The 70847-nt window shown below is 48.9% G+C and overlaps 4 protein-coding genes across 7 annotated transcripts in view; 2 read left to right on the plus strand and 2 right to left on the minus strand.

Annotated features, from left to right (window-relative positions):
• The window catches only part of LOC144726430 (uncharacterized), a 15717-nt gene extending 12072 nt beyond the window's left edge, over positions 1-3645 (minus strand). The window contains exon 1 of the mRNA XM_078605139.1: positions 2499-3645. Coding sequence (XP_078461265.1) covers positions 2537-3334 — 798 coding nt within the window. The 5' untranslated portion in view covers positions 3335-3645 and the 3' untranslated portion in view covers positions 2499-2536. The remainder of the gene's footprint in view (positions 1-2498) is intronic.
• A 5182-nt stretch (positions 3646-8827) lies between these two features.
• On the plus strand, positions 8828-18992 carry GET4 (guided entry of tail-anchored proteins factor 4). Its single transcript, XM_078605141.1, has 9 exons — positions 8828-9023; positions 12541-12619; positions 13612-13693; positions 14488-14637; positions 15378-15516; positions 16301-16441; positions 16569-16644; positions 17724-17796; positions 18631-18992. The coding sequence occupies exons 1-9, from the start codon at positions 8851-8853 to the stop codon at positions 18711-18713; spliced, it is 996 nt and encodes a 331-aa protein (XP_078461267.1). The 5' UTR covers positions 8828-8850; the 3' UTR covers positions 18714-18992.
• An 8152-nt stretch (positions 18993-27144) lies between these two features.
• LOC144726434 (cytokine receptor-like factor 3) lies at positions 27145-40228 on the plus strand. Of its 4 annotated transcripts, none has more exons than XM_078605150.1 (10): positions 27145-27298; positions 27957-28197; positions 29211-29418; positions 30071-30158; positions 31370-31547; positions 32574-32654; positions 33211-33361; positions 35982-36114; positions 36788-36900; positions 37298-40228. In XM_078605150.1, exons 2-10 carry the CDS (start codon positions 27973-27975, stop codon positions 37585-37587), a joined length of 1467 nt encoding a protein of 488 aa, XP_078461276.1. In that variant the 5' UTR covers positions 27145-27298; positions 27957-27972; the 3' UTR covers positions 37588-40228. The 4 variants fall into 4 exon arrangements, with proteins under 4 accessions (XP_078461276.1, XP_078461275.1, XP_078461277.1 ...); XM_078605149.1 differs by having other exon boundaries at positions 27145-27268; XM_078605151.1 differs by having other exon boundaries at positions 27145-27268; positions 27960-28197.
• On the minus strand, positions 39946-42511 carry LOC144726435 (globin-like). The gene is made up of 3 exons (XM_078605153.1): positions 42169-42511; positions 40895-41126; positions 39946-40298 (listed from the first exon to the last, which is right to left on the minus strand). Exons 1-3 carry the CDS (start codon positions 42288-42290, stop codon positions 40176-40178), a joined length of 477 nt encoding a protein of 158 aa, XP_078461279.1. The 5' UTR covers positions 42291-42511; the 3' UTR covers positions 39946-40175.
• Between the last annotated feature and the right edge of the window lie 28336 nt (positions 42512-70847).

Genomic DNA, 70847 nt, shown 5'->3' on the forward strand with positions numbered 1-70847 from the left:
TGGATGTTTATTTTATTTTGACGCCGCGACAGTAAAATTGTACACAAAGCGCGTACGCGAGCCTGGACAGGGACGGACGGGTCATCGCCGACACGGGAAAGCGGCCGCCGGACGAGACCGGTAACGGAATGGCAGTCAAAGGAGAGAGAACGCCTTGGCCCACGAGGATGACCATCGCGGAGACGGAGCGACGAGATTGGTGAATGTGGCAGCGGCGCTGCGCCCCGAGGGATGGCGACGGCGCGGCGAGGAGGGCCTTCATACAGCAGTGGATAGACCACAGCCGATGACGACGATGACGATGATAATGATGATGTCGGTAATTACCACGAAATTACGCCGGACGGACACCATCGCGCGCGCGAGATCTCGCCGGAGGTCAAAAGCTAAGCGGGGTCGATCCTGGCCAATAGTTGGGACGCGCGATAAACATCGTGGGGAGTAGTGGGGGGGGGGGGAGAAGGGGCTTGCCAGGTGCTGTAGGCGTGGGAGCTGGAAGGTGGCCGGCCGGCAGACGGCGGGTGTTGGGTGTCGCCGTCTCGGCTGGGTTTCTACCCGTGGCCTCTCAGGTTTCCTCCCTCGCATGAATTCGACCCCGCTCATGAAAGTAATTCGCTCAGACCATTCCAGCGGCATTGTTACGAGTCGGCATTGAGAGTTTTCGCGTGGGCCGCATCCTGGACCCTCGTTTGACGAGGTTCGGCCCGGCGCTCGCCATAGCACCGTGGAATGGGCAGGATACCGCTGGCTCAGCATTGCTAACGGATAGGGGCAACAGCGCGAGTTTCGAGACACGCCGTAGTCTCATCTGAGTAAATAATTGCCGCCACGGTGGCTAGGAGATGTTAACTACCTCGCCAGGTATACAGGAGGGACGTGGGTTCGATCCCGACGCCTGTATTTTTAGAGTTTGTGTGTCTCTCTCCTCGTGGTCGTGTGGATTTTTCTCCGGGTTCTCTGTTCCCCCCCGCCCCTCCACGTTTAGAAACACGCGTTGCGAGTATTTGGCTGCTATACATTTCGACATGATGATAAGCCACTTCGTTGAGCTGTCATGTGTGGCTAGGTCGCTTCTGAAAATATAACTATAACAGCTCAGTGGGGACTTATCTGGTAAAAAAATAAAATCGAACGCGACCATCAATCACAACGATACCATTCATAGATTCATGAACATTGAGTCACTGGGTTTCCAACATAGGGCGAGGCGATTGAAAGGGGTGTAACAATAAGTGTTTTTTTCTCTCTTCTAAAATAAAACATTGTGGTGAACGTCGCGGTCTCCAGTGACTGCCCGGGAGTTTCGCAAAAGACATGAGCTACTACTACACAAATAACCCCCGTATAGCCTAAACAGACTGTAGGGGCAAGTGCTGTTAGCGAGCACCTATAAAGGCCGGCATGGTACACGAGGGGGTGGGTTGCCAACGCCCGATTGACGATGTTTACACACCGCACCAGGTTCTCATTTGAGGCTGAGTCGACCTAGGGGAGGCCCAGGACCCGGTTCAGATAATCGTCGCCGATGTTGGCTATACGAACCCGCCTCTCCCTACATATCTTACCATACAACATAGAAACATCCATAGGCGTTTGTCGGTTAGATCGCGTGGATTAGATCGCGTAAATACGTACTAAATAGTGTTATGCGTATCGGTCGCGAAAGCCTACGTGTTTAACTAACATACAAACATTATAATCGATGTCATAATATTCGTATTATAATACAAAGATCCCCCGTATAGCCTGCAACAGACTGTAGGGGCAAGTGCTGTTAGCGAGCACCTATGAAGGCCGGCACGGTACACGAGGGGGTGGGTTGCCCACACCACGCCCGACCGCCTTTGTCTCTCAATTGGCGATGTTTACACACCGCACCGGGTACTCATTTGAGGCCGAGTCGACTTAGGGGAGGCCCAGGACCCGGTTCAGATAATCGTCAATGGATGTTGGCCGTGAGCGGGAATCGAACTCGGGTCGCCGGGTTCGTAGCGCAGCGTAGCGCTAACCGCTACACCACCGCCCCCCACAAAAACAATACGCACACACACCCGCACACCTTAATTTTAAATCAAACGTTGTGAGTTGCGTCTTTATAATCCGGCGGGATATGTTTTATCTCGTTGCTCGCGCGTGCGATTTGTTGGGAGGGGGTGAGCAGGGGGGTGAGCGGGGGGGGTGAGCGGGGGGGTGAGCGGGGGGGGATGAGCGGGGGGGGTGAGCGGGGGGGGTGAGCGGGGGGGTGAGCGGGGGGGGGTGAGCGGGGGGGGGGGTGAGCGGGGGGGTGAGCGGGGGGGGGGGTGAGCGGGGGGGGGGGGTGAGAGCAGAGAGGGGGGGGAGAAGACATCGCCGTTTTGGGGCGAGCGTCCCAACTTTCCGGAGCGGTCTTCCCCAAATCGGCAGAGTTACCGTCGCTCCTTGTTGGACGCTAACAAACAAAAAAAAAGAGTCAACGGTGAGTTGAGAGAGGCAAGGTGCGGTGCGTGCGTGCGTCTTACCCGCACAGGAGGAGGAGGGCTGGAGAAGCCAACCTCGTTCATAGCCTCGTGCTCTCCGAAGGCAGCCCGACCAGCGAGATGAAGCAAACCTCGGGCCACTTCCCGTTCGCGTCCCATCCCTGCAGGTCACCACCGCCGTGTCCGCTCGCCGCCGGCTTCGAGCCCCGTTCCTCGAGCTCCGCGCGGAGCGAGGCGCAGCGCCCGTCCGAGGGCGACGAGAAGACAGGAGGCGACGAGGGGACGGATCGTCCCGACGAAGACGACTCACCAGGCAGAGGCTCTACCGGGAGACGGTGCTGCTGCTGCTCGTGGCGGTGGTGGTTGTGGTGCATCTCCGAAGCCGCTATAAGCGAGCTCTTGTACTGAAGTCCGTTCAAGTCAATCTGCTGCTGCTGTTGTTGCTGCTGTTGATTCTGCTGCTGCTGCTGCTGAGACCTTCTCGGAGTGTTCGTGAAGGACCTCCGACCCTGCAGGATGCTCGACACGCTTCGCACGAGGCTCGCGACTCGGCGCGCGGGTCCCGTCCCCTTGCCACCGACACCGCCTCCGCCGCCGCCGCCTCCGCCGTGACCGCCGCGTTCGCTCTCCCCACCGCGCATCAACTCCTCCACGGGCACCTCGATGTTGCCCGTGTACCAGAAGATCCACCAGACGAGGCTCAGGAAGATGAGGATGGCCCCGCAGTAGATGAGGAGGTCGTAGAACTCCACGTCGCTGAAGATGCCGACGAGCAGCACGGCCACTCCGACCGCGTCGAAGGCGATCGCGAGCCAGAAGGACGTCGCGCAGCGGCCGATGCGGCGGCCCGAGTCGATTCCGCCTTGCGCCGTGGCCATCGTTCTCTCATCGCGGGCCGATGACCTCTGCGTGGAGGGGTGGGGGTGACCCTGAGGAAGGGGGGATGACCCCGAGGGCGACCCCGGGATGGACAGAGGACGAGTGGAGAGGCGGCGTGGTGGGAGGGGGGGGGGAGTGTGTAAGGTACACACGAATGTTGGGATCGAAGTGGACTCCACCACGACTCAACGACCGCGGCTCGGCGAGAAAGAGAGAGGCGCGACCCAGGGGATTAGCGAGGAGCGTGGGCGAGAGACGAGGACTGAGAGACGCGTGCTGGCGCGGTTGTGATGAGACCAGGCTGTGTGTGGGTCTTTGTCCAGATGTGGGGGGGAGTGGTGAGGGAGCAGGGGGCGTGGGAGGGAGCAGGGAGCAGGGAGGGGTTAGCTGCGCGCACCTGGCGCTCCGCCTCCCCCACACCTGAGACGAGGCCGGCGTCACTTCCTTACCGACGTCTCGCGGAGGGGAGGGAGGGAGTGGGAGAGATGATGGGGGAGAGGAGGGTATGGGTGAGAGGCGTGGGAGAGATGATGGGGGAGAGGAGGGGATGGGGGAGATGCGTGGGAGACGGTATGGGGGGGGGGACGCGTGGGAGAGAAGAGAGAGAGCGCGATGTGGTAATTTAAAGAGGGGGAAGAGGTCTGTGGGGAGAGCGGTGCGGGAAATGGAAGAGAGAGCGTTGTGGCAGAGAGGAGCAATATGAGAGTTGCAGGAAGATCGGAGAGCGTGTGTTGGAGAGAGGGGTGGATGGGTGTGGACAGGGAGGAGAGGTGCAGGAATATTTGAGAGCGTGTGTTGGAGAGAGGGCTGGATGGGTGTGGGCAGGGAGGAGAGTTCAGGAAGATGGGAGAGCGTGTGTTGGAGAGAGGGGTGGATGGGTGTGGACAGGGAGGAGAGTTTCGGGAAGATCTGAGAGCGTGTGTTGGAGAGAGGGGTGGATGGGTGTGGGCATAGATGAGAGTTGCAGGAAGATCGGAGAGCGTGTGTTGGAGAGATGGGTGGATGGGTGTGGGCATAGATGAGAGTTGCAGGAAGATCGGAGAGCGTGTGTTGGAGAGAGGGGTGGATGGGTGTGGGCATAGATGAGAGTTGCAGGAAGATCTGAGAGCGTGTGTTGGAGAGAGGGGTGGATGGGTGTGGGCATAGATGAGAGTTGCAGGAAGATCTGAGAGCGTGTGTTGGAGAGATGGGTGGATGGGTGTGGACAGAGATGAGAGTTGCAGGAAGATGGGAGAGCGTGTGTTGGAGAGAGGGGTGGATGGGTGTGGGCAGAGAGGAGAGTTCAGGAAGATCGGAGAGCGTGTGTTGGAGAGACGGGATGGGTGTGGGCAGAGAGAGGTTTAGGAAGACCGGAGAGCGTGTGTTGGAGAGAGGTGGATGGGGTGGGCAGAGAGGAGAGGCGGGTGTGTCGAGAGAGGGGGCTGCATGTAGCAGGGAGTTAGGGTGGAGAAGGTAGGGAGGGAGGTGTGGGGAGGGGCAGGCTTGCTGTGTGTGCTGGAGTTACTGTGTTTAGATTCACACTCGGCAGCCAACTTGGCACAAACCAGATCCTAAACCGAACAATATGTATCCTTTATTTACACGATAAACAAAGGCTAAACAAACGCTCTCACACACGCACGGTGTTTACGGGTGCGCAGTTGAAATTAAACTTCTGAAACGAGAAAAATATACAGTATTGAGTTAAAAAAAATACCCCGTGCCATCTGCATAATCAATACGCCAATATTAAAACGTATAAAGTACAACACTGAGCAGTGGAAGTACTATTTTAACAGATGTTTGTTTGTTAATTAAAACAACGCTTTAAAATGTAAGTGCAGGTAATTATATTTGCCGTATGGGGTGAGCGAGTCAGCGAGCCGATGTCAACGCATAGGCGACGCATCACCCACAGCACAACAAACGCGATCGAGTCGGGCAGAATTATCCCGAATAATACCCACCACAAATAGCAAGACACCAATTGGCACGAATGTCTTTTCAACCAGTCGTGGTCACGTACCGGGGTTGGTTACGAGGAGGCGAGTCGGCAGTAGCAAGGGCGGCACGATGGGATACCCAACACACCCGGCGTTTTGATGTCGTTGATTGTTGGGTGTGAATTGGAGGCGGGAAGGGGGTGGTTGGATTGTATTGATGAGTGTGCGAGTGGGTTGTTGTTGTTGTTGTGGTTGTTGTTTCGACACTTCACGTGGCCTTAACGTGCACACAGCCTGGTCACGTCTCAGGCACTTCGTGGCGAATGGCGGTTGTTGTTTGTGATGGTGTGAGCGATGGGTTTTGATGATGGTGGGGTGATGGATTGTGCGATGGGTGTATTATGTGCTGAGCCATTGTCGTGGAATTCCCGAGATTCAGTCTTCTCTTAATCCACGCGGTCTCCGTCTAACTTTATAAACAAATCGAAAATTTATGAACAAAACCAAAAATATAGTTTTCCAAACAATTCCAACGCGAGCCTTGCGTGGATCTTATGACCACAACGAGACTATTTTCTCGAGACCGACCCGTCACTGCAAGCAGCTAGCTGCAAGGGGCCTTCGCTCGAGCTTTTAATAGCCGTGCGATCACTCGATAGATTACTACAGCCACAGAGGAGGGGGCCGTTCACCCAAAGTCCTCCATCAACAGCAAGGACGGAGCAATACTCAATAAGTTTCCCCGATCGCGCCTCGTGTTCCTGTCTGTCTCTCTTCCTTGCGTCACCTTTTCCTGCCGAATTCCAAGAAGGGTGGGCGTGGGTGACTGCTGAGGGCTGCTGAGAGCCAGGGTGTTTGGTAGTGGTGGTAGTAGTGCGTGAGTTGTGGTTATGATTCCCCCGAGGGAGGAGGGGGGTGGTATGGGACAGCGTGGGTCATAGTTATTTGTGTTGTTTGTGATGGGGGTGGGGTTTGGTGGTGGTGGTTAGGTTGGTTTGTTTAGGGTGATGGGTGGGGAAGTGGTGGTGCGGGGAGTGATAGGTGGGGTTAGCGTGGTGGGTATGTTGGGTGCAGGGTGATGGGGGCGATAAGTGGGTGATGGGAGCCTTGGAAATTCCCAAATTCCATCATCCTCGTGATCCACGTGGCACCGCGTGTTGCCTCTGCAGTAGAGGGAGGGGTGCGGTTGGAAGGCTTATTTATTTAAATATGTTTTAGTTTTGCGTCTGGGAGCTGGGGAGGAGGAGGGTGGTGGTGGAGTGGTACTGCTTAACTTTAAATACAGTGAACCAAAACCTGGCATCTGTGTCTGCCCAGCGGCAGGAAAGTGGGAGATGGCGGGGAGATGAGGAGAGAGAGAGGTGGGGGAAATCACTTTTGCTGGCCCCCCTCCCCACTCCAATGCCTTTCATTCTTTCCCCCTCTCGCTCCTCACTGTTTTCCCAGCCACACCCTCGCTCGCCCCCCTTCGCCCACGCTCCACGCAGACGATGCACAGACCGATAGACGAGAGTGAGTCGAGAGAGAGAGAGAGTCCGAGCTGAGCTAAGTCCGCCACCTGCTGGTCCGTGCTCACCCGTGCACTCTGTGGTTCCGATTTCGCAACTGCATAAAGACCCCGTTAGGGGCCGTCCATAAATGACGTCACGCGATTTTTGACGATTTTTGACCCCCCCCCCCTTCGTCACACGGCGTCACAAAAAGTCAGACCCCCCTCAAATATGACGTCACAAAGCTCTGCCCCCCCCCCAAATAAGACATGCTTCAAATCGCTTTAAACTATTGTCATTGTAGTGCGTATTTAGTGTGGCGCTGCACTCTGATGTTGTAGGAGAAAACATTTATTAAAACGTCTATTTAATTATGTTTAACGTGTTGTCTATAGTTATTTAAAGTTGCGCATTTTTATGTGACGTCACATTTCTCCCCCCCCCCCCCCTCGTCACACATCGTCACAAATGTCTGACCACCCCCCCCCCCCCAGGTGCGTGACGTCATTTATGGACGGCCCTTAAGCGACCTGGCTATATCACAAATGACAGCCCAACGAAGCGGCTTATCAAGTGGAATATTTACTGCAGTGAAACACTCTAAACGCGCGGTGACGTTGATTCTAAATGTGAAAGGAAAAACCGGAGGACCCCGAGAAAAATCCACGCGGCCACGGGGAGAAAGAGAGACACGCAAACTCCACATATACAGCCGGCGTCAGGGTCTGGATCGAACCCACGACCTCCTGTACACCAGATGAGGTAGTTAACATCACAAAGCCACCGTGATGATGATGATGAGAGACACGCAAACTCCAAATATACAGCAGGCGTCAGGGTCTGAATCGAACCCATAACCTCCTGTACACCAGGCGAGGTAGTGAACATCTCCTAGCCACCGTGGCGTCCACATGTTCGACTAAAATAGAGCTTACGTGCATCTGTTACCTAACTTTTTCTGGTGTCTTTCGTTAACGTCCGTTTGTTAGTTGTGCAATGTTCCTTAAGGGCCCTGCTGTACTCGATTTTGCTGCAATATTGATGGGTTTTAAAAAAAAATCTTTGTTGCTTTTGTTGTGCTCACGTCTAAAATATCCGGGCAACTGGCTAAACGGGACCACGATCATCCCTTCCCAATGGCACGAACCCTACCATATTAATCACTATCTTGTTTTTGTTATCGCTTTTTAGAAGCGCCTTCAGTTCAGGCGAAGTATTAAAAAAAATACAAAATAAGATCCACATCGACTGAGTTCTGATTGAACCGACTTCTCAGGCGCAGTGGAGAGTTGATGGTTTTCTAAGCCCTATCGACCCAACAATCAATTATGAATCTTCATTTGGCTACACACACACAAAATATTTGTTCGAATTTGCCATGCCAGGTTTTAGCTTGGTCAGTCATTCACATGTGTGAAGAAAAAGAGCTTTGTAGGTCATCGGATTTATCCGGTGTAAATTAAATATTCAGATTCTGAAATGGCAAGTTTCGTAGGGCTGGAGGATGATGAATCGTTGCTGTGCCACTTGTCCGAAATGATCGCCTCCCGAATCAATTAAAGTCTAGATCATATCGAGGAATCGATAACTAGAGTAGCGAACCGTTAAATATCAAATATCGAAATTGTAAGAAAATTAACTCATCCGGATTTCTATAATTCATCGATTCAATAAAGTATTGTTGAATCAAGACATCCATTCATTGACATTCGCTAAACAAACTCGATTAATCGATCCTAACCCGTCTAATCGTTAAATCGACCACGGCCCATAATATTCCTATGAATCGATCTCATCCAATGGCACCAATTTTGGGTAATCGCTAACAATACATTCCCACAGGAATCGAGGTATCGCTAAGGACACTAAGTTACCCAAATCGATTCTCGTTAGCTCAAATGCAATTTCGACATCGATAGATCCTTAAATCGACATCTCAACCAGAATCGAACCCCCTTCACTCGAACACAACGGCGAAATCCGCGCGTCGCTAATCGACGTCTATGAATCGCAAATCGATTCCCGCGGCCCTGATCCAACGACGGAATCGACACACGGTTAATTGTTAACTAACGGAATCGATTCCCGTCCATTCTCGAGACGATGGCGGAGAAGACGGAGGGTGAAGGTAGCAACGCGGCCGGCAGCGCCGCCGCCGCTGCCGCTGCTGCGTCTGCGCGGGGCGGCGTTCAGCGCGTGGAGGGGAAACTTCGCGCCAGCGTGGAGCGCGGAGACTACTACGAGGCGCACCAGATGTACCGCACGCTCTTCCACCGGTCAGTTCTCCCTCAGCCCACCCAGCGGCGCCGGGGGGGTTGGTGCTAGGCCCGAGTCGGAGCCTGCGTTGGCCTGGATTGTCTGCGGGGGGATGCGGTCACTGGGCCCGCAGGGATTCAACCCACCCGCCCCCGTTCATTCCACTTACTCACCCACCTGCCCAGCAAGAACCGCCGCAGTTCGCCAAGAAGTTGACGGGCACGTCACCACAGCTCGTGTGCCAGGCTAGGTGCGTGCGTATTGATGACGCGTAATAAAGTGTCGCAGGCTCGCTTGGCAGGTCGTAGGACATTCCCTGGGTGCTACAATAGGTTAATTGTATCAACTTTCTATCAACCTATGTGACTTTGCCGAAAGAACCAAGAAGATGTATCAACTGGCTCGCAGAGCGCGCGAGCGCTTTTGTTTTGAGTGTAGTGTGATTCTGATTTAAAGCTTTCTTGACTGCAGGGATTCATATTCTTGGTTCTTTCGGTGTGATTGTTAAAGTCCGCTCTTGACCTGTCCGGGCGTGGCTTTGATTGCGGGTGTTAGGCACCGAGACTGCAGAGGCGAGACGATGAGATTAGAATTGAGATAGAACAAACGTTCGTTCGCACAGATTACAGACGCGCCAGGCGTACTCGTACACACGAGACGGTACAATCGATACGGTGTGCATCAGAAAGTACAAACGAAGCACACGTTTAGATCCGACGACCCGCAGTGCAAACGGAACTGAATAAACGAGACAGACCGTACACGCGGATACGTTATCAACGACGTGTGAAACACGCAATCAAAACCAAAGCGGACATACGAATCTTTAACAGAACAGACGGTCTCGAATCGTAATGTGAACGAGACCAAGACATACGTGACCGACAATACCAACGAGCCGAAACATTTGAGAGACGAGCATACAAACGAGCAGGTAAAACAAAATTATCATTATTTATTGATTCGTGTCGCGACCCTAAATCGTTACAGTCAATCGAATCGCCTCGTGTAGTAGGAGTTTGATTGTTTTAAACATTTGCAATTCATATTCCCAGTCCTCACTGCTGCACGTCTCAACTTTTTACGTCGTTTATTTGCCGTGGCACGGCGTCTCTCTATAGAGTCGGACAGAACCTAAATAAATAAACAGCTCTTATCGTGCCGCTCTTTACCCCTGGGCTTGCTTTGTTCTGGATTGCTCCACGCGAGTTCGAAGTCACTGGGGGGGGGAGGTTTGGGGGACGGAACGAGCGTTCATGCGTTTTCCGCTTGTTGCAGAGGCTCGTGGTTCGAGTCTCGCGGCCGCCCTAATTAATACTTGGGGTATATATTAACCATGAACCGTGCCGTTTAGTTCACAGCAGATGGTAAAAGCCGCATGCCGGCAAGGCGGTCCAATTTTGGAAACGTACCTTGTACGTTACTCAAATGGAAAACGCAGCAATACCGCCTCCTGCTGCAATATCACGAACAGACTATGCCTGTGAAACGTCGCGCCCTTTGTGATAGCCTTGGCGCAATAAAAATGGCGCAAATGGCAAAGTAGTTATTTATCATTTTGATTGACTGTGAAAATACCTCAACAGGGAGGTTGGTCGATCCACCGCTGTGTGTTTTTTATGCAAGGGAGACCTGGGTTAGGGTTAATCAGATTGCAGCAAACACCAAGTGAAGGTTTAAAAGCCTGAACATAGGACACACATGCACACCGTCCTTGGCTCTTCAGTTATATCATTTTTATTACACTTATTTACCCAAAAAAGTCTCGCAGAGTCTCAAACACGTACTCGTTTCGTAAGGGTCCTGTGAAGTTTTTGCAGTCGGGGGCGATGCTATTTTAAGTTTTGTTAAGTAACTTCCAGTTACATTTTCATCATTTGGATACAGAATTTGGGCAGTACCAGTGACATGTATTTGTTTAGCTATGGGAACCCCCTGAAGTACAGAGGGAGAACATACAAACTCCTAACAGGATGGCGTCCGAGTTGGGAATCGAACCCCGAACACCGTCTTGCTGTGAGGCACGAGTGGCTATCACCACGTCACCCTGCCGCCCTCTGCTGCGTGCACAATTGCACATTTGTGAGCATATTCACCAGAATTAGGCTGTAACTACTGCTAATGTAGGCCGTGTTTATGACCTTTATTTGCCCATCATCATCATCATCAGCCTTGATCAATTCACTGTCAGAGGAAGGCCTTCCCACCCTCTTGCACTGCCACAATCAACAATGCTTCTCGACAAGATTTGATTCGTTCGCTCCATCTCCGCGGAGAGCTTACTTTTGGGCACGTTCTGTCATTTGGCTGTCGTTCCGTCACCAGTCTCATTTGTCGGTCAATCTCTTTTCTAACGGTATGTCCTGCTCAAGCCCAGCCAATACGATGTCTCTAATTTCCCTGATACTTGGCCTTCTCTTCCTAGCTTTCTGTCTCTCGGTGTAATTCCAAGCATGCAGCTATCTTTCCCGATGTTTCAGCTATTCCATTCTCTTTGTCAGTGCATTCGATACAGGCAGCAACCTCTTTAACACTGACAAAACAGGTACTGTGATTACCGTGAATTATTTATGACGTACACCTTGGCCGCTGTTCGGCTGATGTTTGTGTTGAGTGAGTGCGTGCGTGGCAAGCCGTATGTGGGGTTTTGTTGATGTTATTTGAGCTGGTCACTCTCACACTAACATTGAGCAGGTCATGGCTTGTGTCATCGCTGCTTAAACCACCTTGGTGCGGTCTATATGTCTGTAATGCACGTGGTGCAGCAGTAGGGTTGCCACGACATGATGTTCACGGAAGTATACGATATACAATTTTTACAATATGACACTTACCGTTTCGGTGGATTATAAAACACGCTTTTCCCAATTATTATAAAGCAAAGTTGGGAGTTTATCTTAATCCGGAGTATATCTATACAGTAATATAATTTTATTGACTAGATTTGTGTAACTTTATTGACAAACGGAACAAGTTGGAGGGCCGTCTATTTTCTGGAGCGTATTATAATCCAGAGAATATGATTTAGTGATATCACTTTCCCTTAACTTTGGCATTGGATTTTTATGGTAAAATGTTTCAGATTTTTTGTACTTCCAGTATGAGTAAAGATGACTCAAAAGTTCAACTGCAGTTTACTCATCATAAACCATGAATACATATTACAATAATTGTTACTTTACAATAAATAATGTGCTGCATAGCTCTTTTTCAGAAGCAACCAGGCCGCAAATGATCGCTCAACGTAGTGGCTCATAACGTGGAAATTGATAGCAGCCAAATAAACTCCAAACGCATGTTTTTCTAAATGTGGAGGAAAAAAACGGACGACCCTGAGAAAAATCCACACGACCACGGGGAGAACATGCAAACTTCAAATATACAGCCGTCAGAGTTGAGCTCAAACCCACGACCTCCTGTATACCAGGCGAGGGAGTTAACATCTTGCCATTGTGCTCTTCTTTGCCCCCCCACCTTTCCTCCACCCATGTCCACCCCCTCCACACCCCTTCCCATGTTCCACCGTGGCTGCCACAGGTACACGACACAGAATCGGCACAGCGAGGTGGTGGAGCTCATGTTCTCCGGGGCTCTGCTCTTCTTCAAACACAACCAGGTGAGGCTCGCTGCCCCAGCTCGCGATGATGGTTATGATGATGACGATGGAGTTTCGCGGTTTTGATGTGTGAGTATTTGGAAATGTTAGCGGTCAACATGTGCGTGGGAGGTTAGACACGACCAAACCGCTCCTCCCAAACCGTTTTCCCCAAACAGTTTCACCAACCGCTCCCCTAAAGGGTTCCCATAATCTCCTCCCATACACCACTCCACAAAACGGCTCCACCAAACTGCTCCACCGAATCGCTCCCTTGGAACCGCTCCACCAAATTCTCACCCCCTTTAAACCGCTGCACCAAGCAGCTCTGCCAAACCACTCTCCCTCACCCTCTTAACTGATTATACACATTGTGTACACATTTCCAATGTGGGCTAATTCGTCAGAACATTTAACAAGACCAAAAAACACGAAACGGGCACAATGGGACAACATAACAAGATGCCACAAACGAGATGAAGAAAGAAGTGTGACTCTTGGGTTGAATCGGGACTGAATCGTTGAAATGATTAAACCGCAGGGGGATTGTGAATCGTGACTTGACTACAATTCTCTTCTGCCGAGCATGACGCTGTGCGTGACGCCCGCCTGCTGTGTGACGCTGTGATACTCTGCTGCTGTGTGTGACGCTGTGATACTCTGCAGCTGTGTGTGACGCTCGCCGGCTGTGTGGGAGACTGTGACGCTCCCCTCCCGTGTGCACACAAATGGAACAAAAATAAATAAAAATCTCCGGAACAGACCGTACAACGTATGACGATGCAGTGCCCGTCCAAAAATACGAAGGCGACATCGCAGCGATGCACCACTCTGCCGCTCCCGATGCGGTTATCTGGCCTTGACCACCTGAATGTGAAATTGTAAGTTGTTGCTCTGCATCTACATCAGCCATACGAAAGGAGAAGATGACTCGTGACTCCGTGTGGCACTCCCCTGCTGCTGCTGCTGCTGCTGTGTGTGTGACGCTCCTTGTCGTGTCTCTGCCGCCGCAGCAAAACAGCGCTGCGGACCTCTCCATGCTGGTGCTCGAGTCGCTGGAGAAATCCTCCGCCACGGTCACTGAGGAGCTGCTCGGTGCGTACGCCACCCGGCTCCACCGCAGTCAGCCAGGCTCAATGACACTCCGCCCAGCTCGCATGTGGTATACACGTTGCATGGTACATAGGCCAAGTGGCAGGAAGGAAGGTCGGGCGGCACGTAGACCTCGTGGCGTGTGGGCCGAGGGGTTTGTAGACCAAGTGGAGGGCGTAGGACGAGTGGCAGATAGGCGTAACGGCGCAGAGTTTGAATGGCGTGTAGATTGGACGCTGATCACAATGACAGTTGTATCTTGCGTGTCTAGACACCAGGTTTCAGGCCACCTATCGGATTATAAAATGCATCGCCAACTTTTCCTTTGAAACATTTTGAGGGGAAATAAGTGATATACATTTTTTTTTTTGAACACGCTTTAATGAAATGTACCGTACTAGTAATGGAAGAACTCCACGACTCCAGGAAGTGGCCCCGAAGCTTGTCACATAACGTAAGGGGCCGTGGTCAATTACAGCCAACGTCAGTTGAGCGTGGACAATTAGACCCAAGCCGAAACATATAAAAAAGATTGTTTAAAAAATATTTTTTTATTTTTTCTGATAGAATGTAGTATTGTCATCAGTATGACCATAAGTATACCAAGTTTGCAGTCTATACCACATTGGGAAGTGGGTTCAAATTGAGTTACAAGATTTGAGGATGCAACAACAACAACAGACAGAGTGAGTTAATAGAAAGCGTCTAAAAAAAGAGCGCATCTTGCTTTCCGGTTAACTACGGTGACGATTACACGCATAGTTGTTGTTGACGGTGTCGTGGCGCTGCGCTGTCAGAGCGGCTGTCGCGCCTCTTCTCACTCATGGACCCCAACTCCCCCGAGCGGACCAACTTCGCGGCGCGCGCGGTCAAGTGGTCCCGCGACGGCACGGCGCGGCGCGGGCACCCCGAGCTCCACCGCCTACTGGCGCTCACCCTGTGGAAAGGTGAGCAGCGAGGGTCGGCGGGCGAGCCAGGGCGTGTGGTGAGGGAGGCGGTGATGAGTGCGGAGGTTGTGGTTTGGCCAAGGCGGGGGGAAATGGTGTACGTATGTATGTTGGAGCTTCTTTCGCACCGTACATAGCCAACCGTGCTAATCGGAGGTGCGGGGGAAGGTGGCGATTGTGGAGTTTGTGAATGAGAAATTAGTTGGTTGAGGAGGTGGTGAGTGAGAAGGTTGTGGTGTGGGGGAAGAAGTGATGAGTGGGGAGGGTGGCGAGTGGGGAGGGAGGGAGTGAGTGAAATATCGGTGAGTTGATGGGGTGGTGAGTTGGGACGACGTTGAGATCGGCGAGGTGGTGAGGTGTGGTGATGGTGGTGAGTGCCGGGGTTGTGAGATAGAGTTGTGGAGTTGGGGGGGAGGCTGGTGAGTGAGGTAGTGGTGACAGCTCGGAGCTTATTGCGTACGATCAATATAATCCCAAAGGGTTCACTGGGTAACTAGCAGCTTTAGGAAGGTTTCACATCCTGGTTGAAGTGGCAGTAACGTGGGTGGTGATTGCGGTGGCTGGTTGAGCTGGTAGTGATATGCGTGATCGGGGTGGCCAGTTGAGGTGGTGGTGATTGTGGGTGGTGATCGAGGTGGTAGTGATGTGCGTGAGCGGGGTACCTGGTTAAAGTGGCAGTGACGCGGGTGGCCGTGTTAACACTCGAAGCGTCGTTGGTGTGCGACGAACGCCGTGTGCAGAGCAGAACTACGGCGAGTCGCGCTACCACTTCCTGCACGCGTCGGACGGGGAGAGCTGTGCGCTCATGCTGGTGGAGCACGCGACGACGCAATCCTTCCCCGGCGAGGCCGACCTCTTTGTGGCGCAGGCCGTGCTACAGTGAGTCGCTCGCTCGCTCGCTTACTCAGTCGCTCACTTGCCTGCTGATTTTCTTGCACACTTACTCGTTCACTCGAGTAATTTACTTGTTGGTTTACTTGCTACTCTTAGGTTTTTTCGGTAAAGTCATGTAGGTAAAAAAAAATTATAATAAAAAAAATAATAGAAATAATAATAGAAATAACACAAGTCTCCGTCATCAGGTGGGACCGTCACAGGTTGTTTCTTGTACGTAGCTGTGACGGTCCCACCTGATGACGGAGACTTGTGTTGCCTCCGAAACGTCGTGATTTATTATTTTATTTCTATTTTTTTACCTACGTGACTTTACCGAAAAAACCTAAGAGTATGAATCCTTGCAGTCACGAAAGCTTCAAATCTAGGTTTACTTGCTCACGCGTACGTTTGCAAGCTCGGCCACTCTCTCGTCTACTCAAAACACTCATCTACTCGTTCATTCTTTTAAGAAATATTTTGTTCACTCAGTCACTCGTGGAGTAACTTAACTTTTTCAGTCACCCGTTTATTCACTTAATAAAATAACTCACTCACTGAATCGCTCGCTCACTTATCCGTACACTCAATAATTTGCTCGCTCGCTTCCACTCACTCCAAGTCGAGCACTTGCGCACACGTACGTATGTACGTTAAACTTCTTTCGCACCGTACGCAGCCAGCCGCACTAATCGGAGGTGCGGGGGGAAGGACACAAAACTAAAACACAAGCAGTTCTAAAGGAATGAGGAAACCGATATGCCGCTTGCGATGTCGTGTCGCCCCGCAGGTTCCTGTGCTTGAAGGACAAGAGCACGGCCACGATCGTGTTCGTGACGTACACGCAGAAGCACCCCCTCATCGACGGAGGGCCTCCCTTCTCCCTGCCGCTCCTCAACTTCATCTGGTTCCTGCTGCTCGCCATCGAGGGGTGAGTGTGGCGCGCCAGGGGTTGTCCCGTGGCCGTCGCGTCGTGAAACCCTCGCGCCTCGCACATTCACGCGTCCTCGTGACGCGCCGACCCGCTGATCGCAAATGTGCGCGCTGTGCGCGAGCAGGGGAAAGCTGACCGTGTTCACGGTGCTCTGTGAAGTCTACCAGATGTCCATCAAGAGAGATCCCGTCTACTTGGAGGTGAGGCTACTTTCCCGTCTGGGGACAGGTTCGCTCGACGGTGAAAACGGCTACGACGCGTCGTCTCGGCGATCTGCACCGTTGTTAGCCATCGGGATGTCGGCGCTCAGAATGCAGCGATTCGTTGATTAAAATCTGTTCCATGTGGTGGCTGGGTTGGGTCAGGGGTCAGAGCACCAAGCTGCCACTGCTGAGATCCCGGGATTAAAAAAATTATTCATCCATCCGAGTTCTCAAGTTTTATTGATTTGATGGTCTCAGCTCTTTATCCGGTGTCTGCACAAAAAACCCCATCACACACAATGACGCGGTTGTGTTTGACCAATGAAGACAACATTTTGTCTAAAACTGAAGGGATGTGTGCAGAGGCCACAACCTTCGGTAGTCATGTGACGGCTGTCTGATTTTATTGGTTCTCAGACGATTGGTTCTCAGCCTTCTCAGACGCCCACTACAGAAATCAGATTTTTACAGGTTGTTTCTTGTACGTGTGCTGCCCCTTTATCAATCCACTGCTGGATGAGGGCCTCCCCACACTGTGCATGTTGTGGGATTTGTTTTACCAAGCATCACCATGCTGGTCAGCGCATCGCCACACATCCACGTTCGGCAACAGATTATACCACACTGCCCTCTGCTGCCCACACCGTAGCACCGCAGCCATCTACTGCTACCATTAGTCATGGCGGTTTCCCATAGAAGTATTAATCATGCTCAAATCCTCCTTATTTAGAGTCTGAGATCTGACAAGATCGGGTGCATTCCGGCCGTTTTGGTCGTAGGCGTAAACAATCAAAAAAAAAGTACAGCTCCCGAAATAAACCTCTCCCGAACGTCGTTGACGGGCGTGGGAGGCGCGGGAGGCACACGCGCCGACTCGCACGGTTGGCTACGTACGGTGCGAAAGAAGTTCAACATACACACATAGCACGGTTTGGTGTGTACGTTGCGAAAGAAGTTCAACATACGTACGTACATTCAGTAGAAAATTGCGTGGCAGTCGTTGCGCGGCGATGATTGCCCTGCACCTGGTCTTGCGCAGCGTGCCCTTGACTCCTGCCCCTCGTCTCGCACCGCAGTACCTGGACAGGATCGGGCAGCTGTTCTTCGGAGTGCCGCCCAAGCAGACGTCATCCTACGGAGGGATGATCGGTGAGCTCGGCGCCGTCGTCACCCGCGTGCCCACCACAGTGGCGTTGAATGGGGCAGAAAATAACTTTGCGGTCGAATGTGTATCGTGTGTGTGTGTCCCATATGTGTTGTGTGGTTTTTTTCCAAATCACTGTTTGGCTCTAGATTTTAAGCTTTCGTGACTGCAAGGATTCATATTCTTAGGTTTTTTCGGTAAAGTCACGTAGGTAAAAAATTAAAATTAATAAAAGTAAAATAAAAATCACGACGTTTCGGAGGCAACACAAGCTTGAAGACGGAAGCTTGTGTTGCCTCCGAAACGTCGTGATTTTTATTTTATTTTAATTTTATTTAACTTTTATTAATTTTAATTTTTTACCTACATGACTTTACCGAAAAAACCTAATAATAAGATCACTGTTTGGCACCGTGGCAGCGATGTTAACTAGCTCGCCTGGCATACGAGAGGGCATGGGTTTCATCCCGACCCTGACACCTGTAAATTTGGAGTTTGTATGGTCTTCCCGTGGTCGCGGGGATTTTTTATCTGGGTCCTCCGGTTTTTTCCTCCACATTTAGAAATATACGTTTCAAATATTTGACTGCTATAAATTTCCACATGGCAAGCCGCCTCATTGAGCTATCATTTGTGGCCCAGGTCGCTTCTAAAAAAGAGCTCTATAGCTCAGTGGTCCTTGCCGGGTAAAATAAAAAAAATAGTTTATTTTAGTTTAGAAATGAGTTGGATCTATATTGTGCAAGTGGAGCAATTCCCCTGGACTGTCACTGGGAAGCCGCTGCCATCGTCCAGTCGCTTGGAATAACGCGACCGTCTTTCCACACCGTTGCACGCAGGAAACCTGCTCAGCAGCCTCATGGGCAGCGACGAGGAGGGTACGGAGGCCGAGCCGGACGGCCTCTCCATCGAGCTCGACTGATGGGGGCGCCCCGGCAGCCACGACACGTGGGCCGCGAATCCAGCCACGGAGGCGGCACGAACCGAGGTGACGGCGGTGGCGGCGGGGGAGTGAGGGGGGGAGCAACGTGGCGGCAACGGCGCAACGCAGACGAAAAACTAAACCAAATAAAGCGGAACGTGGCGACGCACGGCGGTGGCACACCAGCGACGGGGCGATGCTGAGAAAGGCGACGCGTACGACCCAGGACGAACGCGGTGGCGGCTGGAGGGCGAGGAGAGCGATGGGCGAACCTCAAAACGAGATGAGAAGAGACGCTGCATTGTAACAGACGTCGCGGCCTGCCTGGGAGGTGGAAGCGTACTACAGCGGGCCTCCCTCTCCTCCTCTTTCTCCTCCGCAGCACCAGTCCTGCTCGCTGCTGGAAGCGGCACCATCGTGGGCGAAGTTCCGTGGATGGCGCTTGCCCGCACGTTCGTTACCGGTTGCTTGCCGATGGTGGCCCACGCATCCTGCTATTTTATTTGAGGTGAAATTTGTCGCCAGCCCCTGCTGATGCCGGACGCTGGGCAATGTGGCACATGGGCTTTTTTTTTGGCGATGTCATTTCACGGCAACGGGGGAGAAACGGCGGTGAAATTAAATGGAGGAGAGAAGAGGAGAGCGTAGCTGCATTGAGGGATGTTGCACTCGGCTTGGGTCTCTGTGCGTCGGACACAGCGGAGGACCGTGGCGATGTTGGTGGAGCGGCGACTGCCTCCACTGAAATGTTATGCTGTATCACCCCCCCCCCCACTTCCTCCACCAGCGACACTACAACCTCCACCAGAAACCCATCACTAGCACCTCGGTCAGCCACCTCCATCCGCATCACTACCACCTACCACGAGATGCCTGTCACTATCGCCTCCAGACATCCCACCATTTCGCCACCCATTTTAAACGGAGCGACATCTCCCTTGTCGGCGACAGAGCGCGCTTTCGATTTGACGCAGCCCTGTTAGGGCCCCTCACAATTGCCTATTCCTCCGCACGATGGCTTGGTGCGCGCTTGTTTAGCGAGGAGAAACCCCCTCTCATTTTGTCTCGCCAAAGTTCTCTGTTAAAAATAGCATTGCTGTTATATATTTTTTGAGGTGGTGGTGGGATGGGTGCAGTGAGAAAGTGGGTGGTGTTTATTTTCTCTGATCAAAACTGTGAGGATGAAAGTTTTGCTGGCTGACGAGAGATCCAGTCCTCATTCACGGCGGGCCCTCTCTCTTGCAGGCTCCAATTCCCGTAGGTGTAACAGCAGCACTCGACGCTAAATGAGCGTCGCTTGCTAAGCGAGGGCTGGGAAACGGGGAAACGTAAAATTTACGAACCCTGGCCCACCGACGGGAGCTGAGAAACACTCTTGCCACCAGCAGCACTTGCCGCTCTTGTAGTCGTAATGTAACGATGAATCGGCGTTAAGCCGTTTGGATGGTGCGCGTAAAGCGTCGCTCATCTACGATTCGCGTGTGTTCTATGCGATTTGTTCTTGGAAAATTCTGCAGCTTCTAAAAGATTCTACATGCACCACGAAGGCAAAAAAAAACAAGAAATTGTGTTCTTCAAATTTCGACCCTGGATCATGACAACTCGAATTTTGAATGCTGTGAATGGTGACATCTATCTGGTGGGGCTGAGATAGGGGTCCTGCATACTTTTATCAGCATGTCCCTAAGTGATGGATATTGCCGGAGTGTTTTAGAATGCCTGTGTAGCTCATAGTTTGCAAGAGCATTTTTATTAATTACTTTCTCCAATTCGTTTTCCTCGGAAATTTATGGGGCGTGTTTGACGAGGGAATCGATGCAGGTTTGACGAAAGGAACGGCGTGATACACTTACGATTACTAGGCAATTGTAGTGGCGAAAAGTCAGAAAAAACTATCGAAAATGTAACGACAAATGGATGGCATTGGTTTCCCAATATTTATTTAAAATCGCCAACTTTGTTAAGTGCGCACTGCCTTAGAATGGATGCCTATCAGTCGTGGGGGTGGTTTTTACCATACTTCATGTTGTCCACTGCAGGTTGGCGAACGGGAAAGGCCCAAGATCGGGAATCAAACGATTTTAGCCGCTGGATTCGGAGTGCAGTGCGTACATCGCCACGACACCGCTCCATCCCTTCGTTACAGTCGGCTGTCTTAATTTGGGCCCACGTCGGCTACCGCTCTTCGATAACTCACCATTTCAAAACCTAGATTTAATCGATAGTTACGAAGAGTTTGTTAGATCCAGTGGTGTTTGGTAAAAAAAAACAGCCAGCCTGTTCACGTTTGCAAATTCCTAATAATCGTAATGGGCCATGTGTTCGTCCATGTGTGTTAGAACCTGCACTTGCCGTAAATGGCACGGCTCCTTTCTGTAATGTGTGTGGTGCGACTGAGATAAAGACTCGGTAAGGATTAAAATATGAAGAGTCTGTGGTAATGACATTAAAAAGAAAATTAAAAACCCTTTTCATGTTTGTGCGAGTCCCCGCATGCTTTGAGAGAGAGTGGTTCGTTTGCTGTTGTTTGATGCTCAAGTGAGTTTCTGTTTTGGGCCAAAAAAAATTACGCGAAGGCATTGCGCATCGCCTGTCACTTGAAGTCAAATCTTCGCATTAATCTGCACAACAAATTTGCATCCTAAACTTTTTTTATCTGGGCCCAGCTAGGTATATGCTCCTTGTCGGGATGCAATCCCAATGCGGTGTGTTCTCTTAGATTTGTAAATCTGGCTGATTTATTTTTCCCACTTTAAATCCCTGCTGTGCGTTGAGGCCTGCCTGGCTCGTGAGGCAGAGCTCATGAAATCTGTACCGTTTTCTTGTTCCCATACGTAATTAAGTCTTCATCATCGTCGATATTTTTTTTGTTATCTCTCGGTTACCATCCCATCATTGTCACCAGTAATTGCACAATCATCGCTTTCGAAGTTGATGCCATCACCTCCCTGTTTTCATCCGCAGATTCGACAGTTACAACCGTCGTCGTATACTGTACGGGACATTGATATTTTATGAATCATCACGAGGGGTTTAATAACGATTCGATGAATATCGATTCTTGAGCCGAGCCACTCGTGTACGATGTTCTCAGAACTGATATCGTACTTAATGGTGCAAATGACGCGGCCACTTGAGGCCGCGTCAGTCGCCGTAATGTTGAAAAAAAAATCGAATCGGATGAATATTCATAGCCCTACATCACTAGCCTAGTCTGTACCAACATCACCATCATTGCCATCTCGTTATCAATATTTGCATTCTGATCACTTGCGGTTGTCACGATCATCCCGCCGTTATTGCTGCTTGCACCTGCCTCTCGGACATTGCGTACGTTGTGGAACAGAAACTGGGGACGATTCTAGGATACAATCCCGTAAATGTGTCGTTAAACCCACCACCACCCGACACGGCCAATTTAGTAAGGGTTGTCACGTAAACAACGTGGCCAATTTATTGCTGGTACAGCAACACCGGTATGTTGGAGAGCCAAGCCACAACATTTATAATCTGAGTACGACGTTTCGCCAGCACTTACAACTGGCTTCATCAGGCGACAGCCAGATTTGTGTTATGGATGATATTATTGGTCGCGAAAGCCGCCGTGTTAAACTGATTAGGATGCACCGCGGGAGGGTGGAGCGATCGCAACGGCTTGCGCAGGCCTTCATCCAGCAGTGGATTGAGCATGGCCGATGGTGACAGGAGAGTAAGGGGCCGTCCATAAATGACGTCACGCACCTGGGGGGGGGGGGGGCGTCAGACATTTGTGACGATGTGTGACGAGGGGGGGAGTTTGAGAAATGTGACGTCACATCAAAATGCGCGACTTTAAATAAATATAGACAACACGTTCTACTTATTTAAATATACTTTTTAATACATTTTTCTCCTACAACATCAGAGTGCAGCGCCACATTAAATACGCACTACAATGACAATAGTTTAAAGCGATTTGAAGCATGTTTTTTTTTTGGGAGGGGGGGCAGAGCTTTGTGAGGTCATATTTGAGGGGGGGGGGGGTCTGACTTTTTGTGACGCCGTGTGACGAAAGGGGGGGGGGGGCGGGTCAAAAATCGTCCAAAATCGCGTGACGTCATTTATGGACGCCCCCAAAGGAAAGACGCGGCGCCTAGTGGCGTGGTACTATGAGGGCAGAATAAATAAGCTGACGTCACGCCTCCTTGACACGTCTGTACCTCCACACTAAAACGGCCTTCTGAGAGCCCATCATTTCAGCCGCATTGGTTCAACACAAGCAAAAACTCTGCTTTTGACATTCAGCATCTCAGTTTAACACGTCGGCTTTCGCGACCAATATAATCCATAATATAGGTTTTTTTTTTGGGGGGGGGGGGTTAGATCACACCGGTGTGCTGTACTTGTGACGAATTCGCATGTTCTGTTTACGTGACAACCCTTACTAGTTGGCTGTGTCGGGTGGTGGCGGGTTTAACGACGCATTTATACGTTCAGCATCTCATCGGCCGGCCGGCAGGCTTGCTTGAAGACCTTAAAAGTGTCGATTATGCAACAACTTCTGGTTCTGGCAGAAGGAAGGAAGCGATGTCTATCGAGGGGGTGGGGGGAGGGGGGGACTGCTACATTAGGTGGGAACGGGCACCCCCTTCACGAGTGTTTCTGTTTCTGAACGCGTGTATAGTAATGCATGTACGGCATACTAATGTGTGTGTACACGTACTATATATATGTTAATGGGAATGTAAACGTATCGTATGGGGGCGGCAGTGGAGTGGTTAGGACGGTAGTGCAGTTCGATTCCCGCTAGTCGCCAGCATCCTCGACGAAAATCTGAACCGGTCATGGAACTGCCCACAAGTCAGGGGGTGTGTAAACATCACCAATGGGGAGACAAAGGTGGCCGGGCGTAGCTTGAGCCACATCACCGCCCCCCCCCCCATCCTCGCCGCCTCGTGTGTGTGTGTGTGTGCCGTGTCGGCCTTAATAGGTGCTCGCTAACAGCACCCCCTCCCCCCCCAACAGTCTGTTGAGGCTCTACGTGGGATGGTTGTGCGAGGTGCGATTGGCCCTGGTCGCGAGTCTTATCGGCCGTGCCAGCTTCTTCCTGTTGTTTCGCCACCATTAGACCGGAATTTTGGGTCACACGAACCACCACCACCACTAACCACCAACCTCCTCGTCGTCGTCACAGCGCTCATTACGACACCGCCTTCCTCATCATGGGGGAGGGGGGGTGCTGGTCCATTTGCCCTTGGTGGTGATTGGGGGGGGGGTCTAAAGAGACGACTGGGCATCTGTGAAAAATCTTTATAGCTCATCGGGTTCCTCCAGGGCGGTGTAAATATTCAGATTCTGACATTTTGTTCGGGAGAACGGGGACAAATTCCACTGTGTGCTTCCCCCCCACCACCACCGATGCCTTCAAACTAAACCGGAAATATTACATTTGACACTGTGACGTTGACGCGTGCCCCCCCCCCCCCCAAAGCTCGGGGCCCGAGGCAGTCGCCCCGATTCGCTGCAAACCCCCCACTCCCACCGCGATTTCCTGCTCAAAATGAGCCTTTGGGGCGCTCGTCTTCCGTTTACCGAGCAGAAATCCAACCAGTGGTGATTGTTTTATTTACCCCGGAGGTACGATGATGGGCTGAGTCCACCTTCCAAACTGGGATTTCATCTCGTAACATTCCGAGCCTCGAACGCTGACTCCCACGTGGCTTTTTAGTGTTTTCTTGTTTGTTTTAGAAAACCCCTGCGGGATGACAGAAGGGTTCTCGAAAAAAGTTGGCGTTGTCGTGACATCGGAGGAGGGTAGTAGTTTTCGACGAGAGAGACGTCATTAGAGATGACAGATGAGACAGATGTGGCGAGAGCAGAGGCAGCGATGAGACACGTGTAGTCAGACGAGATGAGAGAGATCCAGGAGAGACCACTGTTGTGGGAGGAGAGAGATGTAGACAAGACACAGACGTGTACAAGCTGAGACAAGAGAGATACAGACATGACAGATATGGGAACCGATTAATTCTATATTTTACTGGTAGGAACCTCCTGGTTACACCAGCCCACAGGGGATTATTGTGTCCGTCGTGCAGGGAGGGGCTGGGTGGGGAGGGAGGGGCTGGGTGGGGAGAGGAGGGTGGGGAGGGTGGGGCTGGGTGGGGAGGGTGGGGAGGGGCTGGGTGGGGCTGGGTGGGAGGGGTGGGGCTGGGTGTGGAGGGGTTGGTCACCCCGTGGTGCCCTTATAAAACTCAACGTTTAACCTACTCACGCCGGCTTGTGCCCGCCCTCACAGTCGGGCATATTTGCGTAATACACCACGCCGCCGTTGGCCCTGGCCATTGACCGAGCAACCCAACGTTCCTACCGGCTCCCTCCGCAGGAATGTGTTTGTTAATTGCCAATGTTTCTGGTCAACATTAAGATTTCAATTCGAGCTGGTGCTGGGTTGAGAAATCCACCGGCTTCTTTGCGCTGTGCGCGCTAACCGCAGCACCACCGCTCCAACATCACTCCAGCACACACACACAGAGAGAGACAGTGCGGGGCTTTGTAGACGTCGCTGACAGTTTCTCGGTTTGAGTCGTGAACCCGTGACAGCGCGCGGCCACGGCGTCACAGTTGAACGCGGGCACTCGTCACTTTAATGTTTTCTTGTTCATGTTTTTGGTTGTTGCGGTTGCACCCGATTCAAGAGCCGAATGGCTCACGGGGTTATACCAAATAAATGAAACTGAAACTGAACTCGAACGAAGCCTGTCGACTTGACAAAAACGTCTAATTGACGTGCACGCACGGAGACGCGGTGGGGAGGGAGGGAGGGCAGAGCGGTTCGATTCACGGCCACGGCCAACGCCAGTTCACGATCCTGCCCTTCGCCATCTCGCACTGACCAGCCTGGTGAAGTATGGTCTAAATCTTGATGTGAAGCTGTCGTGACTGCAGGAATCCATACTCGTTTGGTTCAATCTACCTACGTGACTTTACCGAAAGAACCAAAGAGTATGGTACAATTCCAGAACGGTATAAATCATGAGACCCTCCCCCCTTAATATAAAATGGATTGGGGAGGCTTTTCATCCGTTCGTGGATTGGGAATGGTTGGAGTTAATTTTCGTGACGGTGAAGATGTGAAGCGCTGTACGGGACCCTACGGATGCTCCCGGGATTGGATCGTACGAGGGATCTGTATGGGATGAGACGATGGTTCTTTATTGGATGAGGCGATGGTTTTATATTGGACGAATCAAGGGTTCTCCATCGATGTGTTCATGGTTTTGTATAGGATACGGGGTCGAAATCGGTTGAGACGGTGACTCTGTATAGGAAGATTCTACATTGGACGTCAAAGTTTATATATGTATTTGGAAAAGAGAATCAATGCGCATACATTGGAAGATTCTTTTTGGCCGTGTCCACCCTGCCGTAGCTGCTGGTCCAGGTATCAGTCTTACCGCACGCATGCTGATTAAATCGACGAATTATTACGTTACATTTACTGATGTAATAGGTTAATTGATTTTCCATTGTAGGTTTAACTTGCCACGCGCCTGCGGTCCACCGCTTTGGATGCGAGGGGTTGGTGGGTCGCAAAGAGATTTGCGAAACTCCCAAACCCGCGCGGCCCTGAGGTGGCCAGATGAGTTATGGGCAAGTACAGCAAGCGGGTTCGTGAACCGGTCTGTGTGTGTGTGTGTATCACCCACACCAAAGCCTAACTCATGCGTGGCATTGGTGAAACTTCCCAGGGTAGCAAAGATCCTCCTGAAAACTAGTCTCGAAACTCAGGCTTCTCCTGGATAAATATTCCATTATTCATGATCATCATCAGCCTTGGTCAATCCACTGCTGGATTAAGGCACATCACCCACCGTGCCCCCCAAGTAGTCGCCATCTATCACGATCCTGCCGAGGTCTAATCTAAATGTCAAATAATAATTAGTCGATCATCTGCATCAACACGAGCCGGTTTCGTCGGCGGAGGAGACCCTTCCTCCTTCGAACTCCGTGGTATTTGTTTCTTGCTGTGGTTGTAGCCCACCTGATGACGGCCGCTTGTGTTGCGCCCGAAACGTCGTGCTTTATTATTGTATTTCTGTTGTTATTTATATCATTTTATTATTTATTATTTATTTTTATTTTTACCTACGTGACTTTACCGAAAAAACCTAAGAGTATGAATCCTTGCAGTCACGAAAGCTTCAAATCTAGAATTATTATTGTTGTTGTTGTTATAAGTTATCAGCTGCACCCGGGCGCCGCTGTTCTTGCAATCGCACCTCGCGGGGAGCCGGTTTCCCGTCGCCACGGTGGGGCAATGAGAGTGGCGTGGTTTGGTGGAGGGCTGTCTTGGAATAGAAATCCGCGGCGGCGTTGAAGAGAAGAAATCCGCGGAAGCTTGGGCGGGCGGGGCGGGGCAGGGCCGCGCCTCCCCCCCCTCCCTCGGGCGTTAACGCGACGCGCGCGCGCACATTGACGCGCGTGCGTGCGCGCGACGCTCTACGACTTTGCGAAAGCATTTTTACTTTATTTTATTTCCTTTTTTTATAAAAAAAAAACTCGTCTTTTTGAAGGTACAATTTGCGAGCGTCGCGAGAGTTAAGGCAAAGTCGAGCCTCGTGTTCGTGAATCTGTCGTTACGCAGCGGCGCGTGTGCTGTCGAATATATTAATAAAAATACATTTCATATAAGGCACGCTAGTTCCGCAATTTGACATTGTTCGTTGACCATGTTTGCTTTGCGCGGGAGGCGAATTTATCGAGCGTGTTTTCTCTCCCCTCCCCCTCTCCCCTCTTGTTATCGATATCTTCTTCTATATTACCGTATCGTCCGGATTATACCACGCGCGTTATCGCCCCTGCCCCCCCCCCCCTCGTGATATTAAAGCAAAGTTTCAGGGGAGCGCGGGAGCGGTGCGTCTTATACTCCGGTAGTTGTGCGTGACCGGTTTGTGTAACTTCGCACACACGCCTTACTTTCGTCTCACTTTGCGGCGCGTCTCATAATTATTATTATTATTATCAATTGGCGATATCGGGCGAACGGTAACGTCGTTATTAGCGCGTCAAAAAAAACTCGATCAATGCTTCTGAAGTGTGTTTTTCACTAAGAAATGTAATTAAAATAAAACAAAATACGACCGAGGGTAAGGGGGGGGGGGGCATTCATCCAGCAGTGGATTGACCATGGCTGATGATTCGATTGTGATTTTGTTGTTGTTGTTGTTGTAAATGACCGCATTTCCTCTTCCCTCCAAAAAGAAGAAGATAATTTACCATGACGAGCACAGGGGTGGTGGTGGGAGTAAATCACCTTCCATCAACACCGGAGCGAGGAGGAGGTGGTGGTGGTGATGGTGGAGCGAGATGCGATGATGGAGAAGGTGGTGGAGGAGGAGGTGATGATGGTGCCGACGAGGTGAGAGAGAGCGTGAGAGAGGCCCTGGATTACCGCAGCGAGTTACTCCAGCGTCTGCAACAGCTGCACCTCGCCAGCCAGCAGGTGCGTGCGTGTGCTCGAGGTGCACCTAGCCTGGCACGAGCGCCGCGATGACGTCAACCCACGTCGCTGAGTGGCGAATGTTGCTGTTGTTGTTGATTGCGTGTAAACGGATCCAGCGGGTTTCACCTTCTCGGTCTCATCAGCAGAGTGAGGCTTGTCAAACAAAATGCTGCTGGGTTTACCGGATGTTCTTGGTCAGAGCGCTGACCAATATAACAACAGTGTTCTTCACTAATCTCCATTGGGGGGCGGGGATACTTTTGGCTCTGAAGATATCAGTGTGAGGGCCCCCCACACTTTTATCTCTCAAGACGTCAGTGTGAGGGCCCCCCACACTTTTAGCTCTTAAGACGTCAGTGTGAGGGCCCCCCACACTTTTATCTCTCAAGACGTCAGTGTGAGGGCTCCCCACACTTTTAGCTTCTAAGACGTCAGTGTGAGGGCCCCCCACACTTTCATCACTTAAGACATCAGTGTGAGACCCCCCCACACTTTAATCTCTCAAGACGTCAGTGTGAGGGCCCCCTACACTTTTAGCCCTCGAGACATGAGTGTGAGGAGCCCCCCCACACATTTGACACCATCGGGTCTCACAGCACGGTGGGGGTGTTTTCACATTCGTGTATTGCCGGCGGGCCGCACGCCAGCGGCCTCACGAGATGGCCACCAGGGACCGCCAGTGGCGCGTGGGACCTTGCACTGATGATGGACACGTGACACAACACAATCAACACAAACTCAATATGCGCTACCTCGGAGACACTGCGGGTCAAGGCCATCACGGTATACATGCGTGTCCGTCTCGCTTATGGTGCCACCACTGGAGTTATGCACTTTAAAATAATCTATATCGAAAACTAATTTCTTTAAAATTGCTTCTTCTTGTGTTTAGTTTGGTGTCATTTCCCCCCCCAAGCACCTTCGATTAGCACGGGTTGGCTACGTCCGGTGGTGCGAAAGAAACTCAACATGCCTACCCACCTACCGCACCACGCATACACGCGGGCACGCAGGTGAGCGTGAGCGGCGAGCGAACCCTGGCCGCGCTCGACAGCCACTTTGCCGGGCTCGAGGTGGCGCTGGCGGCGGCGGTGACGGCGCGCAGGGAAGCGCTGTGCGCTGCCGTGCGCGGCATGGTGAGCGACGCGTCGCGGCCGCTGCGCGAGTGCACGCAGCTCATCCGTCAGCGGGTGGACGCCGTCGAGGACCTGCTGGCAGAAGGTGGGATCAGTGGGGGGGGGGGGGGTGGGACGGTGAGATGCACCGTGCCTCCGATTAGCGCGGTTGGCTACGTACGGTGCAAAAGACGTTGCAACGTACATTCAGGACATCGACGCTAAGAATGGTCAACACACTTTTTCTGGCATCAGGTATTCCAATGGTTTTAAGGTAATTTTGGGGTGCCGATTCCAAATCTGGCATTGGTTTTTGTCTATCACATCAGGTTTTTGAGATATATTGCAGAAGAAAAATATTAAATAAATGTGGATATCTACATAAATGCTATTATAAACACACTATCCTAAAAATACAGCACCATATTTTAACACTAAAGCAGTCGCTGACTCGCAACAACTTGCAATCATAAGTGAGAGAGTTAATTTCGGGTAAAATCTATGAAAATGGGGTATGCCGATAGCATAAAAATGAGATGTGATAGAGCAAATCTGAGATCAGATTTGGAATCAGCACCCTGAAATTAGTCTAAAACAGCTGCAAAAGTCCAGGCCAGAAATTTTTTATTTTTTTGTTGACCAGTGTAATCGATCGGATGAGTTCGCACGCGTTCAATTTCAGTTGCCGTCTTCGTTGTCGTCAATGCTTCTGTTGCCATCGATGACGTCATCGTCGATGACGCCGCTTTCCTCATCAGGTGAGGCGGCCCTGTCCTCGTCGGGCCCGGAGCAAGAGTCGCTCCTCGCCAGCTTCACTCAGAGGTCTCTGCAGGTGCAGCTAGGCAGGTGAGGGTGGGGCAGCAGCAGCAGCTGCAGCAGCAGCAGTAGCAGCAGCAGCAGCAGCATCAACAGCAGCAGCAGCATAAGCTTCTCCTGCTGCAGGAGGAACTCAGCATCTTACCTGCCCTGTCCTTCCCTTCCTCTGACATAATTCTGTCCCCTTGCACTCTACCCATTGCCTAACCCCCTTGCTGTTTCCTCCATACCCACCTCTACCTGCTCCCCCAATTCCTTGCCTGTCCTTGCCCTCACGTGCCCATGACGAGCATTCTCAGCCCACCCTCCCCCTTCAATGCAGACACAACTCCATTGGCATCACGTGTCCCTACTCCAAGAAGCATTCGCGGTAGTTCCAAGTTTGCGTGTTCCCATTCCCCAAGTCCCTTTGTCGCATGCCCTCGGATCTCTTTTTGTGTCGCCAATGCTCGTCTCCGTGTCCCCGCAAACCACGCCCCATGTTGCCATGACCCTGTACCTACATTTCCCACATCGTCATTTCTTCTTTATACTATGCCCCAACATGCCCTTCTACCCCCTGTCTCCTCGCATCTCATGCCACCATGTCCCGCCTATCCAATTTTCCCCGTATATTTCAAACTGAACTAAAACTGGACTATACTCTTGATTATTTCGGTAAAGGCACGCAGGTAGAAAAAATAATCGAACACGACGTTTCGATCGCCACACAAGCAAGCAATCGTCATCGGGTGGACGATTACTTGTGTGGCGATCGAAACGTCGTGATCTATTATTTTTCATAATTTTTTATACCTACGTGACTTTACCGAAAGAACCAAAGAGTATGGATTCATGCAGTCACGAAAGCTTTAAATCAAGATTAAAACTGAACTCTTTTTTTTACCAGGAAAGGCCCACTGATCTATATAGCTCTTTTATCAGAAGCCACCTGGCCACAAATGAACTCAGTGAAGTGGCTTTTCACGTAGAAATGTATAGCAGCCAAATACTCGTTCTTTCGGTAAAGTCACGTAGAAAGGAAATACCGAAAGAAGCAAGAATATGAATCCCTGCAGTCACGAAAGCTTTAAATCGAAAAAAAAAATCAGCCAAATACTCTTAAACGCATGTTCCTAAATATGGAGGGGGAAAAAAAAACACATCTTGCCACCGCAGCACCCTATATCATACGCCCGTGCCCTTCATCCCGCGTACCCCCCTATGCCCCAGTGTCTCATGCCCACGTGTGCCCCACGCAGCCTGCCCGAGGTGCCGGCGCTGGGCGAGGTGGCGTGCGTGCGGGCCTCGCTGGACGCGTCGCTGGGACCTCGTCTCTGCTCGGCGCTCGCCGCTCACGGCCGCGTCGCGCCGCGTGCTCCCGTGCAGCTCGAGGAGACGAACGCGCGGCCAGCCGCCGTGCGTGTGCGGTGGTGTAAGGTGCGTGTGCGGTGGTGGAAGGTGCGTGTGCGGTGGTGTAAGGTGCGTGCGTGTGCGGTGGTGTAAGGTGCGTGCGTGTGCGGTGGTGTAAGGTGCGTGTGCGGTGGTGGAAGGTGCGTGCGTGTGCGGTGGTGTAAGGTGCGTGTGCGGTGGTGTAAGGTGCGTGCGTGTGCGGTGGTGTAAGGTGCGTGTGCGGTGGTGGAAGGTGCGTGCGTGTGCGGTGGTGTAAGGTGCGTGTGCGGTGGTGGAAGGTGCGTGCGTGTGCGGTGGTGTAAGGTGCGTGTGCGGTGGTGGAAGGTGCGTGCGTGTGCGGTGGTGTAAGGTGCGTGTGCGGTGGTGGAAGGTGCGTGTGCGGTGGTGGAAGGTGCGTGTGCGGTGGTGGAAGGTGCGTGTGCGGTGGTGGAAGGTGCGTGCGTGTGCGGTGGTGTAAGGTGCGCGCGTGTGCGGTGGTGTAAGGTGCGCGCGTGTGCGGTGGTGTAAGGTGCGTGCGCGTGCTTCTATAGAACCCGCCGAGAGGAGGAACAGGGGTTGGATCACCTGCCAAATTTCTTTGTGCATGCATACAGACTTGGCATAGCGACCCCGTAGAATGCTGATTCGTTATTGCGTTTTTTTTTGTCCTGGAGACATTTCCCCCTCCCCCCTCCCCCAAAATCAGAAAATCCATATTTGTTTACATTCGCTCATCCAATGAGAACGACGTGGTTGTGTGTGGGGAGCGGTGGTGCAGCGGTTAGCGCACCGCGCTATGAACCCGGCGACCCGAGTTCGATTCTCGCTCACGGCCAACACCCAGTGACGGTTACATAAACCGGTCCTGGGGTTCCTCCCCGAGGTCGACTCAATATGAGTACCTGCTGGGATGTGTAAACATCGCCACTGGGGAGACAAAGGCGGCTGGGTGTGATGCTGGCCAACTACCTCCCCCAGGTACCGTACCGCCCTCCATAGGTGCTCACTAACAGCACTTTCCCCAAAGTATGTGGAGGCTGTACGGGGGATCTTTGTCTTGTCTGCCTGCCGCAGGTGGACGAGGAGTTCCCCGTGCAAGAGTACGTTCTTGAGTACTGTCGCGGTCGTACGGAGGACGTAGCGCAGATGACCAGGGTACGGGCTCCTTCCTTCATCATCGTCATCGTCGTCATCATCGCCACCATTAAACTTCATCGCCATTTGCAACATCCTCATTGAAGCCATCACCGACAGCACCGTTTTGTTATTTTTTCATCGTTGTAATTTAATCAGCAATATTATTTAAACAGTAGAATTTTCACAATCATCACCACCATCATCATCGTTTTCACAGTTATAATTTTCATTAGAATCATCATCAGCTCTATAAATGCAGAGAACTGTACAAGTAAAAAATGTACAATGTTTTTACGTGTCTCATTAAGTGCTTGCTATGTTTGTGTCCGTTGACGCCCTGGACATCCTTGCAAACGAGGTGTTGTTATCTCAAGGGATCGTCCAGATTAAAAATTAAAAGTCGTTTTCATCATGTATATTTTCACCATCCCCTACCACACTATAATTATCACCACCACCACCTCCACCATTATCACCACCACACCATCACCGTGTCAATAGTTTATTTCATTACTCTGTACACCCCCCATCCACCCTACTCTCCCCCCTCCCCCCTTCCTCATGCCCCCCCCAGGTGTACTGCGGCCCCGATGCCGAGTTCACGGTGCCCCATCTGGAGCCGCACGCAGACTTCACGTTCCGCGTGGGGGCCCGCGAAGGAGGCCCCGAAGGCCCCATTGCCTGGAGCGTGCCCGTCACGACCAGCACTCCGCTCCCCGCGCACGGTCCGTCCCTCCTTCCGTTGTAACCACCCCGTGCGTCAGTGACACACCTTCATGGTGACGGACATGATGGTGTGACGACGCACTTGATGAGATCGCACTCGTTGCACACAAAGCGCTCGCCACAAATGAACCGCTATCACCTCGCCGATCTCATCAAGGAGCATAAGCCATCATCACGTGACCTCCGGTCATCCTCGCCACAGCGGCTACTGGTTGACCTTCGATTTAAAGCTTTCGTGACTGCAGGGATTCATCTTCTTGGTTCTTTCGGTAAAGTCACGTAGAAGGGAAATAATAGAATAATAAAAATAAAACATAATAAAATACAATTCTCACGACGTTTCGGCCACAACGCAAGCAGCCGTCCTCAGGTGAAGAACAGGTCTGTCGGGAAGACAGCGTCTGAATGAAACACCCCAGGCTTGGAGCGTCTATTTAAGCTGGGTTGGAGGGGGAAGAGCGCCTTGACAAAAATAATTATTATGTTTTATTTTTATTATTTTATTATTTCCCTTTTACGTCACTTTACCGAAAGAACCAAGAAGATACTGGTTGACCGTCGAACAAAGAAGGTCGCCGCATCGCGCGCTTTCAACATGAGGCCGTCTGGAACGCTCTTCCTTCCGATATTAGGAAGCCACTGGAGTTATGCACTTTTGAATCGTCACCTAGATTGACAAACTCATTTCTTTAGAACTGCTTTTTGAGTTTAGTTTTTGTTATCTGTTCCCTCGCACCTCCAATTCGCACGGTTGGCTACATACGGTGCGAAAAAAGTCCAACATACGTACTTACATACCCGATGGTGGAACATCTGTTCACAAAGTATCTGTCATCAGTTACATGCCTGATGGGTAACACACCTGTTGGTAACACAAGTTACTGACACACCTGTAGTGACACACCTGGTGTCGTTAGTGACACACCTGTAGTGACACACCTGGTGTCGTTAGTGACACACCTGTAGTGAAACACCTGTTCCTAACACACCTGCTCGTGATACATCTGAATTACACTCCTGTTGACGACACCCCCTGCTGTCGTTAGTGACACACCTGGTGTCGTTGGTAACACACCTGGTGTCGTTAGTGACACACCTGTAGTGACACACCTGGTGTCGTAGTGACACACCTATAGTGACACACCTGGTGTCGTTGGTAACACACCTGGTGTCGTTAGTGACACACCTGTAGTGACACACCAGGTGTCGTAGTGACACACCTGTAGTGACAGACCTGGTGTCGTAGTGACACACCTGTAGTGACACACCTGGTGTCGTTAGTGACACACCTGTAGTGACACACCTGGTGTCGTTAGTGACACACCTGTAGTGACACACCTGGTGTCGTTAGTGACACACCTGTAGTGACACACCTGGTGTCGTTAGTGACACACCTGTAGTGACACACCTGGTGTCGTTAGTGACACACCTGTAGTGACACACCTGGTGTCGTAGTGACACACCTGTAGTGACACACCTGGTGTCGTTAGTGACACACCTGTAGTGACACACCTGGTGTCGTAGTGACACACCTGTGTCGATGGTGACACACCTGTAGTGACACACCTGTAGTAACACACCTGGTGTCGTAGTGACACACCTGTAGTGACACACCTGGTGTCGTAGTGACACACCTGTAGTGACACACCTGGTGTCGTTAGTGACACACCTGTAGTGACACACCTGGTGTCGTTAGTGACACACCTGTAGTGACACACCTGGTGTCGTTAGTGACACACCTGTAGTGACACACCTGGTGTCGTAGTGACACACCTGTAGTGACACACCTGGTGTCGTAGTGACACACCTGTGTCGTTGGTGACACACCTGTAGTGACACACCTGTAGTAACACACCTGGTGTCGTAGTGACACACCTGTGTCGTTGGTGACACACCTGTAGTGACACACCTGTAGTGACACACCTGGTGTCGTAGTGACACACCTGTGTCGATGGTGACACACCTGTAGTGACACACCTGTAGTAACACACCTGGTGTCGTAGTGACACACCTGTAGTGACACACCTGGTGTCGTAGTGACACACCTGTAGTGACACACCTGGTGTCGTTAGTGACACACCTGTAGTGACACACCTGGTGTCGTAGTGACACACCTGTAGTGACACACCTGGTGTCGTTAGTGACACACCTGTAGTGACACACCTGGTGTCGTAGTGACACACCTGTAGTGACACACCTGGTGTCGTTAGTGACACACCTGTAGTGACACACCTGGTGTCGTAGTGACACACCTGTAGTGACACACCTGGTGTCGTTAGTGACACACCTGTAGTGACACACCTGGTGTCGTTAGTGACACACCTGTAGTGACACACCTGGTGTCGTAGTGACACACCTGGTGTCGTAGTGACACACCTATAGTGACACACCTGGTGTCGTTGGTAACACACCTGGTGTCGTTAGTGACACACCTGTAGTGACACACCTGGTGTCGTAGTGACACACCTGGTGTCGTAGTGACACACCTATAGTGACACACCTGGTGTCGTTGGTAACACACCTGGTGTCGTTAGTGACACACCTGTAGTGACACACCTGGTGTCGTAGTGACACACCTGTGTCGATGGTGACACATCTGCTCTCGTTGGTGATTGACAGAATGGAGGCGGGACCACGCGGGGTTTGCGCTGAGCGCGCGGAGGGACGTGGCGACGCGGGGCTCGGGGCCAGGGGTCACAGCCCTTTACTCGAGCCGACCCAGCCTGGCCCTCGGTCACTCCGTGAGCTTCAGGTGAGCCCCCCCCCCCCTCCCCTGTCGTGCCGTCAGCGAGGAAGGCCGCGAAGGGTTGGCGGATCGCGTGCCGCGTCACAACTATATTATCACTCAGATCAGTAAACGACTTGACAGTAATGGACTGACAAGACCCACCTCTGGTGGTGATCTCTGGACAATAGACTGACAGACCGGTCTCTGATGGGGTCTTTAGACAATAGACTCACAGACTGGTCTCTGAAAGGGTCTCAGACTGGTCTCTTGATGGGGTCTCTAGGCAATAGACTGGCAGACCGGTCTCTGATGGGGTCTCTAGACAATAGACTCACAGACTGGTCTCTGATGAGGTCTCTAGACAATAGACTGACAGACCGGTCTGTGATGGGGTCTCTAGACAATAGACTCACAGACTGGTCTCTGATGGGGTCTCTAGGCAATAGACTGACAGACCGGTCTGTGATGGGGTCTCTAGACAATAGACTCACAGACTGGTCTCTGAAAGGGTTTCAGACTGGTCTCTTGAAGGGGTCTCTAGACAATAATAGACTGGCAGAATAATCTGATGGAGTCTCAGACTGGTGTCTTGATGGGGTCTCTAGACAATAATAGACTGGCAGACCGGTCTATAATGGGGTCTCTAAACACAGGCTATGAACTGTACCCGCCCCCCCCCACTGCTCCCCGTCCTCAGGGTTGAGCGGGTGGGCCCCCTTGGGTGGGATGACACCATTGGGCTCTGCGTGGAGCCCCGAGCCGACGCCAAGTCCCTCCGTTGGAACGGCGCCCTCTGCATCGCCTCCAACGGTGCGTCACACCGCATCACTCCTGTCCAGTTACACCCACCTCATGATAATGACGGTGGTGGTGGTGATGATGATGGGGTGTGGCGGTGATGACAGTGGTGATGGTGATGATGGTGATGATATTGATGGTGATGATGGTGATGATAATGAAGGTTGGCAGTGATGACAATAATGTTAATATTATACTAATGATGCTGATTAGGTGGTCGTGGCGATAATGATGATGATAACAATGGTCGTGATGTTGATGGTGACAATGGTAGCGGCGATTCGAACGATCGTGATGATGATGGTGACGATGGCGGTGACGGTGTTGCCCGTGTCGGCGGCGGCGGCAGCAATGACCGCGGTGGTGGCAATGCCGACGCTCGCGTTAACAACGACGCCCATCCCGCCAGGCGCCGTGTTCGTGAACGGCAAGGAGATGACCAACCAGCTGCCCTCTCTGGCCGTCGGCATGACGGTGACCTTCGGCACCGAGGGCCCGGAGCCCGGCTCCCCCGTGGTGCCTCCCCCGGGGCCTCTGGGCCTGCCGGCCGCTCTCCGCGGAGCGCCGCGCAGGCTACGCGTGAGCGTGGCGTGCGCTGAACGCGAGGTGGTGTCCGAATGGCTGCTGGAGCAGGCCTGGGAGGTCCTCTACTTCGGCTGCTCCTTCACCCACCCCGGGTGGAGCGTCCTGGTCTTCTGAGCGGAAGCCCCAGCGTTGCTGCTGCCTCTGCTGCCGGGCCTTTCAGCGGGGCAGGACGTAGCGCCGTTGCGGGGCCCGCGATGTTTCACGGTCAAATTCGTCGTTTGAAGGCGAGTGTCACGCTCGTGATGCCTGCAGTTCTCGTTGTGTGTGCGGGAGATCTAATTAATGCATGAATTTTCAACGGAAGGGGAGCGGTGGTGCAGCGGTTAGCTCGCTTGCGTTACGAACCCGGCGACCCGAGTTCGATTCCCGCTCGCGGCCAACACCCGGTGACGATTATCTGAACCGTTCCTTGGCCTCGGCTCGGTCGACTCAGCATCAATTGAGTGCCCGGTGCGATAAGTTAACATTGTTAGTCGGGAGAGAATGGCGCACATGAATATGCGCACACGTTTACCACGCGAAGTGTATTTGTGTGCGCGCGCATCAATGGGTTATTTCGATTCATTCAAATAATTTTCAAGAAAAAAATTGTTTAGGCTAAAAGCGCGTCACGTTGGACGTGCTTAACGATCATCGAGTGAGCGCGTGCGGCATGGAACAAGTCCATTTGGACGTGGAGGAGTGAATTGGTGAACGTGGAAGGACGTGGCATGGAAGGTGGTGGTAGCGTGTGTGCGCTTGCACGCGCTGCTCGCTGAGGCGGAGGAGGGAACTGTAGTGAAGAGCCGGGACGTGCCACCTCGATCTCTGTGAGTTGTCCTTCCCCCCGGCACCTCCGGTTAGCACGGTTGGCTACGTACGGCGCGAAAGAAGTTCAACACGCATGCAAGCGAGAGGGAACGAGGGGAGAAATATGCCAACACAGGTGACGCAACTTGTTTCCAGAGGCTTCTGCTCACAGCTGGGGGTCTTCTCGGTGCCTGTGGGTCATTGTGAATAAAACGCAGTACAAGTGTCTCCATTGCTGTGGACATTGTTTCGGTGAGGTTGTCCGAGACTTGAAACGGCGCGCGGCGACGCTCTGACTAACCGACTGTTGTTGTCCTCTATGAAGCGCTTCATCTGCACTGGGCAATTCCCTAGATCTCCCTTGCGAAGGAGACATCTGGCCTCAGCTGTCTCTCAGCTGTGTCCAGCATTGAAGTTGGACTGCGACGGACGACGCGACCGAGCGCTAGCGGGTTTATTGCTCATTGCAGAGGTCCGGGATTCGAGCCCAGCGGCCACTCTGGTTAATACTGCGGGTGTATTGATGATAAAATTGCGTGGGCCATTTTATTTCACAGTGGATGTTCAAGATTGTGATGTTATATGTAAATATTATTTTTTTAAACGAGGAGGCCAATGTGTGCCACTTTTACGTTCCAAATTAAAAAAAATACTAAAAGCACTTAAATGGGTGACACCCCAGCAAGATCACCCCCCTGTTGACAGACTCTACTCCCCTACAAAACAGCGATTGGTGTGAATACTAAATTGTTATATTTGAATATGTGTGTGTGTGTATCCGTCATCTAAAGAGCCTGTTTCATCTACCTGGGGTGGCGCTGATTTAGATCGGCTGAGCCAACCCCCAACCGGGATTTGAATTCTATTCTTGGTTCTTTCGGTAAAGGCACGTAGAAGGGAAATAATACAATAATAAAAATAAAGCATAAAAGTTTATTATTTTATTATTTCCCTTCTACGTGACTTTACCGAAAGAACCAAGAATATGAATCCCTGCAGTCACGAAAGCTTTAAATCGGGATTTGAACTCTCTATTTTCCGATGTCGCGAACTGCTCGCTCCAACGCTGAGCCACCTGGCTGGTGGATTGCCAGCAGTATGATTAACCGCTTAGGTGTGCAATCTCTCACCAGTGCAATTAATTAGTTGGTATTACAGAGTGTAATTAACACACAACTTTCACGTAATTGTAATCTAATTAATATACATTAATTAAAATGTATATATATATATATAAATTGGAAGAAAAGCGTTGGTATAGCCCAATAATTATTGAACTATACCTACGTTTTTCTTGATAACGATATCCAGTTGTGGGTGACTGATGGTTTCTTTCTTGACACTGACGAACAAACTTTGTGTGTATGTTGAACTTCTTTCACACTGTACATAGCCAACCGCGCTAATCAGAGATGCCGGGAAAGGACACGAAACTAAACACAAAAAGCAGTTCTTCCGTGCCTTCTCGATGGATTTGCCGCTGCGAGCAGTAAGGCTGTGAGACGCCGTGCTACGCAGATGCTCCACGTTGCAGTTATGCGAAATCCGTTACACTCGGAGATGTCCTTACATGGGCCCGTTTGAAAAGTCATCTGCACTTGCCTTTGTTTTAAACATAACTCTGTTGTGAAGTGTAATACAGCCACAATGATTCTCTGCTCACGCTTATTAAAGACACTGCGGTCAGTTGCATATTATTTTTTATTTTATTCATAGCAGCATTTTGGCGATGATTTACATATGATTGGCACGTTCAGTGTTGGGCAGCACCACGAAAACCATCTTATTCGAGCACGCAACTTTCTGACAATTTTCAAAAAGCTTGTATCAAACCGCAGCCAATAAGCTCAAGGGGATTATTTGCTTCGCACAAACTGCGACGCGCTCTTCGACTTCATGGCATTGGAGCGGAGTTAATAGGCAGACTTGAGATGGATGCAGATGCTGCTCAGAAGCTTCTCCCAGCCGGACTTGCCGTCGGCTGACAGGCCACCGTTGGCATGGTCCACTTCCTCCAGGATGGTGGCAGACAGCACCTGAGCGGAATACATCATTTTGGATTATTTAGAGTGTCAACGTGGAGGCTAAGGCGAGGCCTTGGCGTCACATGCAATGGTGAGTCTTTAATACTTTTTTTTGTCGGTGAGGTTTCTGCATCAGTATGTTTGGCCAGTGACATCAAATCACTCTTTGGCTTTACGTACAAAGTGTAGCTGCAAGAGTTTCATTGCGCTAGAGCAGCGTTCTTCATTAATTTTCAGATGGGGGCCACTTTCGCCGCTAAGACATCATCAGTCTGAGCGCCGCCACACCGCCTGCAAGGGCTGACTTCACATTTGTGTATTGTCGGGGGCCGCACGGCATGGGCCACACTGAATACCACCAGGTTCCGCCAATGGCCCACGGGCCTTGCAATGAAAGAACACCGCACTAGAGCCATCCTCTGCCTACCTTAGAGCCCAAGCGTGCAACACCTGACATTCACAGCAAATCTATCCAAGTACTAACCAGTCTCAACACACCCTGCTTAGTTTCCAAGATCTGACGAGATGAGAGAGGGAGGGAGGGGGGTGGTACATTCAGAGTGATTGCAAGGCATAAAATGCCATCGTTGAGTTGCGGTGCCACGTACCTTGAAGTACTGGGAGTCCACGTGGAACTCATAGGCGTGCTTCTGGCTCAGGGCCTTGAGCTTCAGGTTCTGCTTCTCAGGGTCGTCCAGGGCCACCACGGCGTCGTTGACGGCGTTGATGATCCTCTCGGCGTGCCAGCGCACGGCGGGAGACTTGCTCAGCTTGTCGGCCGAGTCGAGCCCCTTGAACTTGGGGAAGAAGTCCTGCACGCCGGGGTTGGACGTGAAGAACCTGGTGATGGTAACGAGGGTGTGGTGGGTGGATGGAGGGGAGAGGGCACAGAGAGGTTGGTGGAGGAGTAAAAACTACATTTGGAATTACAACGTCAAGAGTCACTTCTGCAAGAAGAAGAAGAAGAAGAAAAAACTCACCACATTAAACATTGCATAGGTTGTAAAAAAAAAATGGTATCGTCTTGATCGAAAGAAATTAACACGGTTCCAAAAATGTCTTCAAAAGTTTGCAATATGCCGGGTTCTTGCGTGAGAGAGAAATAAATATTTATTTTTAATTATGATTTTAATTAACAATTATAAAGTTCCCCTCTACAAGGTACTCATCGCACGAATAAATTGATCGATTGCCAAACAAGTACAAATTATAATTATTTCTAGATTTGAAGCTTTCGTGACTGCAAAGATTCATATTCTTAGGTTTTTTCGGTTAAGTCACGTAAGTGACTTGACTTATAATTATGTATCGGAGCTAATTGAGATATCTCTAGCTTGACATCACGTGGATTTCAGCCTCAATCTTAGAAGAGCTCCTGCTTGAGCAAATCACTCTATGCGTGGATTTTGTAATCAAGTAATTGACAACGTAAAAAAAACACTTATACCAATGATAAGAAACAGGGGAGGCATGCATCTTTCATCATTGCCAAAGAAAAATAGCGTTTAGCTCAATTGCCAAGTCATCAGCCATCTGGACAAACGTGCGCAGTGGCGTTTGTTGAAGCAATAGGACACCTCTGGCTAAACACGTTTCCACCTCTCTGAGCCTCTTGAGCAGCGCTGCTAATTTAGTTTAACACGTAAGCTTTCCCGACAAATATTATTCATAACGAAGAGTTTATTTTTGGGTTAGATCGCGCAAATATAAATGTGTCGTTAACCCGCCACCACCCGACACAGGTGCAATCAGTGAAGGTTTGTCACGTAAATAAAACGCGTCAATTAGTTACTACTTCAGCACACCGGTGTGTTGGCGAGTAAACCCACGACATTTAGCGCTGTTAACCCGCCACGTTCCACAACACACACACATCACTCACTTGATGAGAACGGCCTTGCCCGCAGCCTCGTAGTTGGCGTACACTGCCTTCCAGCTGCCGGCGACCGCAGCCTGCTCAGAGGCAGAGAGGGCCCCAACGCTCCCAGAGTCGACGATAGGCATGGTGGGTGGTTGGCGGTGGAGGCTTTGAGAAGAGACACGAGAGCGCCGAAGGTGGCTTTGGGTGGCACTGAAGCTGTGGAAGTGGCCGGAGGGCCACACTTAAATACCTGAACGCGACCGCGTTGCTCAATCGCGATTGAGCAATTTTGAGGCATCTGAAGTGGATAATCTCACGCAGATTCAGCAAAAAAAAACTGTGTGCTGCACCATTTTTCGTGAATGGTGATTAGGAAAGGCTGATCGATACAGATTCCTTGATAAATGATGCTGGCTCAATCATGGTTGGGGGGGTTGTGGGGGAGTCGAAGTATCTAAGTGTGGCTTTAGCACAACGTTTTTGGCAAAACAACTTGCCATGATTCTAGATTTGAAGCTTTCGTGACTGCAATGATTCATATTATTAGTTTTTTTCGGTAAAGTCACGTAGGTAAAAACATAAAAAAAGTAAAATAAAATAAAAATCACGACGTTTCGGAGGCAACACAAGCTTCCGTCTTCAGGTGGTACCGTCACAGCCACGACAGCTGTATCAAGTAAATGAGAGATTGAAGGAGCTACCACTCCGTTTATATAATGGTTGGAGAAGATGGTGGGCCTGCCCAGTGAAATGTATTTTTGGCGGGATAGGAAGGTCTTCTCTTTATGAGGTGTACTGAGGAGATGGAAGCAAGAGCATGTCCACAGTATGGAAGGCATAATTGAGTAATTGTATTCTCACACATTCAAAGAATGTAAACAAATCAAAGGCATAGAGGCCATTATCCTTAAATATGACGATGTCGTGACGTTCATGCGGGGCCTGTCACGTATTCCGCTATAGCGCGTTAAAGCATTTGCTCCGTTGGGATATTAAACAGAAATAACCGATTTGAAGCTTTCGTGACTGCAGGAATCCATACTCTTTGGTTCTTTCGGTAAAGTCACGTAGGCAGAAAACTAATAGATCACGACGTTTCGATCGCAACACAAGCGATCGTCATCAGGTGGGGACAACCACAGCAAGAAACACTCCTGTTTTTTCTCGCTTGTGTTGCGATCGAAACGTCGTGATCTATTATTTTTCTACCTACGTGACTTTTACCGAAAGAACCAACGAGTATGAAAATTAACGGAGCCCGTTTGGCCATTTCCACGAGGCAAGCGTTTGACGTATCGGGGGACCCAATCCCACGGCGTTGCAGCTTTCGCGTGAATCCGCATTCGTCGGCAATTTGGCAAGCCGCCAACACGATAGCATCCAACGATGGGTTTACAAACACCGCCGCAAAACCACGGCGCGTTTGCGCAATTGGCAAATCGAGCTCGGTACGCGCTTTTCCGCGCTCGTCGCTAAAATGAACAACTCATGGGTACCGGCTGATCGAGCGTCCCCGACAGAGCGCAGATGGTAAAGAAGAATTATACAAATTTCGATTTAAAGCTTTCGTGACTGCAGGGATTCATCTTCTTGGTTCTTGCGGTAAAGTCACGTAGAAGGGAAGTAATAAGAATCTTCACCTGAGGACGGCTGCTTGCGTTGTGGCCGAAACGTCGTGAGAACTATTTTATTATGTTTTTATTATTATTTTATTACTTCCCTTCTACGTGATTTTACCGAAAGAACCAAGAAGAAGAATTATATATTTATAAAAAAAAAGCAGGAATGGTTACTAGCACAGGAGGCGTTAGAGATGTTCAAACGCCAAATGGACGCGCCGATTGCAAGGCACCACGTGGGCATTTCACCACACGCGCACACACACTTCACGCGGCTCGTGGAAATGTTGTTCTGGCAGAGTGATTTGCCAAGTTTTGTGCGCGACGCTGAACACGACGGGCGAAGCACTCCTCTGGGTTGTTCACACGCACGCCACGAGGTGTCAGCTTCTGATAACTCTCATTCGACTGGCAGTGTTTTTGCACGCGCGTGATGTTTGTTGTTTTGCTGCTGCTGCATTGGCCGGGAGTCCAACCTCAGATCAGTGCTACGTCGAGGATAGGTGATTCGTAAAAAATTAACCCGTAAAAACAAAGTTTTTCACTATAAATCCTTTATATGCGTGGCGGCTAGAGTCCTCTCGTCCTCTGGCTTGAGATGGCTGCCACCTATGGGTCAGATGATTGTCTGCCAGCATTAAGCAATTGGTAATTAAATATTTAATTTTTTTCCCTAAACAGTGTAAAATTTTGGATTTTTTTTTTCACGAAAATTAATTGTCGCACACAACGAGTCTGTGTGGAAAATGTCAGCTTGATTGGATCACGGGAAGTGGGTTAAAAAACGACCGAAAGATTTGCACGGTCGTAAGCAAGCAAGCAAGCACGCAAGCACGCAAGCAAGCAAGCAAGCGAACTTAATATAAAGGATTAAAAAAGAAAAAAAATGGTGACTATAGAAAAGCGGTAAAGGTGATGCCTGAAACTGCTTGCTCATGGCACTGCTGGTGGAAGGATTTCCCACTTTACATAGCCAACCCGATTAGCACGGTTGGCTACGTACGGTGCGAAAGAAGTTCAACATACGTACATACATTAGAGCAGTGGTGCTTAGCTTTTACTGCAGCCTTGCAACCACGTTGGTTCTCAATCGTAAAAAAAGTATAATGTCAATAACTACACATGGTTTGATGAAACAAAGTAGTTGTACTGACGTGTCCGTGCTTAATGTTTGTGTTCGATTATTTACCTTCTAAAACAAATCTGGCCGTGTCTCGCTAACCCCCCAGAAAGGACATCTCGCACCCCGAGGGGGTGGCGTGCCACCCCAGGATACGAAGGAGAAGAAGAACCACTGGGCAGAGGTCGCAAACGGGTTTTTATTCCTTACCCGTACCCGGCCGCACCAGGGTCGCAAATGGCTACCCGTTCCCTACCCGTACCCTACCCGAAATGAGTGACAAACGGTTACTCACCAGTGACTCACGGCCTACCCGTACCCGGCCGCACCAGGGTCGCAAACGGCTACCCGTACCCGTACCCGGCCGGGTACGGGTAGCCGGGTATCGGGTAGGGTACGGGCATCGGGTACCCGGTTGCGATCTCTGCCACTGGGTTATAGGGAGATCAAGAGACCACCATGCCCGCTCCTCCTCGAGAGCAGTGAGTGGCTCTCAATCTTTGTTTTGGCTGCTGTTACCCATCCCCCCCCCCCGCTTTTGTTGCATTTTGTTTCAACCGAGTTACACAACAACCCTTGCCTGACTCGACATGGGCTCTGAGAAATAAACGTACGAGTAGTGAACGTCAATATTTTAACCAATTGTCCATTCTGTGAGGCATCCCCAACCGGCTTAGTAACCGCAAGCGAATAGAAAAAAAATGGACGCTCTGCACGCGTGACGTCATTTGTTTGTTGGTGACTTTTTCAAGCCACATTGTTTACGATCGAGGAGTTCACAAAGGTATTTTACATCGTTCCTCGGTGAACATACGGATTCAAATTATATCGTCGTTATTTTATCTTGGCAGATTCATACGTTAGTATTCACCAATGACTCTCATGTATTACATTATTTCACACACTTATAAATGACCTCAGTGTGTCGTCTTGGGGTGGTCTGGGAATGCTTTGTTGTTTTTGCTGCCTTGACAAATCTTCATAAATCGGACTTCTGTAACGAAAGCAATTTTTTAAATATATATATACTTAGAGACCTGCTTACCATTTTCTCGATGTTGCACTCATTCGAGTGCCTTTGTATTTTTCGATTTAAAGCTTTCGTGACTGCAGGGATTCATCTTCTTGGTTCTTTCGGTAAAGTCACGTAGAAGGGAAGTAATAAAATAATAAAAATAAAACATAATAAAATGAAATTATTTCATTTTAATAAAAATAAAACATAATAAAATGAAATTATTTCATTTTATTATGTTTTATTTTTATTATTTTATTACTTCCCTTCTACGTGACTTTACCGAAAGAACCAAGAAGATGCCTTTGTATTGTTCGCTGTTGTAACCCGCTGACGCGCCCCACGCTGGAACATCTGTGCTCAAGAGCTTCATAGCTCATCGGATTCCCCCTTCCAGTCGGTAAGACAATATGTTCCGGAGCTCAATGCCAATACGGAGGTCTGCTGCTTGCCACGAGGGGGGCTTCAAGAGAGCGAGAGAGAGAGGGAGCGGGAGAGTTGGTGGACTTTTGCTGTTCCTGCCCCGTTGAGGGAGTGCAGGCCACAGTGTGTTTACTCTACTGCCCGCAGTGCGGGGCTTTGCATGGCCCGTGCATGACAATGACCCAAAACACACGGCCAAGGCAACAAAGGAGTGGCTCAAAAAGAAGCACATTAAGGTCCTGGAATGGCCTAGCCAGTCTCCAGACCTTAAACCCATAGAAAATCTGTGGAGGGAGCTGAAGGTTCGAGTTGCCAAACGTCAGCCTCGAAACCTTAATGACTTGGAGAAGATCTGCAAAGAGGAGTGGGACAAAATCCCTCCTGAGATGTGTGCAAACCTGGTGGCCAACTACAAGAAACGTCTGACCTCTGTGATTGCCAACAAGGGTTTTGCCACCAAGTACTAAGTCATGTTTTGCAGAGGGGTCAAATACTTATTTCCCTCATTAAAATGAAAATCAATTTTAAAAAAATGTTCACATGCGTTTATCTGGATTTTTGTTGTTTTTATTCTGTCTCTCATTGTTCAAATAAACCTACCATTAAAATTATAGACTGATGATTTCTTTGTCAGTGGGCAAACGTACAAAATCAGCAGGGGATCAAATACTTTTTTCCCTCACTGTACGTGGCTGAGTGCGATGAGAGAGCGCTGCAACCTCGCGTGTTCATCAAAGTTCACTTCGAAGGGATCGCAGAAGTTCAGCTGTTGTGTAACAACACGGCGAGTTGCATCGCGCTGTCGCTCTCTCTCTAACTTCCTAGAGAAAAAAGATGCTGGAAGGTGACACTGACGGCTGCTCTGTGCTTCCAGCGTTCAGAGGCCTGCTTAAGGCGCGGCTCCGGCTGGAGCACGCGTACCACACACATGTCGGTGATGTGCACGTCTTCTTCGAACGCTGGGGAGCCGGAAAGGCCTTCTGTACCAGCGTGGAGGGCACCCTCGTGTTCACCTTCTGAAGCGCTCGCTCGTCACCGTGGCGTGCGCGATGACACCACCACCACGTGGCTTTTATTTCGTGTTGTGCGCGGTGCTTTTAGCGCCACAGCGCGTGGATTTGTAGCGTTTATTTTCATTTGTTTGCTGGTGACTTTGTGTATTTCATATCGAAATCGCCTCCAGTGCCTTTGCTGCTGGCGGCAATAAAAGTTGTTTAAAAGACAAAAGTCTAACTTCCTCCGCACGAGTGTTACACGTGATTTTGTTTCGTTTAAATCGTCTCATTGCTGAAGCTTTCAATGGGGAGATCAGTTTCCAAGTACTGGGGAAATAAATCAGGCGGTAATAGAAGTAATGGTTATGAAAACAAACGTGTGCTGGGCTGCAAATGTGTGCGGAATGATGATGGAATGCGGTCGTCCTCCCACGCAGATGCAATTTAGTAAAACAAGAAACAGCGAACACACGCAATGACAAGGGCGGTAAGAAGCACATACACAAAGATGCTCTGAAGTTACAAGTTTCCGCAGTGAACCCACAACTGGGAGAAAGATCGCAGGAAGGGTCGAGGCTTCGTGACGAGCAAAGGGAAAAATAAACACTGCCTATTTAGGAAGGAATACGGTTGACAGATTTTTGAAGCGGGTAAAGAATCTCGCCAGCCATAACAAAGGAAGAGTGTCTTCTCGGTTCTTTCGGTAAAGTCACGTAGAAGGGAAATAATAAAATAATAATAATAAAACATAATAAAATAAAATAATTCTCACGACGTTATTATTTTATTATTATTTCCCTTCTACGTGACTTTACCGAAAGAACCAAGAAGATGAATCCCTGCAGTCACGAAAGCTTTAAATCGTAAAAAAAAAAGAGTGACCGACACAATCGACGGCTGATGGATGACAGCCAGCTTACACGGGGCTTGCATGTATGCATGTTGAACTTCGTTCGCACCGTACGTTGCCAATCGCGCTAGGTGGGAGGTGAAGCGGAGAGGTCGTTCCACATCAGCTTAGCCCAGGGGGTCAGCAAGCCAAAGATAACAACAAGAAGAGCCATTTTTTTCCGCCTTCTTCTTCGAATTTGCATCAAAAAAACACCCCTCAATATTTAAAGAGCCGCAGTGCACTGCGGTGAATGCGAGAAGGCGGTGGTCCTTAATAAATGAACGAAGCCGCTCGCTCAGGAGCCGCGGGTCGACCGGCCCCCGTGGTGTTGACGGACATCGGTGAGATCCGCGGGAAGAATCAGCAGCTACCGTGACGAAAAAGGGATGAATGAGTGTCGATAATTAATCGACGCTTAAACCGTGAAATCAACAACAGCACCAGGAACACGTGAGGGCAAATATGAATTAGTTTCCGTTGGTACAGATAGAAGCCCATCTGCAGAGGGCTTCCACATCCTTTCGGGAGAGAAGGGTCTGGTTTTTATTCGTGATAAGATCGCTTCGACGAAATGTGACTGCAGAGGAATCAAAATGTGACACGTTGCCAACTCGACGACTTCATAGGGAGCATAATTGTACATTGGGACTTAACGCCACCATGAAGTTTACATTGATTGAATCAGTCTGGCTATTTCCAACGATGGTTATATGACTGCAAAGACAAAGATCCCCCGTATAGCCTTTAAAAGACTGTTGGGGCAAGTGCTGTTAGCGAGTAGCACCTGTGAAGGCCGGCACGGCACACGAGGGGGTGGATGTCCAGTAGCACGCCCGACCGCCTTTGTCTCCCTAGTGGCGATGTTTACACACCGTGACAGGTACTCATTTGAGGCTTAGTCGACCTAGGGGAGGCCCATGACGGTGGCGCAGCGATACCTCTTGCCAGTAACACGCGTTCAGAACAAATTCCATGCTCGCGTTGGGCGGAAACATCGAATTATTTGGCCTCTAAAGTGTAAATAAGCTTAGCAAATGAGTATTTATTTGGAAAAAAAATTGTAATTAAATATTATACCCAAGACGAAGTGTGTTTGAGTCTGTATGTTTGTTTATACTTTTGTGTTCATTTCTGTTTGCTGTACATCACCTGGGATGCAAAACTGTTGTGTTCTAAAATAGAAAAACTCGTTTCTTTGAAACGGCTTTTTTTTCGTGTCTTTTCTTCTCCGTCCCCTGCACCTCCGATTAGCACGGCTGGCTACGTGCGGTGCGAAAGAAGTTAAACGTACATGTACATAACATACGTCCGTGTTGCATCTCGATTTCCTTGCTCGCTCAATAGAGAGGCATTCACTCACCCAGCCAGAGGTTTGCACAAAGGTATCACATTCATGGGTTGCCTAAATATGGATAATAATATAATGATAACAATAACATCAGATACAATGAATGGATATCGGCATAATCATTTCATGCAATATTCATGCCGTGTACAAGCATGGCTTCCTGAGTGTCATCTTCAATGAACATCCGGATAGCTCCTCGCATTAAACGTTTCATGGCCCACGTCTGGCCCTTTGATGTTTTTCCTCGTGGCAACTTGCGTAAGAGGCATTCAATGAAGTGTGATGCAACCTGCGGTGACTTGCTCATTCGTGAATTTCAAATGCACCCTCTGCCCGCTCCGATCTGAAGTAGACAATTTTTTGTTCATTCTTAAAAACGGTGTTTTTTATTTTTAGTTTGTTGGAAGTTGTTGCGTGAAAAATGACAAATCCACGATTGTCTTCCTCATCCCTACCCCTCGCCCCTCCACTCCTTCCCGTCCCTCCCCGACCCTTTCGTGATCCCCGAAGTACCTTTCTATCACTGCCACTCACTCCTCGTCGTTGTTTCAGTAAGCTACGTCGCAAAGTGCCTTGAGTGAAGGAGCAATGGGTACAAAGTAGAAATTCGATAAGACGATGGCGTCGCAGAATGTCTCTGTGTTTGTGGCCACGCAAAAGCGTTGCCTCCCTCAAAGCAATCGGCGTCTCTCTCGTGGTCTCCATCCATCCGTGGCAGCTACGTGCGAGCACGTTTTTTTTTACACGCTTTCTATTAACTCACTCAGTCTGTTGTTGTATCCTCAAATCTTGTAACTCAATTTTAACCCACTTCCCAATGTCGTATCGACTGCAAACTTCGTATAGCTATGTCATCCTGATGACAATACTATATTCTATCATAAAAAAAAATATATATATATATTTTAAATCAATATTTTTAACGGGTCTAATTGTCCACGCTCAACTGACGTTGGCTGTAAATCACCACGTGGTCCCTTACGTCACGGCAAGCCTCGGGGAGCCACGCCCAGGGGCGGGGGATGTGGAAGGAGGGGAGGGGCGATGGGGGAAGGGGACAGGGAGAGGGGCAGCTCGGACAGTACATTTCATTAAAGCGTGTTTAAAAAAAAGTATTTTTAAGTATTTTTAAGTTATTTTACACGCTTTCTATTAACTCACTCTGTCTGTTGTTGTATCCTCAAATCTTGTAACTCAATTTTAACCCATTTCCCATAGTGGTATCGACTGCAAACTTGGTATACTTATGTCATACTGATGACACTACTATATTCTGTCATAGAAAAAGATAAATATCTTTTTTTACATTATTTTTTATATGTTATGTATCGGCTTGGGTCTAATTGTCCACGCTCAACTGATGGTCCCTTACGTTATGGCAAGCTCCCATTACTAGTAGGGTACATTTCTTTAAAGCGTGTTTAAAAAAAAGTGTTTTAAAATATTACTTATTTAGTTATCGCTCCGTCTCCGCTGTGGGTGTGACCGGCCCACGCGGCCACGCGTTCCCTCCTTTGGCTGTCGCTCCATGGTGACGTCTCGACCACCGGTCAGTGGTCTTTGTCCAGCGACGTGTCCTGGCCTAACTCTAGTGTCGGATTATCCTCGAGGCAAAAGTAGCTACTACATATGTAGCTACGGGCCCCGTACTTTCAGTGGCCCCGCGCTAAACGCTTTCAAGCTATCAATTCCGGTTCAGTGATTCTGCACTTGCTCTATTACTATAGTACTATACCACCTTAAACTTTTACGAACGACTGGGTGTTTAAGGTGATCGATTTGTCCTCTTATCTGGATTATAGAACATGAAAATATACAATTACTTGACTGTACAATATTTATGTATATTTGTTTTATTTAAGGCCCCTTTAAAACATATGCTGCAAGCCCCGCACTAACTCGATTCGGCACTGCCTAGCCCGCTTGGTTTTTTCTCTAAAAGTTGAATACGATCTCTTAAACTTACGTACGTTCGCTGATCCATAGCAATGTGTCTCAAAAATATGATGCGGTATATATTTGTTTACTAATGCGCCGTCTTATCACTTGGTATGACGTGGATCAGGAGTACTAGCATTGGACAAAGACAATACAACGAATGTTCAACATGCGCACACGGAGAAGTATATTTATGGCATCACATTGATAGCCACCAAGAGAAAAAAACATCTGAACACAGCATCACGTTTAACGCGGTGTACATAAACCAGCAAAGCGAGATCCTTACTCGCGATTCCCTGGCTTCCTTGGGTTTGAGAAACCGCCCTTTGTAGGAGGATGCATCATCGTCACGGCGGCAATTCACGTCCACTCCGCTACTCATGACCGCAATTACCCGGCTCAGCCACCTCGATGTAGAATCGCAGCTGTTGCTCCACGAGTCGTACATCGAGGTCACCCGTGTGAATGATAATTCTGAAAACGTGAAATACGGCCGCATTGTTACCCTTCTTCCTTTGAAAGAAGGCACTGTCATTGATATGGCGATTTCGGAATTGGTACGAGAGCGTTATTTCGATTCATATTATTCCTTACAATGACTTTATGGTTTTTCTCCCAGACAACCTTATCTTGTCATTTCACTCACATTGTCTGCGCATTGTTAGAAATTGCTGCCGTGGAGACGAAATGAAAGTCCGCCGTAATTCTAAAGTTATTCATTGTGCGGTTTGAAAATGTTTATTTATATCTTATAGTGTATTATTAGTACGTTTGAGTCAATATTTGAAAAATATATTCGTGTTGTTTTTACACTCTTGCAAACATTATCATCATTTTTTAAGTAATGTTTCATCGTTTTTTATTTGTTTTCAATACAAACGAAAGCTTTAAAGTCTTTGATAAGCTCATATTTGTATTTCTGGTTCATGAATTCGCACTATTGGATACTTTACTTGTCATGCTCAAAAAAGTATTGCTTTTGCTGTGAGTCCAAGCATGTAAACACTCAAAATCGCTGGTTTGCCACGCTGTCCAGACTGCTTGAACTCGCCACAGCATTCATAACATTCTCACAGCCATAATTACTGGGTGACTGTACTGACACAAATACATTTGAAGTTACATAAGTTGTTTTTATTTCTAGAATGGGGGAGGGGTTCGATTATTTAATTGGCCACGGTGGCGAGATGTTAACTCCCCCGCCTGAGATGTTAACGACCTCGCCTGGTATACAGGAGGTCGTTGCGTGGGTTCGATCGCGACCCTGAAGCCTGTATATTTGAAGTGTCCTTCGGTTTCCCCCTCCACATTTAGAAAAGAGGCGTTCAGAGTATCTGGCTGCTATAAATCTCCACGTGATAAGCCACTTCGTTGAGCTATCATTTGTGTATCGCATCAGTGGTCGTGCATGAGTGATTGCAAGTGCATTTTTTTCTAGTTTACAAAAAAAAAACCACAATGCACGTTTGAAAAATCATTTGGTGATGCTGCTGCTGTTGCGTTGCACAAAGAACAACACTGTGGCCTTAAAATTTAAATACAATCGGCGACGTATGTAGAACTTAATTCTAGATTTGAAGCTTTCGTGACTGCAAGGATTCATATTCTTAGGGTTTTTTCGGTAAAGTCACGTAGGTAAAAAAAATGTAATTAAAATTAATTTATTTTACTTTAATTAATTTTAGTTTTTTACCTACGTGACTTTACCGAAAAAAACCTAAGAGTATGTAGAACTTCTTTCGGCCCGTACGTAGCCAACCGTGCTAATCGGAGGTGCGGGGTCAGGACAGGAAATTCAACACAAACAGAAGTTCTAAATACATGGGGTTTCAATCTAGATTATTTCATAAAAACAGGTGCATAGCTCCAGTGGCTTCCTAATGTCGGAAGAGCGTTCCAGACGGCCGCAGAAGCGCATTTGAAAGCGCGCGATGCGGTGACCTCCGTCTTTGTTCGACGGCTAGCAGCCAAAAGCCGCTGCTGCGACAATGACCGAAATTCGCGTGATGCTTTATGCTCGATATCGGCACGGTATGGTGGTTCATTTGTGGAAAGCATTTCGTGTGCAATGACGTGCGCTAAGCAGAAGGACCATTGCCCGAAACGTTGTCAATTATATCCTGTATTGGGCAGGGTGGTGTAACGTTCTCCTTCTGGGCATCTTCGAGAAAGAGCTTCATAGCTCATCGGATTCCTCCAGTATGAATAAATATGCAAATTGTTAAGAGGCCTACATTGGGTAAAAGGGCATTTTTTATCATCATGGGACCTCCTTTGGCAGTACCAAAATATGAGAATAGGTTTCCCCCTTTTTTCTGGCAACAAAACAGGTGTTGAGATCAGTGGCGGCTCCTGCAAAATCTCTCAGGGGGGGCAAATGTCTGGATGATTGATAAGGATAAGGTCCACCCATGCAATGGATAAATTAACAGCTTAATCATGTAAAGGCAACTTCACTTTTTTAATATTAATGAAAAATAAAGTGACTCTTACAATACATCTTGTTTGTTTCTATCTCACTATTATTACAATCCACTCAGTTTCTTATATTAAAGATTCCACTAGGTGGCGACAAATAATATTGTTGGATGAAACGTGCTTACGTATGATGACGTAAGCACGTATGATGACGTAAGCACGTTAGGGCGAGCCCTCCCGGAAGCCATAGAGAATGCATTGCAGTGCCCCCGTTCGAAAAAAAACATCTTTGAATGTAAGTCTATGGGACCACTCGGGGCGATTCTCAGCTGGAGGGAAATCGCCCAAAAAGAGGCGGTACTCCACAGAACGTGACATGATGCTGATTGGACAATATCCAGAGGCACAGTGACGGCTAGCGTGACTCTGGTTGAATGAGATTGGTGGTGCGTCGCCCAATCGCCCTAATGAAGAAACTGCCCCTGGTTGAGATGTTAAAACAACAAACTAATTTTTTTTACAAGGAATCATGTCTGCATTAACCATGATACTTGTGGTCGGAATGCAAAACAAAAAAACACACTCTGATAATATATGCATTGTCTTTGAAACTGATTGGTCCACACCAGAGTTGCTTTCTTTTGAGCCTCGTCTCAAACAGTATTAGACTAGAGGACGCGAAAAGCGTGAAGATTTTGCTCACAATATCGCAAAGGCAGTCCGATTGTGGAACACTCGGACGTAAGAGCCCACTAAGAGACCAAAATGTTTCTTTTGCAAGAGAGGCCTGAAGGTAAAAAAATAAACACGGTAAACCGGAAACATGTTGCGGGGCAACAATTGAAATGCCGTAATAGCTGCACCATCGTGGCAGGGCAAGTATGTTGACATTTTAGACCGCTTTGAGTACAACCTCATCTAAACACGGCGTTACAACAACAACAATAACAACATGCTCTTACTTTTATCGGTAAAGTCACGTAGGTAAAAAATGAAATTAAAATTAATGAAATATAAAATATTTACCTACGTGACTTTACCGAAAAAACTAAGAGTATGAATCCTTGCAGTCACGAAAGCTTCACACCTAGAAACAATAACAACAACAATAACCCCACCGAAAAACTGTACAACACTGAAAACCATTCAGGGGTGATACAAAATTTTCATTCAGAATTGATCAAATCAGCCAGGAAAAAAATCTAATTAAAAAAAATACATGAATTAAAATACACAGTGGTAATCAGCGCAGGCGGAGGGCATAACCCACACGAATAGATAATGGGTGCTGCTGCTGTTCATGATGTCAACACTGAATAGCATCCAAATATAAATGCATTCTGCAACTACAAAAAACGTACAATCGGCTCGTCTGATAGCAACTGAATCTTATGGTGGTCACCTGGGTTACCAGAGTCCTCCGGCTCTGGCATAATGTCCGTGATGCAGTCATTTTTTAGTCTGTCGATGGTCGGCGATGCGGCAATCGACTCATCTCGACGAGCTGTACACGATGCACGATTCAAAGTTGAAATTTTCGATAACACATTTTGTTATGCTGATGTTTGGCGTTTCGACATCGCGAAGTGGCACTGAATTCGGAATTGATTGGTACCCCAGTCACGGAGGGAAATACACCCCTGGCAAAAATAGTGTCCCAGAATTAAAACATTTAATTGCCTCGACCATTTTGTGTTATTTGGTGCCCCGGGAGTACCGCCATAAGGATAAAATGTTCTGCGCTATCAGTTGTCATGGACGGTGTTTACATTTTTTTGACTCCTGTTGGTTTTTTTTTGCTGTTTCTCCAGCGTTCTTAACAGTTGTGCATTAACACAGTGGACTAGCGATGCCACAACGCCGCTAAATCGACCTGCCCGCCCACTAATGGAACCAAGTCCTCTTCCCACTTTACAGCAACGCTCTTTCCGTGACGGTTCCCACAAAAAAACACGAGCGGCTCCTCTGCCAAGGCAGCTTGGTCATGGACACGGGACACTAATGGGACAGCCTTGCCATACGCATGAAATTGGTTATTTTCGTTAAATATTCATTGACCAGTTACTGGCATTGTCCAGTTAAATAAAACGCTAACTTTTTGTCTATTGAAGAAATGCCATAATTATGACGAGAAAATGCAACCCCCTTGATGCGTGTTGGTCCGTCAGTGTCGCTTGTTTTTGAATGCATTTTGATCAAGCGGAGCTTATCTAATGCTGGCATTGTTCAGCAAGCCTGCAGATATATCGAGTATGCATGGGCTCACCGTGCGTTTAAGCCGCGTTTACTATCACGCGACACGAAAGGTTTATTTTAAAGGCTGAATGTCGCTCATTTTCATATATATGTTGTGCAGCATGCCGGCTATCAAAAATGGACGCCTGTAAGCGGTGAGAAATGGATGACTCTTAAACATGCCAGGTGACAGCTTGCGTGCTGATGAACTCCAATGAAGGTGACGCCTGAGTACACCTGCCTGGTTTGTGACAATTGGCAGAGTGATTGATTGATGTTTAAATAACTTTGTTGGCCAGTTCAAGGATAGTGAAAGTGCAGCCTCACTCCACTGCTGGCGGAAGGGAGCTCACTCGAACGTCCTCTAGAGGGTATTTGGCCTACTCTTCCATGCTGTCCACACAAATCTCGGAAGAGGTGGGAGTCCCGCTCACGTTACCCCAGCGCACGCGGCCTGCCGATCGACTTTGGTGTTACCCATTCGTACTGGATTGCAAGGCCCGGTGTGATAACCACGAATGAATTCGGGTTTAGTTTCATCGCAAAAACATTTCGAATGCTCAAATTTTTTAAGGGAAATTTGAATCTTGCTTTTTTTTTAATTTTATTGCTTTACGTTAAGTGCGAATGCTGTACAGGAAGTCTTCTTCGCTCGAACAACCGCGATGGCGTAACTTTGACGAGGGCGGTCGGGGGGAATAAATAAGCATACAAACAAATAAATAAATATTTAAATAACTATTCCCCTGTGACGTCACAGTGGTGACGTCGCTTCGGGTTTTAGGATCAATGTGAATCCAGTAATTCATAATAGAGTGGGGTTTTTTTTTTTGGGGGGGTTAGATCTAACCCAAATTAATAGTCCAGAATCGAGGGTTAGATCTAACCCAACCCCCCCCCTACCCTCTGTTATGGATAATATGGGTCGCGAAAACCTTACCACGTGTTCAACTAATCCAGCCATGTTCGCAACGTCGGAAAACATTGCCGCCTGGACTGATTTTAGAATGAACCCGACAATTGGAAAGCACACCACTCGTGGACTTTGGCGGACTTCGCTGAATCCGCAGATCGATGAAGTGATCAACGATCGTTCACGTCCTGTCCTTGGTCAATCAACTGCTGGATGGAGGCCTCCTCCCCTCGCCTTCATCCAGCGGTGAGGCTATGGCCAACGCCACCGTGCATGTCGTGGTGAGTTGATGTCATCTCGGCCGGTCATCTCAGTCAGTCTGGGTCTGTCCTGTTGACCTCCTGCCGTCAGCGAGCCTTCGATACTTCACGTAGCCTTAAAGTGAACATAGCCTGGCACAATGGCCGTGGTGACGTCACCGCCACCTCGTGGCGAATGGCGGTTGTTATTGTTGTATTGTGTGTGTGTCTTTTGTGTCTGTGTTTATGGGTCTCGATGTGAGTCTATGGATCTCTGTGTAAACATATGGGTCTGTGTGAGTCAATGCATTCCTACGTGAGTCTATGGGTCTCTGTGTGAGTCTATGCGTCTCTGTGTGAGTCTATGGGTCTCTTTGTGAGTCTATGGGTCTCTCTGTGAGTCTATGAGTCTCTGTGAACCCGGCGACCCAAATTTGATTCCCGCTCACGGCCAACACCAGTGACGATTATTTGATCCGGTCCTGGGCCTCTCCTAGGTCGACTCAGCCTCAAACGAGTACCTGGCGCGATGTGTAATAAACATCGCCACTGGGGAGACAAAGGCGGCCGGGCGTGGTGGTGCTGGCCCCCCACCCCCTCGTGTGCATTGCCGGCCTTCACAGGTGCTACTCGCTAACAGCACTTGCCCCAACAGTCTTTTAAAGGCTATACGGGGGATCTTTGTCTTTGCAGTCATATAACCATCGTTGGAAATAGCCAGACTGATTCAATCAATGTAAACTTCATGGCGGCGTTAAGTCCCAATGTACAATTATGCTCCCTATGAAGTCGTCGCGTTGGCAACGTGTCACATTTTGATTCCTCTGAAGTTACATTTCGTCGAAGCGATCTTATCACGAATAAAAACCAGACCCTTCTCAGCCGATAAGATGTGCAAGCCCTCTGGAGATGGGCTTCTATCTGTACCAACGTAAACTAATTCATTTTTGCCTTCACGTGTTGTTGCTGTTGTTGTTGTTTTCACGGATAAAGCGTCGATTACACTCGTCAACAAAAAAAACATTTTTTTCTGGCGTGGACTTTTGCAGCTGTTTTAGACTAATTTCAGGGTGCTGATTCCAAATCTGATCTCAGATTTGCTCTATCACATCTCATATTATGCTATCGGCATACCCCATTTTCATTGATTTTACCCGAAATTAACTCTGTCCCTTATGATTGCAAGTTGTTGCGAGTCAATGACTGCTTTAGTGTTAAAATATGGTGGTGTATTTTTAGGATAGTGCGTTTATAATATAATTTTATGTAGATGTCCACATTTATTTAATATTTTTCTTCTGCAGTTTTTATTGAAAATGCAATATTTTATATCTCAAAAACCCGGTGTGATAGACAAAAACTGATGCCAGATTTGGAATCAGCACCCCAAAATTGCCTTAAAACCATTGGAATACCTTATTCCAGAAAAAGTGTGTTGACCAGTGTTATCGAGACTCATTTATCCGTTTTCCGCCAAGGTAGCTGCTGATTCTTCCCGCGGATCTCACCGATGTCCGTCAACACCACGGGGGCCGGTCGACCCGCGGCTCCTTCGGGACTGCTTCGTGGCGTTTTATATTTATTTATTGAGGACCGTACGGGGGGATCTTTGTCTTGAGGGGAGGTCGGGGGTGAAAGCCAAGCACAGGTCCATTCATCGTTCAGCACTGACAGCAGTGGCTGCGATTCGAACCTAGGGTCAGTGGGTTCAGACTGCAGCGCGCTAACCACTGCGCCACCACCCCCCACACCACCACCACCTTCCTTCAACTTGCCCTCCAATTACGTATATACCGTATTGTATTGTGACATTTATAACGTATGCACGCTCACACTTAGCGCGCTGTGTTTTTTTTCTTTTCTCTATTTCGTACTCGTTTATAACGTTTTGCGATGTAATATGAATGAATGTAATTCGAGCAATTAAGGTGGCCCCTGATGAAACCTTCATATTGGGTTCTTGTGATTGGGTCTTTATAAATAAATATATATACCTGTCAAAACTCTATAGCCAATTCCATATATATCCATGCAGCAGCTGCACTTGCCATTACCAATATACACAGTGCATTGTTCAAGAGTGTGTTCCACTGAAATTAATTTTGCTATTTTGAGTGCTTAGCTTTTCACGTGTGGAGGGGGGGGGGGGGAGTGGTGGTGCAGTGGTTAGCGCGCTGCTCAACGAACGCGGCAACCCGAGCTCGATTTTCCGCTCACGGCCAACACCGGTGACGATTATCTGCATCGGTCCTGAGCCTCACCTAGGTAAGCTCAGCCTCAAATGAGTACCTGGCGCGGTGTGTAAACATCGCCACTGGGGAGACAAAGGCGGCCGGGCGTGCTGCTGGCCACCCACCCACTAGTGTGCCGTTCCAGCCTTCATAGGTACTCGCTAACAGCACTTGCCCCAACAGTCTGTTAAGGCTATATGGGGGATCTTTGTCTTTGTGTGGGGAGCGGTAGCCCAGCGGTTAGCGTGCTGGTCTAAGAACCCGGCCGCCCGAGTTCGATTTCCGCTGACGGCCAACACCGGTGACAATTATTTGCATCGGTCCTGGGCCTCCCCTAGGTCAAATCAGCCTCAAATGAGTACCTGGCGCGGTGTGTGTAAACATCGCCACTGGGGAGACAAAGGCGGCCGGGCGTGGTGCTGACCACCCACGCCCTCGTGTAACCTGGCCACCTTCATAAGTTCTCGCTCACAGCACTTGTCCGAAAACGTCTTTGAAGGCTATCGGGAGTCTTTGTCGTTGTCTGTGAGATGCAAGAGACAAAATGACAGCGGCATCCATCCACATTTTATTTGCCATTTTACGTCCTGCCATCACCAATTCAACAAGACACGAATATTGCTGAATTATCGGAGTCGGAAAGGAAGCGCGTGAATTCTGAATGCTAATTTGCTTAAATTTGTTTTGTAGAGTTCGGGGTAAAATAAATTATACATGTTTCCACATAAAGGGTTATATAAAAGTTAGGTTATTGTGTTTGGTGTGCATGTTAAGAGATGTATTTAAAAAGCACTTGTGACTTGTTTGAAACCCACTCCTCTTTCATTTCAGAGTGCTTTAGCACATTTAGGCACATTTAGGCCTGCACTTGCTTTTCATGAAATAACATTTAAAGAGCGAAGGATTTTTTTTTTGAAAAACAGATGTCCACAGTGCCATTAGAGGTGGCTGATGTGCTCCCTCGGGTCTCTTTCGCCCACATAAAATACTTCCATAATTGACTGCAATTTGAACGTTGGAGAAAAATGTCCACATGCGACACCACAACGAGAAATGCCCTCGCGGATGCAGGGCACGTGTTTGTATTTTACCAGGTAAAGCCCACTGTGCTGCATAACTATTTTTTTCAGAAACGACCTGGCCACAAATGATAGCTCAACGAAGTGGCTTATCGTCGCGTGGAAATTTATAGCAGCCAAATACTTTGAACTCGTGGATGTCGTTTTTTTAATTGTGGAGGGAAACAACCGGAGGACCTGGAGACAAATATACGCGGCCACGAGGGGAGAGAGAGAGACACGCAGACTCCAAATATACAGCAGCAGGCGTCAGGGTCAGGATCGAACCCACGACCTCCTGTATACCAGGCGAGGTAGTTAACATCTCCTAGCCAGCGGGATGATGATGAGAGAGAGACACGCAAACTCCAAATATACAGCAGGCGTCAGGGTCAGGATCGAACCCACGACCTCCTGTATACCAGGCGAGGTAGTTAACATCTCCTAGCCACCGTGATGATGATGAGAGAGAGACACGCAAACTCCAAATATACAGCAGGCGTCAGGGTCAGGATCGAACCCACGACCTCCTGTATACCAGGCGAGGTAGTTAACATCTCGCCACGATGACATCGATTTTACTTTTAATTTACAAAACGAGAAAACCTTACCCATCGCCGGGTCTGGTTACGTTCTTGAAAATCGTCGCGAACGGCCCAATCAGCGATCCGCAAACTCAAAGGCAAATGTGAAAACCGGGGTTTGGTCCCGGTTCGTAATACGACACCGACCCACCCGTTTGCTTTACGTTACCCTACATTAACCCAACACGTAAAACAGGACGTATTTTTTTTAACGTAATATATGATGAATACTGTCGATACATATAACGTGCCGCTTTGTTGTCGCCAGGGGTTGGAATCAAACTCGGCGCGCCGGATTCGTATCACAGTAGGGTTCGTATCACAGTAGGGTTCGTATCACAGTAGGGTTCGTATCACAGTAGGGTTCGTATCACAGTAGGGTTCGTATCACAGTAGGGTTCGTATCACAGTAGGGTTCGTATCACAGTAGGGTTCGTATCACAGTAGGGTTCGTATCACAGGAGCGTGCAGCCGCTGTTGCCACCACTCCATCCCATATAATACAAATGTTAATGTTTAGAGAGAATCGTAACTTTCTCTTTTGTAACGGCTTACATGTTAATTACGTGGATAGAATCCAAGTTAATTGTACCATTGTGCAGGCTAGACGTTGATATGTCTGGTCGAGTGCAACATGGCAAGCGGAGGGTCTTGAAACACCGCTCTCAAAGGGCTCTCTAACCCCCCCCCCCCCGTGCTTCGCCTCCCCCCGGAGTGGAGGCGCTTCAACATTGTGGTGATTATCTCCAGCAAATTGATGCCGTGCCGGGAAGCTACTTAGCGGTGGCCGATGTTCTCGTGAAACCTCGAGCGCCAAAGTGTGCACCTGGCCACTGTCGCTGTTATTTGCTCCGTAAAAACCTCCCAAGTGCGTGCGGACCTCCGAGTATAGATTTTTGGCGCAGCTGCAAATTCAATTTGCAATTGCCGATTTAAAAAGAAAAAAGATAAACTGATCTGGGGTCACTTTTAAGGTGACCGAGAGACTGAGCGGTCAGAGAAATTGTGCTGCTACTGTCAAGGCCTTGGGTTCAAATCTGGCAGGGAATCCGAATCCGATTCTTTAATTATCCGGGAGAAATCCGATGGCGCCGTGGCATGACGTCATTGCTCTTGAGCACGTGCTATTTAAACGCAGTTTCTGATCTCAGACACGACGAGTCTGCTGTAGTTATTATTTTAATCTAGAACAGCGACGCCTCAGCACATCCGCCTCGTCGTTTGTGCCAGCTGGCAGAGATGTGTCATTGATTTTAAATACCCTTTTTGGCCAGTAAAATAAGTGAAGTTACAGACCTGAAAATACTCGCTCCATTCACTGCTGATATAAAGGAGCTCACTGGCAAAATTTCAGCTCTTGACTTGAAGATAATAGTGTCGGCAAGGAGGAGGGAATTGCAGGTGCAGTTAAGAAATAATTGAAGAGATCTCAGAAGTAGTAGGTTATTTTTCCTTCCGAAATCTCCTTCCTTGGGCTGATTCTCGAATACAACTTCAGGCGCTGCTCACGAGGCGAGTTCCAAATGACTGTGGATCACCATCGCATGAGACGATGCTGACAGCGCAAAGTGCAATGAATTCGTGAAAATGTGAACGTTGAACTTTTTACAAAAAAAAATCCAGATTTGGACAAGACTCGGCCTCATTACCGTCGTTATGTTTACAACAACAAGAAAAAAAGGCGACTACGTTAAACTGGGTTTTGTTTCGCTGGCCACAGGAGGCATCACGTGGATACATTTTACAAGACGCGCAGCGATCGTGGCTTTCAGGCAATATTTGAAGCCGCTGCCTTGGTGCGTCACCATGTAAGTGACCACCAATTTGCGGGACGCGGTGGCGTCGAGAAAGGCGTCTACCCCCCCCCCCGCTATCACTGGGCGACCTTTTGTGTGACGTTGAATTTATCGACCGAACTTGATGGAGATTCTTGAACCTCTTGTTTTGAGCAATAACAAGAAAAATGTCAATACCTATAAGTACGCTAATTGTTCATATTCTTTGAATGCCAGATGCTTTTCTCGAGGACGACTTGTGTTTTATTTAAAAAAAGTACAAGTAATGATTTTTGGTTTGTGTTGTTGTTGTTGTTTAAATGGAATTTCACACATGCAGTGTTCGCAAACAATGCGTCATTTACAGCCCTTTGTCAATCCACTGCTGGATGAAGGCCTTCCCGCGCTGTGTCGGCCACGGGGATTGTTTGACCATACTTCACCACGCTGGTCAGTGTGGGTTGTGTGAAAGGGCTGCAGGACTATTTGAGATCAGACGCGACACTTGATTTCAGCCAGTCCACTGGGCTCGTAGCATAGCAGTGGGTGACCACTTTTGCCACCAACTCCTCCCGAATAATATATTCGTATAGCAAATAAAAGAGTTAACTGATGATATTTTGCTGCGAGAGCTTTTGATTGACCGTCGTGGTCAGATGTTACTCGCGACTGATGTTTGTCGTGGTTGGAAATAAAACTCGGTTGTTTGGCGTCTTAGCACGCGGATGTAGCGACAGTGTTCCATACTTTGGATGTTTAACTTGAATTTGAATTACGTTACACAGGCATTCGTCAAAATGTGTACAATTTTTTTAAAATTGATTTTACTCGTTGAGTTTACAGTGGGGAGTCACAATTTTAAGGTTGCAAATTTCAAAATTGCACTTGGGGGACCACAGGGCAAATTCAACCCTTCATGCCTCCAAGGAGATGGATGGAAGCTTGTGTGTGTGACTTCAGCCGTTTTCTCACTGCCATAGCAATGTGGAATTTTCACCAAACACTGAATCGGTGCTCTCTGAGACAGCAGAGGAGTTTGAAGACATGTGGAGTTTGTGAATGAAACGTAAAATTTTGCCTTTCAAAATATATATATATATGTAAAAGGGAAATTTGTGGTTATATGTGTCTGTTCAAAATGTTTAGCGTACTTCCCGACATGCAACAAACTTTAAATTTGCCATGTGGGTACTTTTCAGACTGTAGACCATGCACAAATTATTAAAAAAATACTTTCGTATTTTTTGAGGGGGGGGGGGGCGCAATAATGCATCTGTCACGTGACCCGCGCATGTGGAAGCGTAACGCGTAGTGGTAGTGTAGTGGTTAGCGCTGCGCTGCGCTACGAACCCGGCGTTCGATTCCCGCTCACGGCCACCACCGGTGACGATTATTTGAACCGGTCCTGGGCATCCCCTAGGTCTACTCAGCCTCAAATAAGTAACTGTTGTGTTTTGTGTGAACATCGCCACTGGGGAGATAAAGGCGGCCGGGCGTGGTGAATCCAAGTCCCGGGCGAAGCCGGGTAGTAAAGCTCGTATATATATCCCGTCCAAACTTACGGTACCCAAGCACGACTGGATGTACGCATGCCTTAAAGCTTTCGTGGCTGCAGGAATTGCTATTCTCTGGGTCTTTCGGTAAAGCAACGTAGATAGAGAAAAATAATTAAAAAAAATATCACGACGTTTCGATCGCAACACAATCATCATTATGCAATCGTCATCAGATGACGATTGCTTGTGTTGCGATCGAAACGTCGTGATATATTTTTAATCTACGTGCCTTTACCGAAAGACCCAATGAATTTGATGTACGCATGTTGAACTTCTTTGGCACCGTACGTAAGCAACCGCGCTAATTGGGGGGGGGCGGCGGGGGGGGGGCTCGATCAGCTGACGGTGCTGTGGCAATGCTGCCACCCCCCCCCCCGACACGCGCGTGCAGATGAGCGCAGCTACGGCCCCATCGCAAATCTCTCGGCGCGCGGAGAGTTCTACTCCGCGGAGCGACGTCACCCAAACCTGCGCTCTCGTTGGAACGTACGACGCGTTCCTTTGGCTTCTCCCTCGGATGGGAATGTCCGTGGGGAGGGGGTGTGTTGGGGAGGGGGGTGTCGTACGAAGAGACATTTATTGCACACCCCGGAACAAACGAGTTGATGTGTCGGCGCTGGGCGTGCCGCGTCCAGCGCGCAGGATGTCTTGTTACGCTGTCAAAGTGTGAGTCACTGCCAGTGCTTCAGGTCGCTGATTGGTGCCATACAACACACTTTGTTTCATCTCCTTGGTTCTTTCGGTAAAGTCACGTAAAATGGAAATAATAAAATAATAAAACTAAAACATAATAAAATAATTCTCACGACGTTTCGGCCACAACGCAAGCAGCCGTCCTCAGGTGAAGAACAGGTCTGCAGCTCCATGTAGCGCCGCGGTGGCGAGATGTTAACTACCTCGCCTCGTATGCAGGAGGTTGTGGGTTCGATCCCAACCGTGGCGCCTGCTGGGTATTTGGAGTTCGCATGTTCCCGTGGTCGCTTGAAAACACGCGTTTCGAGTATTTTAACAGCCATACATTTCCATATTATGATGATAAGCCAATTTCATTGGGCTATCATTTGTGGCCAGTTCGCTTCTGAATTTTAGTACTGACGATTAGCTTAAGACTGACGATGATGACAGTTTGGAATATGAGGGTAGGGAGGTAGATCCACGGGCCCAGAGTTCCGGCTCGCTGACGAGCTCAGCATTTGGGAGGGCATTGCAGGAGATAGGTGACTCATGAGTGGTCTGTCACGCGTTGCACGGCTGGTCCATAGTCGGCTTTGCTAAAACACATTCTGCTGGACAATATACGAACCCGGCGACCCGAATTCGATTCCCGCTCACGGCCAACACCCAGTGACGATTATTTGAACCAGTCCTGGGCCTCCTCTAGGTCGACTCAGCCTCAAATGAGTACCTGGTGCGGTGTGTAAACAACGCCACTGTGGGAGACAAATGCGGTCGGGCGTGGTGCTGGCCACCCACCCCCTCGTGTACCGTTCCGGCCTTCATAGGTGCTCGCTAACAGCACTTGCCCCTCCAGTCTGTTAAGGCTACACGGGGGATCTTTTTCTTAAAAAAAAAACGGAGTGAAAACAATACGTATTGTAGACAATTGACGTGCGCGCGTTGCTGCTGATAACATAACGTCACGTTGACGATTCATGTGCGCACAAGCGAGTCTTACGCCAAGTGTCGATGCCTCTAACTACGCAAGGGCAGGCGCAGGGAGGCGCTGAAGCCATCGGCGGCTTCGGCCCCCTAACAAAGACCACAGCGCTCAGCTCCGTCCACTCAAGAGCCAACAATCATCACTCACCACGGGCCATCGCGCTCCCCCCCCCCCCCACATTATTGTGTCCCCATTGCCAACCAAAGGTTGTGTCCACAACACGCAAACAGATAAAGATCCCCCGTATAGTCTGTAACAGACTGTTGGGGCAAGTGCTGCTAGCGAGCGGCACCTATGAAGGCCGGCATGACACACGAGAGAGTTGGGTGGCCAGCACCGCGCCCGACCGCCTTTGTCTTCCCCAGTGGCGATGTTTTTACACACCGCACTAGGGTACTCATTTGAGGCCGATACGACTTAAGGGGGAGGCCTGGAACCGGTTCAAATAATCGTCACCGCGTTCGTAGCGCAGCGCGCTAACCGCTACGCTACCGCTCCCCGCGGACAATTAATGACAGCGTGCCGATGTTTACAACAACACTGCGTGTTTATTCATGAGGAGATCAGGGAGGATTAAATCAGCCCATGATCGACACAGCATGGGGGGGCCTTCGTCCAGCAGTGCGTTGGAAAAAGCGCTGCATGGTTCCAGTAAGGGCAGTCTTTGAAGAAAATTCGATATTTCGTCTGAGACGCCAACTCAATCCCCCCCCCTCGCCACACAGAACGCACATACAGATTGTTAATGTTGTAATTATGAGAACTGTAATGGTTAAGCGTTCCGTGAAGTCTCGCGATTTTGCGGCGACGATTCCATTTGAGAGGGAAAACGAGTCACACTGGTGATACAATTTAGTCGTGGTTCGACTCTTGGTCAAGCACAGGTGGCATGGTGGCAGAAACTATCGCTCTCCAACTTGGTTTCGGGGTCGTTCCGCTCCGCGATGCCCGATGTGTTTTTTTTTTAATTTCCGTCCGCTGGGAGCTCCATCAGGAACAACATGCCAAACAGCGCGTGGTACATCGGAGAACCATACAGTACAACTGCAGCAAAAATCAAACCTCCGTAGTAATATGGCAAATAAAAAAAAAACCTAATTTAACAGGGCCCTGTTTTGTTTGAGCATATTTTAATGCATTTTCCATTGACGTAATTTCTTAGCCACGCATCAATGGAAGGGATGTGTTGTTGAGATATTATGCTGGCTGATGCACACAAGGCGTCAAAATGTGCATCTTTTAATAGAATCAGTCACCAGCATGTTCACAGCAATGTCCGTGGCACAACGTGCTAATCGGTCCAATGGTGGCAGAAATTTTTATCACGAATTTTTCTCTCTCGCAATAATAGCCGCGTCAATCGGACATTTGTCTTGTCACTATTTACATGTTTCAAGCTTGAGACTTAATTTAATGTTGCATGTAATGACAGATGAAAAACACCTGCACGTTTTAGACATGCAAGCCATCCGAGGGATGTCCATAATATGCCTTACATTATGACTGGACAAACGCCAGCATGTATCTTATTTATGCAAAGATTAATTTAAATATTATTTAAATTTTGCCACGACACATTATTTCTCATTTTTTCAATATATTTGTGTTAAATCATCTTGCCTGGCCAGGCCAGACTGTTTTCACAAAGCGTTGAAGTGGAGCATTCTGGGTGGGTAACACGTAACATCGATGAAAAACAACTTATGTATCTCTGCATAAAAAAAACTCAATATTTTACACTTATCTTAAACGGCAGCATTTATTTAAAGCGGGTAAACTATTGCCTGGTTTCACACTTACGGTGATCATCAGGAGCGTTGAGCAAATACTCCACAATCACCATGTGCTGTTGGTGAGTTTACTTCCCACCATGTAACAACACAACTTCTCTTTAACAAGTAGGCTTTCACCGTTACTTCTACACGTTTTACTTTTCGATTTAAAGCTTTCGTGACTGCAGGGATTCATATTCTTGGTTCTTTCGGTAAAGTCACGTAGAAGGGAAATAATAAAATAAAATAAAAAACAATAAAATTATCACAATGTTTCGATTGCAACACAAGCAATCATCATCAGGTGTGAAAACCACGGCAAGACAATGTTCTTGCTGTTGGCTTTCGAAAGAACCAAGAATAAGTTTTACTTTATTTTAATTTGTTGCGCGGATGACGATCCCGTTTTACCAGCGTTCCGGCTATTTTGCAAGGGAGATCCGTAGTGCGTGAGCACAACTGCAACCAAGCAAATACACCAAAAAACCCATCAAAATTGCAAAGTATGCATACGGGGGCCCTTAAGGAATATCGCACAACAAGCGTGGCAGTTAACGGCCGCAAATCAAATACGCAAGCGCGTCAAAGACCGTTCAAATGTAACGGTGAAAAAAAAAGTTAGCTGCAAGTGCAAGAAAGCTCGATATTTCCGCCTGACAAGTGACACAAACGCACGCAAATCGAAACAAGCCGGCGCCGAACACGTGGGAGCGAGAGGCGCCGGAAGAAGACGTGAAGGTTAGAGAGGTTGCGAGTCAGCTCCGTGAGGTTTGGTTCCACGGCGCAGTGAAGAGGCGAGAGGAGGGGTGCAAGCGAACGGGAACTAAGCTGTAGATGAACGTCCAAGGGTATCGCAGTGCACAAAACAAGATTGCTTTACCGTGCCGTAGAATACTTTTCCCTTGTGTTAATGAGACGCGTTGCGCTGTGTGTGTGTGTGTGTTTTTAAATCCTTTATGTTAAGTTCACTTGCTTGCTTGCTTGCGCGCTTACGACCGTGCAAATCTTTCGGTCGTTTTTTAACCCACTTCCCGTGATCCAATCGAGCTGATATTTTGCACACAGACTCGTTGTGCGTGACAATTTATTTTCGTGAAAATTTGTTTCAAAATTTTTACACTTTTTAGGAAAAAATAAATTATATTTAATTACCAATTGCTTAATGGTGGCAGGAAATCATCTGACCCACAGGTGGCAGCCATCTCAAGCCAGAGGACGAGAGGACTCTAGCCGCCACGCATATAAAGGATTTATAGTGAAAAACTTTGTTTTTACGGGTTAATTTTTTTTATTGCTTCGGCGGTATGCCGATGTGGTGTGAGGCTGACAGCACGTGGCTCGGCGAATATGCAATTTGCGAGTCTTGCATCCTCGCTTTAAAGAAAAAAGAAAAACTCACGCAACATAGATCGTGTACAATTTTAATTGCGTACACATTTCTCGACTCGTACGGCCCAGGTGAGTGTCGTCTGCGGTGTCTGTTCTGCAAATTTTGTTTCTGGAAAACGGCTAATTAAAATGCCTTTTTAATAAACCTGCAATTTAATTGGGTGCAATGTCACGTACGCTATGCGTGCGTCTGTGCGACGTCACAGTGTCCAAATGTACTGATTTTTTAAAATATATATAACAGCAAAACCTTGTTGTGTTCAAACGTCAAAATATCACTGTCAAAAATATGACCGTGGCTTACAGATAAATTTTTGATCTTTCGATTTAAAGCTTTCGTGACTGCAGGGATTCATCTTCTTGGTTCTTTCGGCAAAGGCACGTAGAAGGGAAATAATAAAATGATTAAAATTAAACATAATAAAATAATTCTCACGACGTTTCGGCCACAACGCAAGCAGCCGTCCTCAGGTGAAGAATTCAAGCAGCCGTCCTCAGGTGAAGAATTCTTATTATGTTTTATTCTTATTATGTTTTATTTTTCGAAACGTCGTGAGAATTATTATGTTTTATTTTTATTATTTTATTATTTCCCTTCTACGTGACTTTACCGAAAGAACCAAGAAGATGAATGTTGATCGTTAACACTTTTTTTTGGGACCAAATTGGACGCAGCTGCGGTATAATTGGTGCCGCTCACTCGACTTGCCATCCAGAGGTCACCAAATCGTCCGATAACCCGGAGCGCAAGTTGAAATATTTGGGGCAGATTTTTTTTTTAAATCTCCATGTGCCTCTTGTCACCCCCCCCCGCCTCTTCACTCGAGCTCCCACTCGAGCAGAGAGGCACCTTCTTCTACCGGCAGTGGCATTGAGCAAATCAATTGCAGGAGCTGCGTCTCTGCCTTTGCGTCTCGATGCTGAGGATCAACGAGGGGGCAATCCTTCGGCATTTTTATTCACTTATGGAGAGAGTTCACCACGGATCGGGACATCACACGGTAAGTGCTTTAACGAGAAACTTGGGATATCAAAGCCGACTTGGAATATGAATAAACATTTTAATTTGTTTTACTCAAGAGGCTTACAACAAGCACTTTCTGTTTCCAAAGCAACGGCGGCGGCTGTTATTTCGCATCATTGCTGAGCTTTGTAGCGCTGCGGCTGAGGCTGAGATTTCACGGCGGTGAATTAATGTGGCGTGTCGCGTTGTGGATTCACCAGCGCGCAGTTGTAACGAAGATGTTTGACATTATTCAAACCTCCTGCTTCAAGAAAGACATTTGGTAGGCTTGGGCAGGACACATCTCAAGAAGGGACGGCGAATGAGATCGGTGATGGATTGGTAGCCTAAGCAAAGGGGGTGGCCAAGGTGGAGATGGATTGCTATCAGTGCCGTAGAGGTAGTCCTCGTTTAACGCGGCAAAAGCGTTCCTGGAAGACGCCGCGTTAAGAAAAAACACTTTCGCCCCATGAATAATGTGACGATAACGTTTGGCGAGATACGGTGTAAGCAC

This window comes from Lampetra planeri, chromosome 23, assembly GCF_965212315.1.
Source record: "Lampetra planeri chromosome 23, kcLamPlan1.2.h2, whole genome shotgun sequence".
Classification (NCBI taxonomy): domain Eukaryota; kingdom Metazoa; phylum Chordata; class Hyperoartia; order Petromyzontiformes; family Petromyzontidae; genus Lampetra; species Lampetra planeri.

What these genes read in the sequence shown, in the direction of transcription:
- GET4 (XM_078605141.1), top strand. Translation starts at nt 8,851, where the DNA reads ATGGCGGAGAAGACGGAGGGTGAAGGTAGCAACGCGGCCGGCAGCGCC. An exon ending in GGTCACTGAGGAGCTGCTCG is followed by an intron (nt 13,694 to 14,487) that starts GTGCGTACGCCA and finishes CTGCGCTGTCAG; the next exon opens with AGCGGCTGTCGCGCCTCTTC. An exon ending in CTGCTGCTCGCCATCGAGGG is followed by an intron (nt 16,442 to 16,568) that starts GTGAGTGTGGCG and finishes GTGCGCGAGCAG; the next exon opens with GGGAAAGCTGACCGTGTTCA.
- LOC144726434 (XM_078605150.1), top strand. Translation starts at nt 27,973, where the DNA reads ATGACGAGCACAGGGGTGGTGGTGGGAGTAAATCACCTTCCATCAACA. An exon ending in TGCACCTCGCCAGCCAGCAG is followed by an intron (nt 28,198 to 29,210) that starts GTGCGTGCGTGT and finishes GCGGGCACGCAG; the next exon opens with GTGAGCGTGAGCGGCGAGCG. An exon ending in GGTCACTCCGTGAGCTTCAG is followed by an intron (nt 36,115 to 36,787) that starts GTGAGCCCCCCC and finishes CCCCGTCCTCAG; the next exon opens with GGTTGAGCGGGTGGGCCCCC.
- LOC144726435 (XM_078605153.1), bottom strand. Translation starts at nt 42,290, where the DNA reads ATGCCTATCGTCGACTCTGGGAGCGTTGGGGCCCTCTCTGCCTCTGAG. An exon ending in GGCAAGGCCGTTCTCATCAA is followed by an intron (nt 41,127 to 42,168) that starts GTGAGTGATGTG and finishes TACCATCACCAG; the next exon opens with GTTCTTCACGTCCAACCCCG. An exon ending in TGGACTCCCAGTACTTCAAG is followed by an intron (nt 40,299 to 40,894) that starts GTACGTGGCACC and finishes TATTCCGCTCAG; the next exon opens with GTGCTGTCTGCCACCATCCT.